The sequence below is a fragment of the Varroa destructor genome, unplaced genomic scaffold, assembly GCF_002443255.2.
Source record: "Varroa destructor unplaced genomic scaffold, Vdes_3.0 BEIS01000002.1, whole genome shotgun sequence".
In the NCBI taxonomy this organism is placed as follows: Eukaryota; Metazoa; Arthropoda; class Arachnida; order Mesostigmata; family Varroidae; genus Varroa; species Varroa destructor.
In genome coordinates this window covers 15,449,743-15,521,831 of record NW_019211455.1, presented here as the reverse complement: position 1 = coordinate 15,521,831, position 72,089 = coordinate 15,449,743, and the positions used below count along the sequence as shown (strand labels likewise).

The 72,089-nt window shown below is 40.4% G+C and overlaps 2 protein-coding genes and 3 long non-coding RNA genes across 27 annotated transcripts in view; 4 read left to right on the top strand and 1 right to left on the bottom strand.

The window, feature by feature from the left end:
- Positions 1–20,416: 20,416 nt before the first annotated feature.
- Positions 20,417–21,377, top strand: LOC147757430 (uncharacterized). Its single transcript, XR_015321443.1, has 3 exons — positions 20,417–20,552; positions 20,953–21,018; positions 21,240–21,377. It is a non-coding gene; the product is annotated as an uncharacterized LOC147757430 (long non-coding RNA).
- Positions 20,546–34,162, bottom strand: LOC111245442 (uncharacterized). Of its 8 annotated transcripts, none has more exons than XR_002671335.2 (6): positions 34,035–34,138; positions 27,282–28,384; positions 26,384–26,469; positions 23,885–23,944; positions 22,552–22,731; positions 21,134–21,567 (listed from the first exon to the last, which is right to left on the bottom strand). It is a non-coding gene; the product is annotated as an uncharacterized LOC111245442 (long non-coding RNA). The 8 variants fall into 8 exon arrangements; XR_015321441.1 differs by having other exon boundaries at positions 23,885–23,940; XR_002671336.2 differs by lacking the exon at positions 27,282–28,384 and having other exon boundaries at positions 34,035–34,162.
- Positions 34,163–34,335: 173 nt separating this feature from the next.
- LOC111245441 (uncharacterized) lies at positions 34,336–40,345 on the top strand. Of its 14 annotated transcripts, XR_015321434.1 has the most exons (6): positions 34,340–34,793; positions 35,632–35,793; positions 36,060–36,174; positions 37,621–37,659; positions 39,244–39,351; positions 40,144–40,345. XR_015321434.1 is itself a non-coding variant. In XM_022793814.2 (4 exons), the coding sequence occupies exons 1-3, from the start codon at positions 34,487–34,489 to the stop codon at positions 39,287–39,289; spliced, it is 468 nt and encodes a 155-aa protein (XP_022649549.1). In that variant the 5' UTR covers positions 34,348–34,486; the 3' UTR covers positions 39,290–39,334; positions 40,144–40,345. The 14 variants fall into 14 exon arrangements, 7 of the variants coding, with proteins under 7 accessions (XP_022649549.1, XP_022649548.1, XP_086836591.1 ...); XR_015321433.1 differs by lacking the exon at positions 35,632–35,793 and having other exon boundaries at positions 34,359–34,793; positions 39,244–39,334; XR_015321432.1 differs by lacking the exon at positions 35,632–35,793 and having other exon boundaries at positions 34,359–34,793.
- A 14,918-nt stretch (positions 40,346–55,263) lies between these two features.
- Positions 55,264–58,117, top strand: LOC147757429 (uncharacterized). Of its 2 annotated transcripts, none has more exons than XR_015321605.1 (3): positions 55,264–55,367; positions 56,286–56,476; positions 57,127–58,117. It is a non-coding gene; the product is annotated as an uncharacterized LOC147757429 (long non-coding RNA). The 2 variants fall into 2 exon arrangements; XR_015321606.1 differs by lacking the exon at positions 55,264–55,367 and adding an exon at positions 55,504–56,040.
- Positions 58,118–68,422: 10,305 nt separating this feature from the next.
- MetRS-m (Methionyl-tRNA synthetase, mitochondrial) overlaps positions 68,423–72,089 on the top strand; it is a 5,124-nt gene continuing 1,457 nt past the window's right edge. Inside the window, exons 1-8 of one of the 2 annotated variants that reach the window (XM_086980300.1) lie at positions 68,423–68,624; positions 69,267–69,388; positions 69,735–69,893; positions 70,150–70,345; positions 70,556–70,722; positions 71,189–71,379; positions 71,504–71,655; positions 71,745–71,935. In XM_086980300.1, the coding sequence (XP_086836426.1) occupies positions 68,579–68,624; positions 69,267–69,388; positions 69,735–69,893; positions 70,150–70,345; positions 70,556–70,722; positions 71,189–71,379; positions 71,504–71,655; positions 71,745–71,935 (1,224 nt within the window). In that variant the 5' untranslated portion in view covers positions 68,423–68,578. The remainder of the gene's footprint in view (positions 68,625–69,266; positions 69,389–69,734; positions 69,894–70,149; positions 70,346–70,555; positions 70,723–71,188; positions 71,380–71,503; positions 71,656–71,744; positions 71,936–72,089) is intronic. The other variant, XM_022793472.2, reaches the window with a different exon arrangement.

Sequence of the window (72,089 nt, the reverse complement as noted above, 5' to 3'; positions counted from 1 at the left end):
ATCGTGGGATCTCATTACCGAATTGAATTAAACGGAGAGTATAGTCGGCCACAAAACACAGCAGGCTTGTGGCACTCCTTAGAAAAACGAACGAAAACTCTCATCGCATATTCTAACATTCAAGGGTCACAATGAAATGCTGTAGATTCTTAAACCGCATAATAACTTCATTTTAATTTTGGTTGTCAGCTACATTTTGATAAATCTTTTTTTCATTAACGTATGAAAAAATATCTCGTAGTAAAAATAATAGTTAAAAAAAACTGTAATAGTCTATCTCGTTTTCTTCGTGAGAAGCTTACGAATTGCTTTCTAAGTAGAATTAAAAAATATTATAAAAGTAGAATAAAAAAATTTAATATACTACCGAAGAGTTAAGTATTAGACTGTTATGGAGATTAATTTAAGATCCATAAATCCTGATTACGAAGTAAGTGCCTAAATAAATGTTAATAGATTTCAGAAATAGACTTTTGAGCTTCGGAAGAGTCTGATTTGACTATTCGGAATACATAAAACTTGCATGCAATAATGCTTTTGCGTAATTGTAACTTCAATATCCTTTCCGAAATTCACCACGGAGGTGGCATGACGAATTTGGGATATCTACATTCGATTGACGTTAAAAAGGAATCGTCACGCGAGATACGAACACACAGATGATATGGGGCATTGAACTCCAGTTGTAACTAACTTAACATTATTAACTTAACCTAATTAGCATTGGTTGCAATATATGAATCATAGCATAGAATATTCCAGAGGTTATCTTGGAAACAGTTCGCAATTCAACTTCGCAACGAGTAGGGCATTTCACCCGTAACCAAGAGGCGTCGAGTTTACATCCCATGTAAGGCCCAATAATTTTGACTTCAACTGAATACTCAACGTAACTAACACAAAAATCGTTTGTACAACCAACCAATTGGTAATACATTCGAAATAATCTAGCCATATTGCGGATTTATTAGTACTAACGGGTTTCAGTGTTTACAGACAATACAAAGATTTAATAAACCTCTACTAAATCGGATATATCTTTCGTCATTGATTAGTCATGGATATTTTCTTCCGGCTTTTTATTGTTAAGTAAATTGCTCGATTTCGGCTCAATAAAAGGATACTTCTGGGTCGAACTATTGGACGCAATCAAAAGACACTTCCTTTGACCAGTTCTCGAGTTGAATAACCCAAAAACAGGTACGATTGTCCCTTAACTGTCTCCTGTTAAAACAGTTAATATCTTATATTTGGACAGCGACAAAATAGACGAAAAGCAGCAAACGCGTAAGTTAACAGGTAGTTGGCCAAATGTCTGTTCGAAATACGTTATGAACCTCTTGGACGTCCGCAGTATATCTACCGGCAGACTTGAGACGGTCGCCGCCCAGTTATCGTATGTTTTACTTGAACCCACAGCTAGCCCTTTGTTCCCCGTAGCATAACAATCCCGTAATAAAGATATGTTAATAATGCCTAGAATGATATTTGGCCAGCCTATTTACTCAAATACAGATGTCCCCAAGTCATCTACTATACATGCTGAGTCATACAGTATTCGTCTGCTAACGTTTCCATCTCAACAGTACTCTTCTATTGCTATATAAAAATAACTTCCTTTATTCATAAAAATAAGTCAAATTTGCCACGGCCGGAAGTCACTTAGCTAGAGACTACACCAAAACTCCACCAAAGCTGGTGATGGCTGAATAGAGCCTGCCATGTGATGAATGCGTCAATAATGAAAAGCTGACATAAGCAACAGTATGCCAACTTGAATGGCCTTGTTTTTATAGGTTCGGTGCATTGTGTGGGTACCTAATCTCGTAGATTAATTGTTCATGTCCTAGCTAAGCTAAAACGCACCTTCGAACCGTCATAACGATTGCTCGCATTACCTCCAAATACGAACCCGAGTCCTTAGAAATTCACTGACGATTACCACACGAATAATAAATTACAATGTTTAACACATTCATTATCCAAACTTCATAATGTCATTAAGGGTATTCTAGTTGCTATGGGTGATTTTACTATGCTTACACTTAAGGCTTTTACTTATAAGTTTGAACTATATGGCGTTGCCGCTTCAGTGGATTTTCCTGGATTCTACATTGGGCTACTAGGGACTTTCACAATTAATTATTCCGACGAGTTCATGTAGTATGGCGTGTCATCGTTCACATCTTTCCAGGACCTTCGTGGAAGAGGACAGAGGACTATATCAAAGGGGCCACGTATTGAACAGAATCGCATGACGGCCTTCTTGATTCTTTGTTTTGAAATAGCACAGAGATAGCTATAGACAGCGGCAATGTACAGTGCTTAAACGCAGCATCACTGCATATTTTCTGTATGTTTCGGGTTTAAGGCCCCTATCGCATTCTATTAGACGGCTAATGCCTAGCACGATTATTTAGGTATCTAGTAACGTTGGAGCAATGCCTTGATAAAGCATTGAGAGCGTGCGAGTCTACAAATATGTCGATGTGCCGGCCGTTATCGAAGGAGTGGTTTCCGTTTTGTTCGCCTTGTTTCATCGGGCATGCTAGGGGAGCACAATAAACGGTCAGCGTCCAGGAGGCGTACTTTAGGCGTACGACCGTATTTTCGGATAAGTCGTATGAGGGTATGGTCTAATTGGTAGGTATTAATGAACATAGTTGAAAGCAGCACAGTATATGCATCTGTAGGGCTTCCAAGGCGTTGTTACGACCAGTCATATTCCCCAGTGGTGCCATTTGCCTAGAAGAAAAACAAGACCTCTTCGCTTTAAGGAAAAAGACAAAAGAATAGATTGGACATACTATATTGATTTTGTTTTTCAAGGTACACTAGTCTTAGGCGATGCATCAGATGAACAAAACGTACATAAAGAAGTTTCTAACACAGTTTCGCTAACATTCGGAACGTGAGTAGACTTTTCTAGGACTCGTGTAGCCATCGTTGGTCCTTTGCGTCATAACTTTTTGGCACTTTCTATATCGGCGAAAACTTGAAGTTTTAACTCACTTGTTGAGTATCACTTCAATAGTAATGGCATTTTGAACCAGTCCGTATGCTTATCCAGTTAGTGACGCTAATATTAACTTAAAAAAAAAAAACGAGGACCACACCGTTTTTTCCTACGGAAATATTTTAAAAATATTTACTGTTAAAGTTTCAGCACCTGAGAAGCAAACTAGATTTTTCAAAAACCAATACATCAATATTCCATGGCGAACAAAAACAGACGAAGCAATATCCCATGGATTTCCAGATGAGAGAAAACTTTAAAGAATCACCAGACAAGGATTATTCGAGTTCTTGGTGTTTTAACAGACAATGTGCCCTGACGGAAAAAAATATATTCAGGTCAATATGTTCATGCGTATTTCAAATTCTTCTTATTGCGTATTTATATTGTCATGTAGGATTGATAATAGTATATTATGCGATATTATATATAAACCTATTGTAAATAAGTTTGTCTTATAAATTGCACTTCAACACCTCTATCTTCCTCTATGCTATGCTGACGAAATTGTGTCCAATTCTAAAGTCGGAAGAGCGATACAACCTCTCAGGTGGATGCTATACGATGGTATCAATATCTTCAAGGTCTTCGATACTATCAATTTTTCATAGGTGAAAACATACAGAATACCTTTACTAATAATCAACATGTCCCTAAGTTGACATAAGAATACATTTGTCTGTAATCATTTATGCTGATTCTATCCACCAGATAAAATCGTCATTGATACGCTTATTAAAGGCAACTTCGGGAGGATTTGATATTCGTCTGCTATGTAAAATATATCTACCATGATTAGCTTAGTATTTTGATACTGATATCATCGTTAGGTTGGTTTGTGGGCTTGTACACAACAGATTATCAAGGAAGGCTACATCTTGCACCGACCCTTTCCACATAAACATCTCGGTTCTGAATCGCTTCAATGTGTGTTTTTTTTTTAAATAAGTTCGCCGTGTCCCGAGGTGTGTTATCTTAAAAACTTGAAAATAAAACAGCAATGTTCAAAGCTTTCTACGCTTGTCACGCTTGATGTCACGCAAATGCCACGTAACCACCTAATAATTGCCTTCTCACAATAATCTCACGAGTAATCCTGTATTATTATAAATGAAAAAGCATCCCTATGCCCAAGAAAAGCTTGCTGGAAATGCTGGAAGAAATGCTGGAAAAATGGAGCGTCCTAAAGCCCTAGCTTCCTTGGACCTATAAGCTGTTCCGACAGTACAATGTGATGATTTCTAAGATTACTTCTACACAATACCAAACGATCTCAGACAAGGATATGTCCTATCGAAGCGTCTCGATTCGCGAATTAGTTTATATCTTCGTCTCAAAACAATGCCAACAATAGCAGAATATCGGATATCTCTCTAAAGTTACACATGAGATAATAGTACTATACCATCAATACCAAAATCAACGAATATCTTTGCTTTCCGGACTATAAAGGTTGCATTTAACTTGATTGGTCGTCGAGCAAGTTCAATAACTAAGAGTGGGAAGAAAAGCCGCTTACGGGCATTCTTCGATTGACTTAATCGAGAAGAGTTCTACAGATGACAACGGGTCTATTGCGCCAACCACACGATCTGAGTTGGCCTGTTGAAAACTAAAATGAAGGATACAGCATAGTAGGCAACGTATAGGATCATAGGCCAAAAATAATCTCGTTTCTCTTTAAACAAAGTACTAAGCAAATAGTGTTATATGCACCATCACTATTACGACTACTGCGTGCTCACTGATCCGCCGGAAACGATCGTGTGTTTTTTTGGAAAGCTATAGATGAATCGACTGTTAGCCAGCAGTTGTGATCTGCTGGAATATGAAGCTATAGGGTTTGGCGTGAGGCAAGAGCTGCGCTTTTTCAAACAGCCCAAGCGCGTCGGGTTCCTTGAGTCGAGCTGCGTCTCTACTTTACCAAATGACATAAAAAAGAAAATTTATCTTGATATTCAGCTTGTTGTTGTGCTGCATCATCGTAGTGTAAGCGAACTCAGCGAATCTTTTTATACTTTTCTAACAACTTCCGTTCAAATCTTGCAACGCGAAAGTATTCAACATCAACTGCAGTTACAAACCTGAAAGCGGCCAGCCAATGAGTGCCTGCCTGTTTAACGATCCGAATTGTCTAGAACAAAAATGCGCACGCCGTTAAAAACTTACCATGTTCGGGACAGGTACATTTCTTAATGGCAAAAACTTTCGATCTTAACAAACTCCACAAAGCACGCAATGTTACAGGAAGCTGTGTTTCGTTTTAGTTGCAGCAAATGACTCCTAAACGATTCTGTGCAAGGAAATTGTGATATTGTTCACTGTTCTGTAAAGGTAGCTTGTGTAATATGTCCTGCGGCTGGAGATGGCAACAAAACGGTAAAGAATATCAAATATAAAGTTGATATAGAAAACAGACGGATGTGCTCACAGCGTCCTTATCTTCGTGACTAACGGGTACGAGGTAATCGGCGTCTTAGCACCATCAGCACCGCGAACAGAAGCAAGCAAGCTCTTTCAATACAACGCTAATGAAAATGTCCTTTAGTATCGTGAAGATGGATATTTGGTTCTGTTTTTCTTGACATGTTTGCCATTTTCTACGTGTAAAACTAATCGGAATCACCTCGTTTGTCAAGCATTTCGCCTCAAGAACTTACTCCCAGTGGAAATTGGATACGGTGGGTCTCGCTGGATTCGTCTAGACTTACCCAGCAAACTTACATAGCAACCTTACAAATTTCCTGTTTTTCCTAATCCCTTATTTTCCTAGTTATTAATTTCTGGTAGGCGTTTTTCGCGAACACTGAGCTGTGAACCAGTGCCGGAGAGTATTTATCGGTCATGATTTAAAGCCCAAGAGATGCGCATCAGTCACTCATACCACGTTACCCAAAGGTTTATAATTTGGGCGTTGAAAAGATAGCAAAACTTATCATCGAAGTCAACGACCGTAAAACAAAACAAAGATATCGAAAATGCATTAAAATTTTCATTAACATTAAAAAAAATTGAAAAAAATAAAAAATGTAACTACCAGTACATGATACTGCACTAAAGTGAGCTTCACCTTTGAAGGATTTGCCAATCGGGGAGGCCTAGCTGAACGTGGTCCGAATCGCTGTACGAATGAAAGATTCTTCGTAGAATAAATTTCTTTGGTTTCTTGTCCTACTTTCTATGATACTAGCAGCATCTGTAACCGCGTACAAGGTGAACCGACCTGCACGCATAAACTAATAAATGCACGGTACTAGCGGTGGCTGTAAAGATAAGTACGACACGGAAGTCGTGGTGAAGGTAAGAAATAACATATTCGAATGCACGTCTACTTGTCCCTAAAGGGCACAGGAACCGTGTGTCCGTTGTCACTGACACAACGGTGATTAGTAGATGAAGATAAGCTCGATGTACAGCCCGATGCACATCGGGCATGCGCAATGTAAGCCTGTACCTGTCTGTTAAACGGTCTTCATTGGAGTACCTTCCGGCTAACATCTGAGGTGACCCAATATACAAAAAGTGAAGGCTGAGAACCGGCTGTAGGTAAAAATCCTTACTACTCAGAGCATAAAGCTGAAGCAAAGCATCTAAGATGAAATAAGCCAAATTGATTCAGTTTATTGGCGAAATAACGGAACTCTTAGCGAGAAAAAGGAAATCGGTTTAGAACACGAGGGCGAATGCTACAATAAAGATATTTTCTTACGATGCCGTAGATGCAGTACTGACAAAGGCCGGCAAGGTTCACAATGCCTTCTGTTGTAACATGATTGAAGTTTTTGCCTTCGATCATCGTCTGCTCTTTGTTTACGGGACAAAAATTGGCATAATTTGTATCGTCCCCTTTTTCTCCACTGACTATTCTGTATTTTGTTGATCCTTAAGTGAGACCTCATTTTTCGCTATATTCTGACAATCGTGACGCTGAGTGTAACCGTGATGCCGTACTTAAATTGGCACTTGCCAAATAGGCTGTTGCTTTGTCCCGAATTCCTTAAATTGATCTTAACCACCTGCAATCGCCAATTTCGAGGTTACAGAGTGAGACTAGAACATCAGATGATACTAAAATCGTCCGCTATACTTGCTGGCACTTGAACACCAGTTTATTCTCTTCCATTAACAACAATTATTTCATCTCCCAGGAAATCTCGGATCTTCGTTCGTTCATCTGCAGCAGATGATTGACTATAATAATAATAATAACAATAACGAATATTATCATCGTATTATTTTATATTAAAGTGGTTCTCTTGTGCAAATAAGAATTTTCTATCCCAGCGATTCCTATACGATTAGATTACACTTTACGATACCAAACTTATCATGAAGTTCTTACAGCACATAAACAGAGTTTTCTGCCAAGACAAAATCGTCGACTGCTGGCGCAATCTGTTTTTAGAGGCTTCTTGTCCAAAGTCTTTTCAAATGTTACTTTATTATATTATGGAAGCGAAAGGAATTGGACGATCTAAGAGCTGACTTCTGGCTGCAGAAAACGTGCCCACCTTCTCGCAATGGGGCAAGCTAGAATAATACATATGAGGCTGAAATCTGAAGGCCCAAACTAACTTTGTAGTCTACATTTAGATTTGAACTTAAGTGCAGTTACTTAAACGCACAACAAACTGTAGATTGATTTTGAGAATGTAAGTGGGCCTATATTCGCCTTGGAATAGCGGAAAAAAATAACCTGCTAGACATGCTGTGTTGATTGTATCTTTTAGATAACAAAAGTCTGAGGGCCGTCTGTTCTAGGTAAAAGATTGTTGCAAAAAACCTAAAAGCCACATTGACCATCGTACGAAATGGGAAGAGTAGTTTTTAAATACGGAAGAACGAGCCCAAAGTTGCGACCCACTTCACGGGGACGCTTTGTACTGTAAAAATACATTATTTATTTGCGTAATCAATATACGATTTTATTAAAAATTAAGACGAATTCCGTCCTATCAGTCACTTTAGTAACTGTGTTAACCTTTAATTTTTTCTATGAAATTATTTTTCTATGACGATAGATCAGCTAAATGTTGTCAGGGCTTTATAAACATAGTGCACAAATGCCTCAGATATCATCAATGAACTAAAAAAGATGCAGCTTATAAATCCGTACATCTAAGTAATCAGTGACGCTAAAACAGATGTGGAATTGAACCCTCTGCTGCCCTCTGTGCGAGCCAGAAAAAATAGAAGATGTAATTATGCCCAATGTACTGGGTCTTCTAAATGACATCCGAAAGCCCTATTTGTCGGTGGAGACGTTCCAAACAATACGCACGCCGGTCATCAAATTTCTACTTCGCGTCGATACACATCGGAGTACATCTTATAAATACTTCTCGGTTCATAATAGTAATAAGGACAGGCGACGTATTCCATTTCGCTAAACTAGTCAACTATATGCAATCGAGCCAGTGTGCGATTTCAAATTTTGGCGGGTGTAAAACTAGAGATAAACCGCCCAAGAAGACGATGCCATGCCGTATGAGGGCGCCCTTAGCAGAGTGCCCAAATTCAAAGCTAGAAGAGCTTTCATAATGATAGCTAGCAACTGCTTTAACAGATTAACATATCATTCAATTTGGACGCAATTAGTTTGTTATATAATAAATAAATTGTTAATTTATATCTATAAAAACGCGCATCCGTAACACAAATTACATTTAACTCCATTTTTGAAAACTGCTCGTAAGTTAGTCGCTGTTGACTTTTCAAACTGGCTCCAACGTCTGTTCATTAAAACTTGCTTCATCCATGAATGTCTACGAAGCTCAATCCAAACAACCCTCACCATCAGATGGACGTTCGACCAACTCATTCCCTACGGAACTATGAATAACCGCTGAAACTTAGCTATCCACGACAAAATCGAAATCACAAAGTAATAAACAGCTTTTGAAATATATTTTCTCCTACGGGAAAACTTATTATCTGATTGGTGGAGAATTTTTATTGCCAATTAATCAGTCAACCAACGTTCTTTCTACTTTTCGTTATTCGTTAAAGCTTTGATAAAACTATCGAGTCAAATACTAGGAGGAAAGATTGGCAAATTATGATCTTTCCTTAGCGATGCCATAGTGAAACATAACGTAGACAAAGTGGATTGAAGGTATTTTATGGAACAGAATTACTATAAATGAGCAGTAGTCTACCAGTAAATCTATGCGAAATGCATGTAAAGGAAGGATGTAGAGAACCGTTTTTTTGCTTTCTCTATTTTACCTCATCGCGTACGAGAAAATCAAACACTGCATACTGATATCGCCATTGATATATAACTATAATAGGCTGTGTTGTACAAGCAGTCTACGTCGCAAGCACTAGTGAAGGTAAAGATGCAGAGCACTATTTAAAAGAACCGAGTTATGTATAAACGTGTCTATGCTAGCAGTAGATCGATATAAGGTTTTATAGACAAAACCAAATCAATTATTGGTCTGTAACAATTTTTTCCTCTGGATGACGAGGGGCAAACTAAGAACAACATGATTGAAGAGATTACACCAAGTTTTTAGTAAAAATGTAGGATACGTATGGTAACATTTCGCAAACAAACGATGGCAAGTAAAATCAAAACTTCAAAAACAACGTTACGTATTTAGCGTTCGGTGATTGAAAGCCCTTTCATGACGGCAAAGATTTCTCAGTGCAACAGTAATTTTTCAGTTACAAATTAACGCTGTGAGCTGTTTCCGGCTGTCAAACAAAGGGCCAGGCGGTCAAGCAATTAGAAAAAGTAGTCTGTGGACAGAAGAAGGCCATAGCTAAAACGGAACGAAATAATAGGACATTACTATAATCAATAGAACAGTTTCGGACAAAGCTGAGTGAAAAAATGAATCGAATCGAGATGCATGCAAGCAGCGAATATCTATTAATAGCTTTGGGACCCGTAAATGGATGTTATGGCTCTAGCAGGGCAAATAGGAGCGAAGTATAGTCGAGGCAAGTTGACAGATATCGCCCAGAACCTCTCCAGAATGCAAACGTACCCAAACAAAGCATTAACAGAGGCTTATGCATGGCGTAATCGTACTTCTGTAGGTATTACTAAAGTGAACAGATGTAACATAATATTGTTTGCTTTGTATTGAATAAACTTAACGCCCATTCAAAAACTCGCACTGGAAGAAATTGGGAGACATAATCGCTGGCAGGAAGTTTAGAATAGTCCCCCGTGAACACTATTGGGGTACGTGCGAATCGAAATTCGAGATTCGTTTTTATCCTTGTACTATAATTGCTCCGAAGAAAAGTTTTCAATATCCTGTTTGAGGTGTCGTATCAAAGAAATAGAACCCTCGCTCGAAATAAAGTCGGGACGCAAATGTTTGAACCAGCCAATGGTGTCGAGTGACTATTATGATCGAAACTTATTCAAATCCTTATCCGACAGGATGAAGGCGAAGCATAGGTAGGCTTCAAGCTATGGAGCGAGTTAGGTCCGTGTGCCGTAACGAATTAACCTCAACTGAAACTGCTTAAAAATAGAGCATGTTCTACGAAAAATTGGGGGACGCAGGGACAAACAATGCCGACAGCCCCATAATAATAAGAATGAATGCTATACCAATCATTCTAGCTGTCTACGATAGGTGTTGTTTAAGATCGAGTAAAAAGTATACATTATCTGTATACGAGTAACTGGAAATCTATGTCAATATCAATTGTAAACTCACCAGTTGCCAGGCTGCTTGGTTTCATTAAAGCTAACCTTTTACTGCTCAAACACACTTCGATTATGTCGATAATCCCGAAAACAGCTGATACTGATACATATTTTTTTGACATATTAGTTCGATTCGGTACTCGAAAAGGTTTGTGTAATGGAAACCTACGTCTGCTCTGGAACAGTCTATCTTGTTATTTAAAAATGGAAAAAATGATTTTGCCGAGTACGGCTAATAATTCCGTCAAGGTGGATCTACCATTTCAAACAGTACGCATATACATGTACGTTTTGCTAGGTTCATTAGCATGCTTGAATATGTTTGTTTGTTTGTTTGTTTTGAATCTGGATATTCGTCCTCCGAACGAACTGTTAGAGCCTACATACTCTGTAGAGTGTTTCGCTAAACTACTGTGAGTAACCAATGAGGTAGACGGCGGTCTATTTAACTAGTCTAGTGCATAAGTAAACACAAACTACTTCTGTTCGTTACTATATGAATGACATAATTTATTGCGACAAAACCCCTCTCGCTCTCCATACGTATTACGCCTTACTATTGTTGTATCTCGCGGACCGCGATCAGTCAACCAGGCCAATGTAAATTATAATATTCAGCAGACACTCAACCTATTTTGCAACAGCTCACTTCAGATTTTGTAAAGGGCTATAGCAATCTGTGCTATTAAGTCTTAAGTGCTCTTAAGCCCCCCACCCCACCCCACCCCACCCCACCCCCTCCCCTCCAAAAAAGCGATATCTTACCCAGCTGGCGACGTTCCCACCTACTGTTGCTGTAGGGGGTGGTTCGTACAATGATACGCTGTAGTTTGTGCTGGCCAGTGCAAGTATTGGTATACCTGAAACAACAATGTCGTCGTGCCAATAGATAATAGAAGTCGAGATTTACAGGATATGATCACTGTCGAGGCAGATTGGGCAATGGTTCTGTTAGCCATAATAACTTTAGATCTAGAACTACATATTGACAGGTATCTTGCCGACGAAATTCAGCTCACCGCTGAACAGAAACCTCACGTACCAAAATATCCATTGGACGATCAAACCAGACATTTTAAGCTATTCTTTGAGTTTAAATAGAGTCATTTCTGAAACAATGACACAGTTTGTGCTTACAGGCGGCAACATACGGTTACGTTACGTTACGTTTTCGCTTTGTTACTAATTGTTCGATAGCCTTAAACAAGGTGTATTTTGTTGAAATATATGAAGAAATATAATGTAGCAGTAATTCGCTTATAGTATCGCAATGGTGTTTACCACCGAACCGTCAAAACGCTGCATAACCATAACCGGTCAAATGGCGCAATGACTAACGTACCCACGAGGACAAAGCGAAATTAGCATCTTTTCTTCAGAAATCAATGTTTTATGTTTTAGTAAATTACCGGTGACGCAGATGTCTACGTATGTATACGATATCTGTCACCCTTCTTATTCGTCCGGCCTCTCTTCGATAAGTAAAAATGCGGCTGCATTAGCGGACCTGTTCTCATCGCCTATATACATTTGTACAAAACCCTAACTCCTCCATATTTAAAAAACTCCTCCATAAAAGAAAAAAATAAAGTGTCACTGGGTACACGATTCGATTATTGGTCCCCTTAGCCTATGGCTTGTGTTCAATTTGAAGCCATATGCTTATTAAAGGATTACAATTGTTTTTCGATCATCTGTTTTTGTTGATGTATTAATCTATCTGTATAACACTTTGTACAGTCGTTTTTTTTTTCCTATAGGTCACTATAGAGTGTAGAAAGCTCGTACTCCGTGTTGCTTGCGTATCAACTATTACTACGATTATTTTAAAACCTATCAAAACATGATACTATATTATATATTTAACATGATATATTAGGAACCATCTTGTTTTACTTATGATTAAATTGTAAAGTTGCATTGGTTTAGGCTATATTTCTCGTTTCGACTTCTGCTAGTAGCGGCAATATTTGCATCACATCATTTGCTTTTGTGCACCGTACGCCATCTGCCATACACCGTTATTTGTTTGTGTTTAGGTTTTTGTTCCTGCATCGTATGTTCATCAGGAACAACGCTAGATCTTCACCCGAAGAGTGTTCATACTCTCTAACATGGCAAACGCAAGCCGGACGTTCGTACGTAATAAATAAATTGTTTCTGCTTTGAGGAAGTCGAATTAGGCAACCATTACCTACAATGCTTTTTGGTTTTTACTAACCCAATCGGCTCGAAGTTAATTCTGTATTCAAAATCTACCTACTACCCCTCCGAGGTACCATGATTCTCAAGTCTATTGCTGAATATTACTTGAACCGTTTTTCTTATCGGCGAACTTCCATATATAATATTCTACCTTATTGACAGCCTAGTGAACAAGATAGTATGTAAAAGAGTAAGTCTCTACTGATATGATGATTCTCTACTGATGAAGTGATATCAGTTAGAGAATTTCACGTAGCGCTACAAGCTGTGACAAGCCAGAGGCCGCTGACCTGAGCGCAATTCATTAAGCGTCATTGAGTGAAATAGGCCAATCGGTCCTGCTGTCATTGTGTGTGATTCGCATATACCGCCGAATTTCGTCGACACACTGGACACCACAGACTTGTCCGCCAGCTTGAAACACATAATCGTACCTAACCTAGGGCTGATGAACTAACATAGCAATAAAATAGACCCCAACTCGCGTGGGGAAGGGGTGACGCGCAGCGTTCTGTTGGCGTAAAAGTCGATCGAGAGACATCGGCTGGACGACGACAATGATCGTACTGTTTGGCTTAATCGAGCTATAATAAGATTAGATATTTAAGAAGAATACACCATCTATGCTCGCGATTTTTGAGAAATTGTTGCGGCCGCTCACAGATTAGACGGTGATTGACCACTTATAAATAGTAACATCCTATTCTTCGAGAGTTCGAAGCCGTCTATGGTGCATGTCAGGATCAAAAGCGGGTCATACAGTTGTTAGATAAATGCAAAACGATAAAAAGCATCATGCAAAATGGAGGGAAAATCAACCGAACCTAGGAGGCCTATTTAAAACGATGCATGCAGATTTCCATGTCCACTCCATCGCACCAAGCAACCCTGTTCATGGAGATAATACACAATATATTACAGGTGATTACATTTAGTTTTTAATTCATTAATGCTGTACGCGAAGATGTAAGAACAACAAAAAAGAATACGGGTATAATTATAGGTGAAATTACTTCGTTTAATATTTTCCGCTTAGGGCGGCGATGACCAGTAAGGCCATACTTGCGATACCCGATCCGGATCATGCAGACGAAAAAGGCTTTTATCTTCAATCATCGTTAGCCAGATAAGATTAAGATGAAATAGCGATACATTTTTTCAATGAGCACCTTAACAAATGACATCGCTGTTGACCAATCACGAGTTTGGAGTGAACCGCTACTATCGGTAGTACAATAGAGAAAACTGCGCTACCTGCCGATCCACTGATGGTCGTCTGCGTGACGCTCATAGACGCTGAGCAGTTCTACAGGCGGCGTTTCGGATGCCCATCAAGCGGCTTCGTAAGTTACGTTATGCGGAGATTGTGCGTAAAACGGATACAGACCATCATAGGTATAATCATGACACCTTATTGTACAATTTTCAAACAAGATAATTTAGGGATTTAATCCAAAATAACTTGAATAGAAGTTACAATATAGTTCCTTTGTTAGGGGCGTGGCCTGTTCTATTTACGAAAGAGCTTATATCAGTTGTATTATACGACTCCTTTTTTTTATAAGGAAGGTAATTGTATTGCATTTTCGAAAAATGCTATGGTCGTTGTTCTTAAAGGCGACGTCCCTCTCTTACATTTGCACACATGCAAGTTTTTGACGTTCGACTTGTCTTCGGTATACAGAAATTGGCAGCGTAAGCTTTTTTTCGTGGTTCTATGCGGTGCTTTCTTTAATGTTCCGTTTAATGTACTTTTTTCGAAGGAAAATTATCAAACGTCTCTATCAGTACCCGATAATTCATCTCAGTTCTCTATAATAACCACGTTCTGCGTCATCAAATGCGGATTATTGGAGCACATTTTCTACGAACTGATGCAGACAGATTTTCTGATTTTAATAAGGCTTTGGCTGGATAAGCCAGGATCGAGCCCCGCTACCGGTCTATGTTACACCAGATGTCCGGTCCAACAAAGAATGTATACATTTAGCGTTCCGCTGGATTTCCTTGATAATATTTAGCGTTTGGCGAAAACTGCGGTACCGAAGTGTTCCACTCAGCCTATGGTCGTTTTCTCTTGTAGTATTTAGTAATGTGAAATAAAGTGGACTTTCAGTTTATTTGAAAGAGACGTTCCTGACTGCAGTAATAAGCATATCCATTTCCAGAACAGCATATTTCTCAAGAAAAAAAGAAAGTTATTACTCAACTAAGGTGACGAAATTTAGACAAACGCTCGATTGGGTTAAAAGCAACATTCTTGTGTAACACTCTATTCGCCAGAATAAAACAAAGGTGGTAAGCAGTTTTCAATAACTTACAGTTAGGTTTTAAAGGCCTACATTAACTCAACCCGACGTCAACGTGCTTCAGGTAAACCAAATGTTACGAATTCTGCACCGCGTACTGCCGTTTATTGAAGTCTGAAGCACTACTTCATTATAGCACTTGACAGCATCTGGGCCAACTTGAAAGCAATTTTACGCTGGAAATATTCGCTGCCAGATTTTTAATTTTAAAATATGCTTCTTTTCATTGGATTACATTCTAGATTATCGGCGACTTCGTACGCGCAAGATTTCTCAGGTGTTGCCAATTATTAGCTTATAGCTACTTCACTTTAGAGCCTTGCACGGTACCTAATTTGCAGCTAGAGCGGTTTCATTTTGAAATCGCACCTTTATGAATTAAGCTCTGAAAATTAAACTTTCTCTCTCAGGCCACTGCCAGCTGAATGTTCTACAACAAGGCTTGCCATCACTGCCTTGGCAATGCTTTATGAATCTATTCGAAAAGTATGATTAAATACAAGCGTTCTAAAGGGACCGAGTAAAAAGAAAATGTTGTTTTATACCTTGTTTTTTTGTTACTGAAATTTTTGCTAAGGATCAAAGTGTATTAACTTCCAGATTCGAATTTCTGTATCTCTCTGTTGGTAAGCAAACATATTACCATTACACACCACTGCGCGTGGAAATCGGAAACCAGGGAACGGCAGAGACGGGAGGAAATCTGTCCATATTATTCTTTTTATTTTTCTGTTTTGCGTCTTCTGCCTCCAGATGCGTTTTTCTTCAGGCTTCCTTCTTCGTTTTTAAGTTCTTTTATGAGCGCCATTGCCTCGAGAAAGGTTGCTCCTTTACGCGACTCCCTCTGTAGATTCAAGCATATGATTCAACGTCCTTAACCACGGTCCAGGATGTACCTCACAATGCTCCTCCCTACCAAATGTACCCCATTTGTTTCGTTCGACGCGCGAAGCATGCACACGTCATACTGCGCTTCCTATATTTTTACCGTGAGGGCCTAATACTAATCCTACCTAACCAATCAAAGCATACGTGCACATGTGGAGATGTATCTGGGAACGCTGGCATTACCTTTGGTATCGTTTTTTATAGACCCGACAAAAGTAATCTTAAGCCAAATAACGATGACAGCAAATTCGTTATCCACATGTATCGCGTTCACTAACTGTCCTCTAAGGAAATAAGTCACTTGTTGAATATTACCTATATACGTATATATACGAACAAATAACAGTGTTCCTAATATTATTATTAATAATAAACCTGTTTACTGTGCTCCAGCTTTAAGAAGTTGTCAACGATGGTTACGACTTTATGCCTGCTATTACCACTGGGCACTCCATCAGACAGACGGCCGGGCGGTTCTCGGTACGAAGCGAAAGAAACCCAAAGGTCAACCTCTGTATTTTTATATCCTCTATAAATTTGTGAATACGTTGAATCGAGGATTGATTTGTTTTCATGCTGAGCGTTGCCGGTGTACGCGTAGCACGCAGTATTGAATGAATAGCCCTTGAGAACCAGCTTAAACAGCATTAGCAGACACCCGATGTGCCGCACCAAGAATACTAAATTGTCTTGTCTAAATTGTCTCTAAATACTTGTAATAGGTATTGTCGGCCTAGAATTCGCTAAGTTAAAAGTTTGACCTCATTTTCTGTTAGTCCTGGCAGTCCTGTTAGCTCAAATGAAACGAGCTTTATGAAATGACGCTAAACACTTAGATCTGTGACCGGTAGAATGTTTATTAAAACGCATTTCGTTCGCAAAACGCCGCTAGTTTCTGCATTGCGGTAGTAAACTAGAGCTTGAACACAATGGTTTTACTTACAACAAACGTGAAACACAGTACTCGGTACTGTGAATGATCTGTTTGATCACTTGACGTCACGCTAAATGGAGCTTTTTATAAGCCTGCAAAAAGAATCTAATTGACGTTTTCACTATCGCACACGTCAGCTTGGCCCAAAAGTACTCATCGATTGAGCCTACTTCGAAGCTTTTTAGCAATACAATCCAAAATATATTCTAACCGAAACTACTTCCAATATAGATCTGGATACATTGCAGGCTACATCACTAGCATATGACTTGACGACGAAACAATATCGGTTATTACGTTTTTTAAAAACTATTTTTTGATAGTGAAAGTTTTAATAAATTGTCTTTGTTTTATGTTGTAGGTTATGGGCATATACCGTTACACGCCTTGCATATAGAAACGACTTCCTGGATAATTGCTATATAACTCTAAATCAGATGATTTTAGATTGCATTGGGAGGAGTGATATTCCGTGCTAATTATATCTACGCCTAACAACGTAGTTTCTTTAACATCAAACGATCTATTTGCTCTACTCCTGCACTTGTACGAGCTGAAAATAGTGAGGGTCTCATGATGCGGACGAATGAAGGCAGGCATTCACAGAATACTTTTTTTTTTTTCTCTGAAATGCTACTACCTTTTCTTCGGTGAAAAAATAATCAAGTGAAAATTGTAATTGTAACTCGATTGCTATTGTTCGATGTTCTAGCCCCCTCGTAATAATGACGATTAGGTACTTGCTGTCGTAGCTTCACATATCACCAAAACGCAAACAGGGTAAAAAATCATACACACTAACAATTCACAAAAGGTCGTAAGGTTGCTTGGCCTAATAAGTTATAGCTACAGGGAGGGCAGCGCGAACCGTCACCATTTGTTTCCAAGGCAACCGCGATCGCCACTGTCGCCTTAGTAGGCACTAAAATTAGGCTATTTCCGGACAAATACGAGACGTTTATGCCCTCTCAAAAGCGTAGCGAATTATTTATTACCGATTTCGTTTTAATTTATACTAAATGTACCTCTCTATCGTAAAGCGCCGATCCAAATGTCACGCCTTACTCCCAAGCGCCGACGCACTCTAATTAGGTCAACGTTATACCAGTAATGCCGTACACCTAATTAAATGATACGATACCTACGAACTAGGCATAGGTAAATCGTTACAGAAAGTGCTAACCTACTGCCTGTATTTTAATAATAATAATATGAAACAATTTTGCGACGCGACGATTATGTAGAGCTAGCGCGCGCTGGCTTGGCAACTAAAAAAAAAAAAAGTACTTGCTCCGTAAACAACGTAATGGCCTAGGTCGGCATCTAAAATATGTTTTTGTTCGCTCCAATTTTTTCTTTATGTAATCAAAAAGTGGCTTTGCGAGTCAGATCGTACGACACCGCTCTTTTTCGACATTGAACAAACAGAGCTAGTACGTGTCTTAACTGTTCACAGCATGCGAAGAAAAAAACGTACCGACAAATCTTCTGCAAATTCACTGGGTCAAACGGTCCAAACGCGCCTGGAGTCGCTGTACTCTCGAGATGCCAGCTGTCGGTAGCTAATTTAAGATTAAGCGTTCGTGTAAATTGGTACGGTAGCCTCATCGATGTCTCTCGAGCGGTCTCTAAGGTGAAGCTTTCGTGCGTTCTCTATATAGAATTTAATGTTTGGACCGAGCTGCCAAACCCAACCCAGATAGCCTTTGTAATGTCACTAGAAAGAATAAACATCTATCGAATCATAATTCTTGCTAGACCTGAATAGCTACCACTATTGACGCTACTTGTCGTAGAATAGACGAAGTCAACATCGTTAAAAACGTCGAAGCAATATATCGTCTATATGGTGTAGCAGCCCATAAAGATCAGACCCACATCACGCGAAATAAATATCTGACAACAATTTATCAGATTGTTCCCGAACGTCAACGATGTAAATTAGAAGTAGATTCGGTAACTAATTAATCGGGCATCTTTGAGTCTAGTCGACAGCTACCGCTAAAGCCAATTGCTAAGAACTTTGTGGGTTTCTTTCTAGTGAAAGGAAGATCACTTTCCCTTTCGTTCTCTTCACTGTGTTCTCGCTTAAAGTTCTTTAAGCTGCCCTTGGTGAATGTTAGAGATACGGATTTCCTCGACTGTCCTTTGAAATTTAAAAAAAAACTAACTTTACTTAGCATATCTTACGACCGTTATGTAATCTAGAGAAGGAGCCCTAAGTTAAACAGATCCTCCTTGACTTCACCAACCACAACCGTTAAACATTATGTATCAATATATATATAATGCTACTTATACGCTGCATCAAAACAGGTGTAAAGCTACTGTGTAAGTCGGAAATCTTATTGACGCAAGGCAACTTTGAATATGCCTGGGCACTTATTCCCCGCAGTGCTTCGAGGCAACGCTCCATTTACGGGGCCATTTCATGGGGGGTCAGCAAAGATGTTTTTTTATAGACATTCGCAATGCTTCACCTGTGATCAGTCAAAACCCGTAATAAAGACACGCAACATCTCAGTAAAATCGCTTAAGCCGATAGGGTTCTTGCTTCACAAAGCCTGTAGCAGCAGCATGTATTTGTTGAGTATAATGAAAAACTATAAACCTGCATACAGAGAAATCGAGTACTTAGTTCCATCAGTCTATTTCTGTTTAATATTCTCTAATCTATTAAAAAGGACAAATTATTATTGATATTTATACTGCATTTTGTCTGAAAGTCAAATTCATCCACCTCATAACAATGCAGCTATTTGGAGAAGAAGAGACTTTATTATCAGCTTCGTTCAGTGATTCGAGATATAGCAAGTTAGGATTTCACTATACTGGACATCGTCGGTCTAGAAACGATCTCAAGATAATATATATTCCATTTCATCCAAACATCGGAGATAATCAGGCAAAAACTCGAAACGAATTGGCTTTGCGTGCAATACTCTTTAGTGTAATTAGTGAAAATTGTACAACTACGGGAGTAGCACGCAGACGTCACTTATGACTGCGCAGTATCACTGTATGGCCTGTGTTTTTACAGCATCTAGTGGTCCACCCTTTCAACGGAAGACAACGCGAGCATATCCCATCGATCATAAAGAAGCGAGTAAGGCGATAACGAAACACGTACTTGAGTTTATAATTTATCCAGGTACATGCATATATATAACAATGGCATTGTTTCAACGTTAATTCGAATGGCTAAGTAGCCGTAAAATTGTTTGTACGTAATTTCGTGCGACCAAATCACAGAATATGACAAACACAACTTTACACAGGTGTAAACTGCCAATGTATAGATAATATTTTCAAGCAATAACACGGCATAGCCATGACAGTTAGCTTATGCATTTCTCAACAAAGCACCATTTGTTGACCTGCAGTTTAGGGAAATAAATAAAGTCGGCATCGATGTGGCAGGGTTCCCCAGAAATGTTTGCATGGAACGGTGCTGCCACTTGATTCGAGACGGCAGCGCCACGTTTCTCGTACGCTACGAGACGCGCACGAACTTGTACGAGAAAGGTATGTACATAACTAGTAATGAGAGATGTTTCTTTCCGTACGATTATACAAACTATGTTGCAAGCGGCCTAAACCTGATTGTTTTTCCATGAGCTGTTTTCGTATCTTATAAGACAAGCTTTATAATATAATATAAATAACAAATACATTAATAGCACAGTAGAAAACGTTGTTCTCAACCGCATTTTTATTCACCCGGTGGAATCCAAATTGAACAACAAGTTCTTCTGTTGTCAATATGTTTGTTTATGCGCTATAAGAATCCAATATATGATATCTGCCTTTGATTGTATCTCATGAACCATATGAGTACGTCATTTTAAACTTTGACGATACAAGCGGCTGGCAAATTTTCATTATACCTGATGAGAAAAGAGGAAAGTATTTACTATTATTGCAGACGCAGACGACGTGTTCATTGCTGGGAGGACTGAGCCATTATAAAACACGGAGAACTTCGATCATGGTACCTATTACATCAAGCTGAATTACGCTGAGGGATTATCATTTTTTTGCCACCGATTCCTTTGCATGGAACTTCGAGATATAACTAAATGTTTGAAAAAGGACTATATAACACGTTTCATATTACTTTACTTTATTGCTAGAGACCTACAACTCGTATCGAAAATGATCCGGATTGTTTATATCACTAGCTACCACACGCCGCCCTGCTTGTCTTAGTAGCTTTCAGAATCTTGTCTTGGGGCAATGCTGCTGCGAGGCAAAGAAAAACAACAGTGACGAGGAGGCAATTGAGAGCAGAAGGGGGCAAGGCACCAAACCGCATACCATTTGATATATTGTTCCCAACGGGATCTTTGCTAATACACGTGCGACTGCGACGCTTCGTTCGGGATCTCCTATTCGTCGCTCGACAGTGCATTAGTGACGCGCTGGCGTGGGTCCATGGTTGCATCGTATTGTAAGGCTACATCGAGTCAACATCCTAGGATCAGCAAATGCCAAGGACAAAAGTGTACCTTACCCAAAAGGCGCCGCCAAAAGTGACTTCCTACAAGAAAGATATAAAAACAGTCTTTATCAGTAAATCATAAAATGAAGAAAAAATGAAATTATATAAGACCGAGAGAGTTTAAGACGTATAGGCGTTACATAGTCTATTATATACATATATATATACATATTATATATATATATATATATATATATTTTTATATTTTTACATATATAAAATATGTATATAGTTATATATAGATAGACATACTTACACGTTACCTGGCTGCCGATGTCTTATATTTTATCATAGTCAAGGTTTTAGTTATTTTCGTGGCAGCGTTCTTTGTTCTACGATAATTAGAACAAGAATATGCCACTGGAATAACGGGCTATTTAAATATTTTTTTTTAATTAGTATGAACTTCAAACCTGGTTAGACCCAGGTAGTTAAATGTACTTATTGCACGGAAATAGGATCATGACTATATTGAAAGCATCGTAATGATTGATATGTGCGTAAGTGGGCATTTTCTCGTAGACTGCACAATGCGAAAACTTCGGACGTTATACCTCTATCGAACATTCTTACATTATTGCAAAAGAGTTCTAACGATTCAATTGTTTGTTCTTTATAAACTTTTCAGACCTATTACTTATTAGACACGGAAAACACGTCGAACGCACCCCTGATATTTTCGGTAACAGACGGTACAGAGAGCGAAAAAAAAGAGCTTGGTTGTACGCCCGTGCACTTTCTAAATGAACAGTACAAGTTTCAATAAAATCCTTTTCTTTTAACTTGATAACTGCCTATTAACTCGAATTCGAAATACAAAGCAGACAGGCAGAAGAATCTGATTAACGATTAAAAAAAGAATAGCGTCCGTTGTAATACTCATCTTTCTACTTGAGAAAGCTTTTAGTGAAAAGAACTTCCGGATGGCATTTAGTAATAATAGACTTCCCGACTCGCTTAAAAATAAAACGGATAGCAGGTACGAAAGCAAGGACGAATATTATTAGAAGATCATATATTTACGGCATGATCAGAGCAATCCATGACGAATCGAATGGTTCTGACGAGCTAGCAGCATAAGTGAAGGCGTTCTGATTGTTGGTGTACAGATATTTTCGTTGGAAACTAGGAGAGTGTTGGAACGGCATAGGCTTTGTTGTTGGCTGATGAAAGAGGGCACACTTGCGCCACTTGTTCCAGCGTCTATAAAAAAGCATGCAAAAAGCATATAAAAAATTACATGTCATTGCATCCACTCTGTATGTATGCTTTCATCCCAGGGCCTATGGTTCATATTGCTAATGGCCTAGAGTATCACACATCTTAGTTCCGGAATGACCTGCCGTTCCGCAACGTGCCTTAACCATAACCCGAAAATTTGCTACCGTGTACTTCAAAGCATTTGTTTCAAAAACCGAGAAAGTTTTGTTTTTTTTTCATGTTCATGTCAGCAAATTCTCGCAACTACGTTCTTTAGGCACAGAAATGGCAATTCTTCTGTATGTCTAGGGCAGAGTTTTGCGCTGATCAGTCTGCGCGATACGGCACGCAAAATGAAGGGGTTCATTCGGTATCGCCTTGTCAAACCAGTAGGTTAGTACCACGGACGCTTGTTAACTTTTTTTTATCACCATCTTTTCCAGAACAGATTTAGTGGTAGCCACAGATGATTCTTACGCTAGAGCTTACACTCTCCCTTCAACCAAATATCAGGTTTTCAATGGGCAAACTGCCTAGAGGACTCTGATAAATTATACAAATGCGAGCGCCGAAACCTAAGCCGTCTGCAGAAGGATAGTACGTGATACCTTCCTTTTAGGATGGCAGACCGGCCTCTCAAGATAAATCAGTTTAACTTTCCAGGCACTAGGTGGCACAGCTTGTCAGGTCCCGATCTCAACGGATCAAGCCAAACCTCGCTTTGTATAGCTATCGATACATTTAGTAGATGTTATACTACTCATTTTGTATTAATATCTGCAAAATGCTCCGATACATATTTTACAAGAAAAGCTTACATTAGGTTAATTTTGAGATTTCTTATGAAACAACAAGTTTCACAAGGTTTCTTTTGCTGAAAAATAAGTGCTTTACAAGATCAACTGGGACCAGCTCAAGGCCGCCTATAATAAAGGAGGCAGAATCATCACTCTTTAGTTTGGTAGCGTTATCTTAGGTTGTCTATGTTTTTTTATCTCAAACTACAAACATAGGTTACATAGGTGCAATGGGAAGCGTCTGATATTAAAAAACTTCCGTGCTTCGTCAAAATATGACTAAGCATAACACCCAACAACGAAGTAATGTTTATAATTTGAACCTCGGTAATTTTCAAATTCAGACGGGTCATACTTACGTAGTTAGAGTTGCTAACGTTGTTTACTCCTGTTGCGCTGAAGCGATAACTAGAATCTTGCTTTGTCGGACAAGAGGCGAGCAGATTGAAAAAAAGCTGTTTAGGATAGTGCAATATTAATGTCACAATGGGCAGTCTCTAGGATTCTATGTAACCCTTACTACAAAGGTTGTAAAACCCTAGTGCGAAGTGGTTTCTGATCCTCCCGTCACGGATCAGTTTTTTTCCTTTACACAAATTGTGCGGTGCTAATCCGTGTGACGTCACAGTTACGTTCTACGCATTTTTCGAATCTCATGGGTGGACGCAAATCCAAATTCAAGGGCGAAATGTATTATTACGTGGACTTCGTACATGCTTTGACGTGTATGGCATTCAATTAGGATCTTCAGAACTAAACGAGCTGCTGTCTGTTTCGACAGTTTTTGCATTGTGTGTCCTAAACTTCATAAAAAGGTTGAATATGAGATGAGTACACCCTGTATGATACCGCATCAAATACGGCGCGACCAATCACGAATCAAGTCGTTGTATTGATCCTTGCCTTGCCAAAAATACTTCCGTGTTTTAATGTTGAACCATTCATTCACAAATAATAATCGTTTGCAAGCATTGCTATCGTTTTCCTTGAGTACACCTTTATAGACTAACAAACCTTCTGTGCATGACTTTAAATCGACCGATATACAGTCGTTCGAGCAAGCTCGACAGAGTAGCAACTTGATTTTTTAGGGGCAGGTGCTCTTTCCGATGCCTCAAAGTCAATAAAAACATGGAAATAAGAAAAGCCGCGCTATGTGCTCAATAGGACTAACCAAAAGTATGCGTAAATTAAAATAGAATCAATATAAATGTCAGCGTTTCACTCGCGTGAAAAGCTTCTTGTGATCAAGGCATTGGACATTTTGCATAACACAAAAGAATTGAACAATCGGAATAAAACGGTGCAGTAATCCGGTACTCAACGGTGGATAGCACGGAAGAACTAAAAGCGTCCAAAGAGACCTACATGAGTTCACGTACGCGCTCATACACATTTTCATGTTGAATGTTGAAGTTATTAAGGGAGTCTAAGTGCACAGAAAGAAATGCAAAGACATCGAAAAAAGAGGGAGTATAGGGAAAGGGGTGAAAATAGACGAAGAATGGTATAACTGAAATGTATATTGGTGCATCAACGTATCGTCGTCACCATATCAGCGGCCGTCTTTCTGCTACCCAACACTCACCCCAACATTGGATGGCCAGACAGACAGTGGAAAAGCCAGAGAAGTTCATCTTCATCGTTGCGACTTCTTTGTTACAGACGAAGGACTGCGATCGAGACAGCGTATCGTCTCGACGACTTCATATCTATCTGATACTCTCTTTTAGCCATCCAGGCAGTGGCTTTCCAATAACGTAGCAAAAGAGGATGTATTAGCTTGTTATTCCCGCGCTGTTATTACTACCCTTTTGCCAAAAGACGAATAGGAAAAATGCCTCCATGTGGGCCGCCCATTGGCTCCTGGTTTTTCGCCAGCGCCCGCATACAGCTACAGCACCGACTACGAAGCTGCTACGTTTCTCTGCGAGCAGTCATTTTTCCTGTGTCTTACCACCAAGCCACCCCTTTTTCTATTTCAATTCAACCAAGTCGGCAGAAAAAAAGCAACTACGGCATTCTAGTTGAATCAGCAAGACCGGTTATTTTATGCTGGTACTTGGTAGTGAAAGTGTTTGTTATAATAGTGATCGTATTAGTCGTTGGTGGGCTCATAGGGCGACATGAAATCAGCAGCCTCAAAAACTCCCCCTGCCACCGCTAGATGACGATCTAAGCTGCTGTTGCTTGATAGCGGGCTTTGAGTCCGAGACACTATGAAATGATATTGAGCCATCATCGACTCGGTGCTGCATCTATCCATTGATGATGATTTGTTTTCAGGCTTCGCCAAGCAGGTTTCAATAGCTGCAGTAGCAGCAGTACTCAATTCCGTTCAATCAAAATTCACGCATCTAACAGAGGCAACGCTTGCATTGCATCGACTTTTTTTACAATTTGATAACGTAAAGGCGCCGAAGGCTGTGAGAATGGAGGCAACATGAGGAAATACACTACGATTCGAATGTATGCAATGATATATCATGCATCAGTGCCTAAATTTTAAGACAAAATTCTTCGTATAGAGCAACTGCACCTAAACGACCCGTGTTAAACTCTGCCTTCCGCCATTGACCCATCATTTCCTCCCTAGTATATAGCATTGACGGGACCTAAATAAAGCTTATCTAATCAGAGCTCACAGATAGTCAAACGCACCGAGGAGGTCCGTTTACAGTCGTTGCAACGGACCTTAAATAGGCAAACAGACGCAGAGAGTGATGGATAACCGTCATTGAAGATCATTTGCCTTATTGTACTCCAATATATATTATATACTTTTTTGAAAAGTATTGACGGTTTTTACGTCAAAATTGTTACGAATAATTGCTTATACCTTAAACTATACTACTTACCTGAATATACTCCGCTTTAACTGATGAACCTCTGATATATCCTTAATAACATCATAATCTCCATTGACGTAGGATTCCTATCGTTTCTACACGAAAAATTATGGCAAGTGGTATCATTTGTTAGGAAGCCTCCGCAAAGAGCGAAATAAATAATAGTCTAACGGTGCAAAAACACCGCGAATACATCATTTAAATGTTTCCCATTTTCCCTGGGTAGCTAAAGATGTGTATGATATAACGCTGTCATGATGAAAGAAACACTTCTTCCATCTACAAGTTTTTGTCGATTTTTCTCAATTATCACAATCAATCGCTTTGTCCACAAAGCGGCACCAACGCAATTATGTCCTATTTCCAGGTCAAATAGATATTATCATCATTTGTTTCGCGTGAGCCTAGGCTTTGCCACAGATTACAGTTACATATTTTTGTCGTATTTGATTAATGTTTTTTTTTAATGTTTTTTTTTTAATGTTTTAGAATTGTTTGATTCTGAATATTCATCATGGCATAGCCTCTCTCGTTCAGCTTCGGCAGGCTTTTTCCTTGATTGGTTAACCACTACGAGTAGCATCTTTTCCATTGAAATTTTCGAAACGAATTGCTTTTAGGTCGTTTCTTCCGATAAGGCCATACACGAACACTCTATGGGCCTGAATAGCACTTTTACTGTAGTAAAACTGTAAAAGAGGGCATATTTTTAGAGAAATTTTATCTGTCTCAACAGCGCTTTGTCCTAAGTCTGAATGAAAGCATTCCGACAACCTTAGCCCATCCGCTATTGCTAAATTTAAGTTTTCAGACAACACCAACCCGATTCACGTTACGTGAAGTGTGACTATCTAGCTAGAGAAATGAAGCTCCTAGAACAATTTGTACTAATTGCTTCACGACTTACCTGTATACTTGATCGAATGCAATAAAAAGCAGCGAGTCCTTCGCTTATCTTAGGAGGCCATACATAGTCCCCGTGATAGCCTTGTGTGGTAACGTATTTGCTGCTAGTCTTAGCAATACATTGTGGTTTACGCCTGGCACACAAGGGGTTCGTGAGGGTGAACATTCTGACATAAGGCTTAACGGCGATACCAGTCCTAATACTCGAAACACAGAGGGGGGTTCATAGATTTCATTTTTCGCTTAGAAATCTCAGCATCAATCTTTGCTTGCGCCACCAACTAAGTGGAATCGCATAGTTTAGCAGTGGATTGGCTCGTCGACCAGCGACGATGTAGCGGTTAGCGATATGTAGTTTCTTGTTTCCGTTATATTATTGCAGTAAATTTTTTTACCTATTAAAATTTGCGACACGAGTGATCTAGAATTACACGATGTAGGGACCGGTGCGGTCTGAGTGGCTAATGCGCATCTCTGCAACTGCCTTGCCGTGGTAACAACAAACAGACGACGATGGCTGTTTAAATCTCTGCGTTGGTAAATGGTTACCATGGCGTGTTGTGGGGATGCTGTTTCATAGATCTGTTGAAAAAAACCCAGATAAGTCCGACAGCCCTTCCAGTAATGAATATCGGCGCATGTACGGGATGTAAAATGCTCGAGGCCGGAATGAATATGCTTCGTTTCGTGATGGAGAAAAATCGTCTGAAGCAACGCGTTGGGCCAGTTCTGGAAGTAAAACTATGGAAAAATGATGATGGTTTGCAGCACTATTACTGTTTGCCGATAGCGAAAGGCGGTATGACCCGTTTTCGATATAATCTTTTCGGGATTACTAGCGTAAGTGTAGCAATAATGACATCGGTTTTGTTAGCCCAATTTATGCTACAAGACGAAGCTACGCTTTCAAAGGTGATTACAGAAGCGTTGTTCATGAATACCTCCATACATATCCAGTTGTCGTTACTGGCCGGGCTACTTCGCTGAGCGTTTGCTTATTAGAGTTCGGAGCTGGTGAGGTGGTTCAGCTTCAGAACCGCTAGCAGGTGTAATTTATTGTGTTCGAAGAGTCCAGCAGTTAAGTAATGCAATAGTGGCCTAAAACTAAAGCATTAAACACTAATTAAACAAAAGATATTTATTGATGTTGCAGACCACTCTGACGTATGTACGGCATATCTGCCTTATGTTATGTAGGTGTAGATGTGGGTTCCCAAAGATACAAAATTACCCGTGATAGCCACCACTCACATTCTGCGAAGCACGGAGTTGTATGCGCTTGGTTTTTGCGTGCAAGAACAAAGCCAATAAAAATAAAATGCATTGGATGCTTAATGTGCTTTAGATGAGCATAGATGTTTACCATCCTGTTTTAAGCTGACAGTACAATATCATCGAGAATTTTCATATGTCCTTGACATAACAAGCATAGCGTATTGCCATATCGGTGTACATGAAGTTTTGGTAAACGTTAGTTGCAAGAAGTTATTCATTAGTTGCTGAACCTTGCTCGTAATGACTTTCAAAATCAGTGAAATTTCTACATCGGCATCAAGGTAACTTACATTGTTTTTCCTGAACCATAACAAATATCTCATATATATATAATATAACAACTACCTCCGCGTGAAAATCGAACATGTTACCGCTTGTTGATTATCAGTTTGAATTAAATTTATTTACATAATTGCTTATTAAGTTAATTCAACTAATAATCCCGCTAACGTGTTCAATGCATGTAAGGAAAGCAAAGCTCATTAGTCCAACGAGCGAAGTTCGACCCTGACAAGTGCTGCGTATACGGGGACGAAAAAAAGTTTTGCTGACCGGACAATGTACGCCATGTTCAAAACTGAATCCTACGGACGTCTGTCCACATAGATCTATTGCAAACCAGAGAGAACGCTACGTTCCCTAAAACAATAGTAGAGATCAAAAACCAAGTAGATAATGGCCGGTTTCCGTCAAGGCGCTTAACATGTTACACGGACAATTCCGTTACACGGACAATTCCGTCCTACCAGATACTTCAGATACGCAGGGACATGAAATTAGCGCTGGGTGATCGCTGGATATTGTACGTAATCTTAATGACGTATTAGGCAACACCATAGTCCGTTCTGTGAGACGCACTTCAGAGCGAACTAAAGACGGATATTTGCGGTGGCCGTGACATGAGCGTATACTGATCCAACACTAACTTTGTACGCACTACATAGGTGTTGAGGAACTTCAATTTAAGAAAACGAGAGAACGATGGGTAGAGATATCTGCCATACAAGGCATACAGTAGATTATAATTTTAATTCCTAAGGTTCAGCTTGCGATCTCCAGATTACTCAACGTATTTGCCTAGCATGATCTTCTGCTTTACTCGCCCATACACAATCCCACTGTAGAATTACGTTTATCTTAAATTGAACATGAAATACGTACTTACTGCTTGCATATTAAAACTGGTTTCATTTATTTATTTTTATTAGACTAGGCGGTAAAAAACTCAATACTTCGCCGTTGTGATGCAAAGTACTATCCTTTCAAAGATGCATAAGTTAAGGATTATAAGTTACTTTAATTATGCGAGCATTACATATAGAGCCAAATACTTTAATTAACAATCTCCGACTGGATATTGCTGTACATGGCTTAGCAGTAAGCAGTGCAGCACGTTTTTTTTCTAGGGTACTTACTGCTGCCTTATTCATTGTTGCAAATGGTTCATCACGTGTGTTCGTTTCGGTCTGGCCAAAGTTCAGCGTACGCTTGTACATCTAACTCCTAGGTAGTTCAGTGTTTGGCATTGATTTGGCATCTCGCAATTTTCCCCCCTATATATTTGCCCATGTACAAAACAGAAGATGAAGGAATCGTCTAAAAAAAAATGAAGTAGAGTCTTTTTCGAAAATAGCTGGGAAAACCCAATGCCGAACCAGCAGAATGGGCAGATTTATACCTGTAAAGAAATCCTCCTAGGAACGTACCACCACCACCTCACAGGACTGCGAAAACGGGCAAGCAAGGCTAGTCGTAGGGTATCAGCAGCACCGACCTATTCCAGGCCATCAACGAGGATTGAGCGGAGCATTTGCCCACATACCTTACAACTCACATCTTCGAAACCGCTTTTGCCACGTTTCTTTGTCCTTTTGCCTTACTTCTGCCTCGTTTCGCTCTTTCATGCTACACCAACATGCCTTGCACGTTTGTCCGTTTCGACCAATAAGCAGTACTGCTGCTGGTAGGTCATCAGGGTGACGTTTACACAAAGCCGGTGTCGCTCTTTCGAAAGACAAACGCAGCGATGGTGACTGACTGTTGTCGCGTGCTTGCCCCTGCGCTCTCCCGTGTCATAGTAGAGGTTGTTCTTTCTGTCCTACTACTACTACTACTAGTAAGTACATGAGTCAGTCCGCCAGATAAACGGACCTAAGGATGTATGACGGGAAGGAGCACGACATGCAATTGCTTCCTCTCTCTTCTCACTGTCTGGCTACGTGTACCAGCTGGAGTTGCTGTAGTAGTATATATAGTAGTGGGGTAAGAGGCTGACAGGGGCGAGCTGCAAGAGGTTGTGGTAGTGGACGCTCGTTCGTTGTCCTGATTGCCGGCGGACATTTTGCGGCGTTATCGCCGACCAGATTGAGAGCAGATGACGTAGCAAGACGCCGGGCGTTGGACGCAAGAGTTTTGCGCCCAGTTTTAACATGCAATTCGTCCACTCATTCTACCAACGAACACGAACGGCAACGAAGAATGCAAATACGAACAGCTATTTCTTCCGCTATCTCTACGATTACTGCTGCTTTGAGTGACGGCACGCTAGCAGAGACGTGCCGGGAGCAGGTCCAACTGAGAGGCAAATGAACACACATGCATTACGGACAACAGCCCGGTGAAAACAAAGTCCCGACCGCCAACTAAGACGCGTAAATGTAGCAAAAGCATCAAGCAAAGGTCTATGATGGCTCCTAGTCGCAACTACTACTAGGCTTCGCTTTAGCCGCTGCGAGCAGCTTCTACCATCTGTACTACCGTCAATTGTACCAGCGCAACAGCTGCTGCCCGCCTTTACTTGGCGTGGTTCTCGGCTGCTGGTGCTGCTCCAAACGTTCCACCCTAATGGGGCACTTCCGGAAAAAGCTGACCAGCTTCCGTCTATTTCGGCTGGCGATGACGATGTCAAGGCGCCGGGAAATAGCGGAGAGATTTGTCCTCCGTTTATTCTCGGCGGCTGTAGCGCCGAATTACATTGCACTGACTACACAGCAGCACTTACTGTGCCCCCAGAGCATTACACACTGACTTAGTACTAACAGCAAATTCGGTCCTACGGACCCGCTCAAATACGTAAACATAGTGTACGAACCTCATCACAAAATACCGTTTGCCACTTGCTCGTCAAGCAGCCAACGACCTCGCATCTTTCTGGTGGCGTAGATTCGTTTTCAGCCGAGTCTCTTCCCTACCCTTTTCCATTCTGCTCTCAAAACTTGTTCTTTACTCCGTCTCTTTTTGCCTGCCGCTGGTAACGAGCGACTATATGTAACCATGGGCTCTGCCGTCCACTTAGAATGGGTTTCAGTGAAATATGGACTTGAAGCAAAACTGAAGAAGAACAGGCCAAAAAAGGTCGTCTAAGCAATGCGACAGCGATACGATAGCCTTGAAATGCCAGTTGTAGAAGGGGGTGGTGAAGCTGAACTGCAACATTCTGTTGCTTTGGAACAAACGAAAGAGACGAGCGAGAAAGCAACATGCTTGAGGTTGTATCGAAACAGCAGGAAGCGTATAAAGGTGTAGTTGCTCATTACGAGGAGTTGCTTCGACATGTGTTGGATACGGTAAAATTGTAGAGTAAGTGCTTGGTCGGTTGGTTACGGATAATTGAAGATCCGTGATCTTCTTGGATTTACTATATCTTTTCGCTGTTCTTTGACGTAATAAATTCCATGTAAAATAATTGCAGGAAACAGCTCAACCAACCTGTCAGCAAAACTTACGATTATATTACGCTTCATTGTTTCCGGTTATTAACGAAATCTAGATGTTCTGCCATCAGTCGAATGATGCCAGTGTATAATTTCCTCATAAAGCGAGTGCGCCTCCTGAAATAGAAGCTTGCGTAACGCGTTAATAGTACCGCATTTCACAAACTGGATTTGCTGTAGGTGTAAACAGCAAATCATCTTTCCCAGGATTTTCGATGGTCAAGGATTTCTGTTATATTTCATAACCATTATGGTTATAGCCTTCTGGGCATTAAGGTGTGTCTAAATATAAACTTGATCACCATAAATACGTACAACCTTTACATAAGGTTTTACCTCAAAGATCTTATTAGGGGTCGACAGTTTCGCGACGCTTCTTATGAATGGTGTTAAAAAACAAAACTGACTCTTAATTTTGTAGTATAGTCTCTGACCTATGTGAGTAATCCCTCATACTTTACCTCTCAAAGGATTCCTCGAGTTCCCGAAACATTTTCCCTTTGGAACCGAGCGATAGAACGCAGCGGTTTATAATTGAATAGGAAATCACGAAATTAGAGAAGGTGAAACTGAAAAAGTTACTAGGAAAATTTGTAACCGAAATTTTTACTTAATTAAGATTCGTAAGCATTTGAAAGGCCTGAACTGATCGTCCCATTTCAAAATCAAAACCAAGCTTTTGAAAATCGTAGCGAAAAATACGCATGCAACATAAGCCACACTACTTCGACACGTCGATAGCCATGTTTTATTCAAAATTATATTTGTTAAGTTTTGAAGTGATTATTATCACTTCAAAACTTAACAAACATCCACAGAAATATGTTGTACGGGTTTTTGTAGGCATTTTCTAGCTTCTAAACATTTCCAAGTAAGACAATTGTATACGGCTTATAAACTTTTTTGCCGAAAGAATTGAAAGCTATGTTGAACTCTTCACCTTCGTTGCCGTTTGATATTTTAATGTGTGAACCGTGACCTGCATTCTTAAAATGTACAAATACTCTTGGCCGATCTGAAGTATTCTATAAAACAAACCGACAAAATTAGGCAAACGACAGAAATTCTCTTTCTTTCGTTTTTTTGTTAGTAAAATTTGAGACAACATACTAATAGTATAAAAACTCGTAGGTGCGTTCGTGCCCTGCTGTGCCACCTTCATTCCAAATCTCCGCTGCTATCGCTTGCGCCGCCTCGTTGCTTGTAACATGTGACATTTAGTATTGATGTAGTCAAATGACATGTACCTGACAGCGTGGGAATGCTTTCCCATTTGTTATTGTGCATGAGCGGTGCTCAACTTGAAAAAGTTAAACACGATTTTCGGGTTACAGACTTTTCAGTATAAACACTGAACTAAATGACGGTCGGTCGATCCAGCTTTGGAGTATAATGTGTCGTACCACGATGTCAAAGCCGGCGTGTTACTATCGTGCCGGATGATTCCGACTGGATTGATATTGGCCCAGTTAGAAATCAACCCTAACTTATTTAAAGTTAGGTCGCATGGGTTCGAGTTGAAGGATCTGGAGTGTTAAGATTTGCCGTCTTTCTAGTGTGCGCGCTGTCAACTACAAATGCAGATTCAAATTTGTAACGTAGGGCGGAGACATGTTGCACTCATCAGCACATATGTAGCACGCTCGATATATACCGTACTTCCCTAGCATATCGAATGGGTTTACAGCACTGATACTGGCATTGATAATTCACCAACTACCTGCTAAATAACTAGCAAGTAAATAAGCATTAATGGGCAACCTGACCTGTGACTGGACAATCGAGAGACAACGTCCTAGGCACTTGGAGCTGTACCATTGGTGCATTATAGTTCCATCAAAAATGAGACATCCATATGCAGGCGGTGCAAAGGTCCAGGTGAAATAGCTGCGTGTTTCGCAACTCATATCACATATAGTCACTAAACGTTACATCCACAAAAACAGCTGGGACTGCCTGCAGGGCACCTATAGAGCATCGCGACAGCCTTTTCAGCAAGGGATACTGAGCTTAGACTGTTAGCGCGGGTATGGGTTATAGTGCCTCGTTAATAGTCTCGTCATTTCAAGTTTTCGTTTTTTTAAGATCGTCGCAGGATATTGATTCCGCCGAGTCGCAGGAAAGTTCAAGATTCTACTCGTATTGTGCGTGTGACTAGGACCGAAATTACTCGTCGTGTTATACCCGCTAGGCAATGAAGATCGCCTTGTGAAGAGCGATGCCGCGAAAAAATTCCAAACGAAGAAAACCAAAGAAGACTAAAAAAACTAAGAAAAACAAAACAAAGACGAATGTACGTAAGACGATTCGACAAAGTGCGATAAACCATCGGACTCTGCGTGCGGCTCAGGCTTTAACACAGCGTCAGATACACCGTCGCACACAGAATCAGACACAGCATCGGAGAAAACGTCAGACACAGCGTCGCAAAAGTATGGCGCGAAAAAGTCGGACGACCCGGCATAGTCGGATGAGTCGCGCGTCGAAGAGCGGAAGTTCGTCGATGGCCAGGGTATCGAAACAAAGTAAGTCTATGCTAACTGCGAGTTATTCAGAAAGATAACGACGATGTGCAAAGAACCCTGTTAGTGGCGAGCGCCGAGGTATGGGATCATTGTTAATAAAATCGAAGACATGGTGGAAAGGAATGGTGCATGTAGGCGATAACACACCATATGTAGCCTTGAGATTTGTTAACCTTAATAAGAACGTATGGAGATAGGAACGGAAGTGAAGCTTTAGTAACAATAGAGGGTAGGGGTAGAGGCGAACTATCTTATCTAGAACGTACTCTGATTTTCTAATTCGAAGCCCATCGCCTCCGTTGTTGACAACTTGCCATTGATATTACACTCCTGTGTTCATTTGTGCTGGCATCACATTGTGCAATATATCCAAGTAAACTTTGGCGTAACAGAGACCAGTTTATGCTTATTGACACTGATACACTTTTGCATTTCTTGAGTTTCTTCTGTGTTCATTATAGTGTCCACATACGTTTATTTCAAATAGATTCACAAAAATGCTCTGTAGAAATAGGTGCAAAAATCCGACCGGGGCCTATGGTCTGTGTGGTTCTATTTTCGGTGTAGATGGCCAATAACAAAGTATTTTCGAAAGGAATTGTACGAAAAAAGCGTATGTGTTAAATGTTGGCAATCGTGTAAATATTAGTAGGCCTAGCAGTAAAAACAACGAACGAGATTGTGCACTGAGGAGAGCTACAATATGCGCTTCCCTGGTGGACTACAAAAAAAAAAAAAAAAAAAAAGGATAAAATTGAAAAGTGTTGAACGGCTGTATTCACAATGCTAGCGTGGATATTTACAGTTACGTTTTCAAATGCGCTCTTTCTCATACAAGGGATTTTACTTGCACAAGGAACTTACACGAGGAACTCCGACGTCTGCTCTTGCAAAACTTTCACGGCACCCGGTTGGCGGCAACGATGAGAAAGCAAAATGATCCTACTTTTAAGGCTTTGCAAACTGACAGATTTCTACTGCGGAGACGCTAAAAAGCGGAGTAAGGCTGGCTGATTGGCAATACGTCAGTCATCAACGTATCAGCGTTGAGGACTTGCCGGAATTTTGATGCCGGAATTCAACCTTGAATGGCATTTCCGTAACGCGTAGTAGCTATTGAGGCGCTCAAAAATTTGCGAAGATTTATGAATAATTGTATTGTTTGTCACCGTCGTATTGACACCTAGGAAGTCTTGGTTATCAAGCGTTAGTCGATGCGTAAATCTATAACAAATGCAAAATTATTAACAATGTTTTCGTATGCAGAAAATTCACCAAAAAAGGTCAAGACACATAAACGCAAGAAAAGCCACGATACAACGCTTGCAGTCGTCCTCGTCATCGTGATGGTAGCCCTCGCCATACTAATTATCTTCTGGAGGTAAGTTCGTTTGTTTTGACAGTCATACATTCAATCACTGAAATGATCACTGAAACTAACGTATAGGCACGCTTTTGATCAAACTAAATGGCCTCTCAGCTTGTGATATTGCCACGCGACCCATAGGTCAAGTGTGTTGAAGGACATCCAACCATTGACCCAGCGGCTTTCAGACAACTTGGGACAGTCGACAGGGATCGATTCAGTGGAGTCCAAGACCCAAAAGTAGTATAACGAAACATAGTCATCGTCTAAATCAGACCCGAATGGAGCCAATAATATTTAGGACCAATATGCGTAAATTTCCTACTGAGTACGATTGGTACACTTAAAAGGGAACAACAGACCGCTTTCAATAAATGCTATTGACAGCTCCATACTTTTTTTTCTCTAGTAAAAGCGTGATACAAGGTAGTACAAATTAGGGCGCCGAAATTTCTGATCAGGGTGCTTAGATGATCCAAATCAAATATGCCCAATAGCATACGTCCAGATGAAGGGCCAGCACTTGACACAGTGAGGAATATATATATATATATATAATGATGGAGGTAATCACACTTTGCTTCTGATAGCGTGATCAGGTATGTTCCGCTACAAAGAGTTTTCTGATAAGTCCCGAAATTGTCCCGATTAATAATAAGTCCCGACCTTCTAATTTTGCTCTATATATATATATATCTATATATATATATATATATATATATATATATGCTTATAAATGAATTCGTTGGACCCCCTATGCGACGGAAAACAATATGATCGATTCATTGTATGTGCTTTTTCCAAAAAAAAGACAGTCAAAAAACGAGAATGGCTACAATGTAAAATATCACTTGATATATATATATATATATATATATATATATATATATATATATATATATATAGACTGTCTTTTTTTGGAAAGAGCACATACAATGAATCGATCATATTGTTTTCCGTCGCATAGGGGGTCCAACGAATTCATTTATAAGCATATTCGTTAGAACCCATTCGTAGATACTGTAAACAGACCACTTGTATCGTTAAGTCATTTCCAAGTCACGTCCTCCATCTGATCATCGTACACCAGGGGCAGTAGCTATCCGAAAGCACAGCTGAATCCTATTATATAGTAGCCGCCGAAGCTGATTTCTAGCTATGTCGCTTGATGTTTTTTCCTCTTTTTCGTCGTCACCGAAGCACGACGCATTAGTTAGTCGAGTAGTGAAGTATTGACGATCGGCCGAAGGCACATGCTGGTCTGGGCAGGTTTCTCTGCGAGATCAACGTGTACGGTCGAACTCGATTCATAATTACAAACTAATTTTTCCTGATATATGAAGACCAATTCTCTTGTTATTAAGTCTTTTATTGACGTACATGTGAACGCTCGCATGTGCGCTCCTCGCCGTATCGCATAAAGCTAATAGCTTTTTTTTTATTTCTGTTACTTTATTTAAGCGTCACGAGTTGAGATTTTCGTCAGGTGCCATGGACGCAGTAAGTTGCCATAGGAATCTATCCGGAACATCTAATCGTAACTTCTATCGTGCACGGAATGAACTCCCCCCAAGCTCATTTCGAGTTCAACAACATTGTAGTGACAGCGTTTTTAACAGTAGCGTTGTGGGGTACATATGTTGATGGTTGATGATACTTCCGTTTCTTATCCGTTAATAGTTACTTTTGTTGGCTCCCAGTATCTTTACGTTTCAGTATCGTCTGACACTACCGTGTTAGTTCATATCGTTCAAAATATCAGGCGAGCATAGAGAAGAGTATTAGGCAACGTGAATATTATCATGTAAATACTTCCTAGTATACTTGGTTGTTGATATATATATATAATATATATATATATATATAATTTTCGCATTCATCTTCTTATCCATTATTCCTTTTTACTAGGAATTGGGATTCACGAACTTTAGTTTAAAAGATCACCTCCACTGTCAAATATATGGTGACAGCTAATTTCGTTTGCAAATGATCGAGAGAAATAGTAATCCGTAGGCCCGAAAGTTGGAGAATACGGTGAATTCAAGATTTTCGAATTGTAAGGCGGCCATATAATATTAACCTGGTATAATATAAGCCTGGTATTATCATTCGCAGTATACGTTTATGACTCTGCTTCGTCTAGCGGGTCTTTTCTGTTGAGTAGTCTTATTCAGACGATGCAGCTAGACCTTTGAACGTTTTGTTCTGCTGCGTATGAGATCTTTTTAATTTCACCAAAGGCAAATCAACTCTTTCAGATAGGGGTCTGGCCTAACTGTAGATTTACGTTTATTTCGATGAGCTACCCGTTTCTGCGTCGATCTTATATTGACAGCGATGACTAGATTCTTCTTAGAATCCTGTTATTATGGCTGCATTTTAACGACTTGTACAAAAAAGGATGCTGAGAATCTATGAAGGGCCGTTTGTTTGTTTGTTTGTATACGCTTAACCCAGTCTGTGGCGCAGCTGGGTTCTTCTTTTCTAATAATATTGTATAATCATGATGTAACATATCCTGAATTGACAAGCTGTTTTCTATTTAAAATCCCCCTTTGATCTCGATTGGCCGACCGAGATGGGCTCGAAAAATTCTGTCATAGTGCTTGCTGTACACGGAACAAATATGTTCCGGGAAATTTATAGACAGCTTTTTGACATCGGCGAAAACCGAAATAAATTAGATGTCAAAAAGGCACTGTTTTTACCGGAAATCGTCCTTCTGGACCCTAAACCCAAGATAAAATCTCTTACCGAATGAGGGGAGAGAGAATGTACACAAGCGAAAGGGAACGCGGCCGTTATTCGTACCATTCATTAGATCTAAACTATTTTAACTTAATAGGCAGATAACTGGGTGTTGTTTCGCACACGCGAGAGGTTTATGTTAGAATCTTTCGCATTCCGTATTCCGTAAGTATAACTACAACAATTAGCTGATATTCAGTATAATGAACTTGAAATCTTTCCGTGTTTTTGTTATTGTTGTACGTGTAAGTTATGCACGATAAGTTGTTAACAATGTTAGCTGTACATGCACTGATTGATGTAAAGGTGATTAATAAGCTAATTTGTTCCTTACAGCGCTTATCCTTCAGCGGCAGGGAAAAAAAAAGCCATGATACGCTAAACTCGCGTTGATTCAGCACAATGGACCTGCAGTAACAGCCATGTGGTAGCGTCTTCCGCTTGGTAACTGTTTGCCATCGATGTAGAGCCTGAGTAAGGCCGTGCACTAGCGAACGATAAACAGCGCACGTGCAACGTGTCCGACATCCTAAGTCCTCCGATGTTATATCTGTTAATAGGCATATCATACTTGCTTAGTCAGTTGTTTGAGGGACCATTTGATTAACTTTTTTCACTTTTTTTAAAACTGATTCACTTTTTTTTTCTAATTACTAAAGCACTTTTAAGGCTAACATAACATCTTTCACTAGATAAATTCTGCTCGATCTGGTTGCAACCGGTCGTACTCATGGATGTCGCCATGTTCTCTTGCCGGAATCGTGTGGTGTTTTGCTTCAGAAAAAGTAGGCTAAATCTAGCGTGTTTTCAACGAGTACTGCGCTCTTTTTTCGTGCTGAGTCCACCTAGAGGCTATTGCCGAACAGTGATGGTGTGCGTCAAAAATATTTACACTTGTAAAAGGCCACCCTTACTATCTCTATACAAAGGAAAGCCCAATTCAGTGTTCTGAACGACATAACTGTCAAATAATGACTAGCCAAGTTGAATAGTCGGCAACACTCCGTCGTGTAACAGCTGACTGCTGTACACTGAGCCAACGAGTGTGTACTATGTTTGGCATTCAAACATTTTAACTAAGCGATTTCAATTAAACTTTTATTCGTGTTTGATATATACATCCGCATGACAAGCACCAACGTTGTTTTGTCACGTAACATGCCCCGATTCTTCTTTTTTGTTATATGGATCACTTGCCACCTAACATAAAACTATTCATTGCTTCGAATGCTTCAGGCTCGTCAGGATCCTCACCACATCGTGACCCAGCTAACCTCAGCGAAGAGAAATTGAACAGAATTAAAAATTGTAAGAATCCACAAAACCTCGCGATGCAGAACAAGTTTTATGTCGAGCGTAACATGTCAGGTTTGAAGTCTACCGCAAGAGCGTCTACCGGAACTTAGCGCTAAAAAAAAAAATAGAGTGGAGCAACTCGTTGACAGACTGTCAGCAAACAAGTGTATTCTATGTAGTTCTATATCATCGAAGAAACTAGTGCGTATATAATTGAGGCTTCCATTATCGCGACGTTTTTGTTATGATTACTCACTTTATTTATAGATAGATTAGAAATTTAGATATCGTAGCGAAGCGGAACGAACGATATGATATCCGCACGAAGCTGTGTCTCGATAGCACCCGATAGGAACCAGTTTCAGCCACTTCTCAGATCGATGACGACAGAAACTCATAGGGTTAGAGTTTACTCGGAAAATCGATTACAACACAAACTTACCCGCCAGAACAATCTCGGAAGTAGTCTGGCCCTCAAATCACCGGAGGTTGCTAAAATTGCATGAGTTCCATTCAGATTGTGGACGTTCCATTAATTTGAATTTATCCTTTGAGCTTATATTATTTGGAATTCGCAAGAACGCACGACTTAGAACATGAGGAACTTGTTGAAGGTTATGTATTGACATAGAAGTGGTAATTTTCTGAGCTCCATCTACACCTAAATTTCAATTACTATAAAATCAACTTTTCTAGCGAGCCTATTAGTGTCCTTCGTGTCGAACAGGGTCAAATCTTGGACATGAACTCTGACGCTTTATTGTGTCAGAGTTCCATTGTGTCAGAGTTCCATGTCCAAGATAAAACAGACTAAATCGTTGCGCTTCTCGGCCCATTAAGAGAGCCCATGTAAAAAGTATTTTATTATACCTTTGTTTTACATGGGCCCTTTTAATGGGTCGAGAATCGCAACGATTTGGTCTCTTTTATCTGTAGCGATTATAAATCTAAGTAGAACCACATATGATTATCAGCAAGAAATCCGCGAAATCAAAAAATAACACGTTATTAGTATTTAATACTTTGAGATATATATTTGTACGAGCTTTTTTCAGCGGAGTCCTTGCTTGGGAGGCAGTGTTTAGCTGCTTCTCGTTCATATTGAAATATGTATATTGAAAAATGCTTTGTCTGATTAATAGCTTCATTTTGAAAAGCTAAATGCAACGACCGTCGCATATCAAGGGAATGCTCAAAAACCTGTGTGTACCGGGAGTAAAGATTTCTCTCGGGAAGGTAGGAGCCCGCGTGAGTTTCTAAACAATTAAATCACTCTTGCGCCAAGCGATTCACTATATAATCGCCTGATAATAGAATCTTTCTTATTTTCTCCATTTAGTTCAGCCATCTTTCAAATGACGTTTAATAATATGACGTTGAAGCGATCACAGTGGATTAGCTCAGACCTTATTTGTAGGTACGAATAAAATCCGAAGTAGTTGTTGAAGTAATATGTTGAATCCTCATCTCTGGGGACCTTATTATGGCATTGTATTGAGAAAATAAGAACGATTCTACTATCAGGCGACTATATAGTGAATCGCTTGGCGCAAGAGTGATTCAATTGTTTAGAAACTCACGCGGGGTCCTACCTTCCCGAGAGAAATCTTTACTCCCGGTACACACAGGTTTTTGAGCATTCCCTTGATATGCGACGGTCGTTGCATTTAGCTTTTCAAAATGAAGCTATTAATCAGACAAAGCATTTTTCAATATACATATTTCAATATGAACGAGAAGCAGTTAAACACTGCCTCCCAAGCAAGGACTCCGCTGAAAAAAGCTCGTACAAATATATATCTCTAGTATTAAATACTAATAACGTGTTATTCAGTTAAACTATATCAGTGAGAGAAACAAGCACGAGGTAGATTTCTCGTCGAATGAACAGTCATGCATTAAACACACCTGAATGAGTTGCTTGCCTGTGGAAACCCCGCTCCCTGCCACAGTATATTGTAGGAATAATTGAATAGACTATCGGTCTTGTTACGATACGGCATTTTCCCTCATAGGTTGTTTCCGAGGGTCGTTCATCGTCTAATCAGGTCGACCTCGGTTCTTTTCACCATATATCGGCCTCAAAAAAAAACTTCATTCATAAAAACGCTCGGACCTGTAGGATTTTTTTTTTACTTTTCGATTGCATTTTCTAAAGCATACTGTATTATAGGCTAGCTAAACCAGTCGCTTAAATTTAAAAAGCGTATAACTTCACACTTATTCAACGCGGACTACATTTATACTTGTTATTAGCTGCTTTGTGTTATTTTTCCAAAGATGTATTTCGTGAGTAAAATTCAATTATTTTCAACCCAAAAACAGCTTAGTGAGTAGTTGCCACCGTGGCACCCTCCTTACTAGAAGTTTCTTTCCTGACATATACATGTCTTGCTGTTCACTCCAATATATCGTCTTGCTCGTACACAGTCGCGTCCGACACGCAATGGACAAACACGTTTTGTATCTTTATAGTATTCGTTCTCCATCTACAACTCCACAAATTCAGGTCAACTCGTACTACATGTTTTACAGTTTCATCTACCTAGTTTCTGCTAAGCTTTTTTAGCCATAGATATTGTTATCACTCTGACGTCTTGCTCTTATTATTGTTGCTACTGGGGTTTGAAGGCGCATTGAAACTTCAGCTGACTGAAACTCGCGTTGTAGTTATTGTCTACTTAACCTTCGGCGGCATCGTCGTTCCTAAATTTAGTAGTTTAGGGAGAAACGCAATAGGCCGTTGCTTCAGAAACGCTCGGGGGTGCGGTAGAAAACGGAGTGAGGTAGGAAGTGACTGAGGTAAGGTAGGGAGCCGCGTGAGGTAGGCCGCGGGGTGAGAGAGGGGATCTTCCTTGAGGGGCTCATCGTGAGGTCGTCGCTTACGAAAGGAACCGGCGTGTTGATCTCACAAGCAAAGCGGTCTCACTTTGCAGTGGGCAAACTTTTAATCTAAATATTTACTCTGAGACGTGGCAGCGGCTGAGGCAGCTGAGGTAGTGCTGCGATGCCGGTGTTATTGTTGCCATTATTGTTGTCGGTGGTGTGGTGCATGATCATTGCACGGGTCAGACATTGGCGACGAGTAGGAGCAGCACAGAAAAAGAAAACATGGGGGAGAGAGAGGCATATGGCAGACACTGGGCAGGCCATTAGAAGGGGGTGTTTGAGCACGCTAAGGTCGTGCTGATGTTATCAGCCCTGTTGGCTGAGTTCACTAGCACTAACGATGCTGAGTTACAGGGTACACCGTGATGTGCTGTGCTGTTAACACGAAACAGAGAAACGCTTATACGCTTGCGAAATTCGTCCAGCTGAGGCGCTAAGCATATGAGTGCGAGGGCCTGCCATGGCAGACCGAGTGTTCATGAATGTGAAAGCAGCGGAGAGTGTGAAACGAGATTCCTAATGCCAATTAATGCAGCGCGCAGCACATGGCACGTTTCAAGATGTGTGACCTCGATGCTTTGTCGGTCGTCCTTTTGGAGGACGACGCTTAGCCGGGTTGGATGAAAAGACGCCTCAGCAAGCTCTGCTTGACGCACCGAGAAACACACAATATCAACATCTTATTACGAAGCGAACTTAAAACATAAACATTAACAAACAAACAAATCGTTAATCGCCACGGTATTAGTCGTATTGCTGCCATATGTTTAATAAGAATATTTGTGTTTAGTAAACAGTATCGACGGCCGCAATATCAGCTAGATAATATTACTTATTGCCCATATATTTAGTATGTACAATTCTTTGCTGAGAAGTAAATGACCGTTGAAGCCGTGTGAGCTAAAAGAGAAACATGCGGTTCTTGTCGACAATGCAGACCATAACAACACCCAGTTGTTTGCTTATCCCTCAGAATTGGTACAGCATCATACGTATCATCACGGCGAAGCAACACCGATTCCGATCTTTTGTAACAACCTTAGAATATCCGCAAATCTACTGCTCTTAACCTCTGACACACTACTAAACAACTATATATATATATATATCAGCACCCATTACCTTAGACGAATTACCTTATACGCCTGCACAATAACAGTATCTCTCCGCGACGAATAGATGTGCAACCTTGTTGAATGTCCCGAGCTCGGTGCAACCTTGTCGTCCTAGTTAGAAAGGATTCAAGGCTAGGAAGCATTATTCGTTCGAAGGCATTCTCTTTCCCTCACTATCCGGTGCTTCGGGCAGGACAGATAATACTGAATCTTGCACGTCTGTCATGTTACCATCGTCATCACGGTTGTGTTCCTTAGCCTCTTCGTCGTCCTCTTTGACGCAGCGAGTTGCCTTGTGCTTTCTTAGGGGCTCCGGTGCTTTGGCTCTCGAACCTTTCCTCTTTCTCCCATTATAACCCCTCTGCCGGCAGGGACATAGCGGAAGCGGAATAGGGTACAATCGAAAGCGCGCGGCTCCTGGTACTTGGTCTCGTAAGGCAGGATGTGGCCGACGGATGGCATTGATAGCAGTAGCCGTCGTAGCAGAAGACATTGGAGAATTGGAAGATATTGGAAAAATCAGGCTACGCTAGGGGGTTAATACAAACCTGCCGGGAACATGGATAGCCGAGCGGGGTAAAGACGGGCCCATGCCAGTCAACCACACGACTCATAAATCACCTGCCTGCCTTGTGCTCGTTTCTTGTTCTGCAGATCCTAAGATCCGACAGAGTGGCAGCAATGACCGCTGTAGCGGCGAATGCACGCTATTGCGAGAAAAGCACCCGTTCCGTTCAGTGGTTACCATCCTAACCAATAATATATACTTACCATGCAAACTGACAATCCACAAGGGATTTTCCTGCCATCCTTTTCTCTTGCTGTTGCTGCCGCTGCTGTTGTTTATATAAAGGCCAGTCGTGGCAATTGCAACCGATTAAGCTCAGCGCGACAACAAACCTGAAATGACAGACTAGACGGATCACACACATTCGAGATTATACATAACTAGGAAATGCATGTATAGATTAAGGACGCTGTGGACTGAAGGAAAGGAACAGTGGACGATAAAAAGAAGCGATGGTCAACGAAATGAACTACGATTATAGAAGTGCAAAATAATGCTGTTGTTCAGGGGAGATATGGAGAGTCAACGGATATCAGCCTATCCGCTAAATAGCCAAATGGTCATTAAACGAGAAACAGGGGGTTAACAAATGCCGTATGTAGTGGTGGGAAAAATGGGCTTAGAGATGAAATTACAAGACTCTTAGTAAATGGTCCGTCCTTTATTGGAGTATTATCAAAATTTAGAACTGTAACACCTTTTTTATTTGAATATGTACTTTACTTCATGTCATGTTTGACCTATGTTTAAGGAATATTGAGGGCCAAAGAAAAAAAAAACACAGAATCGTCTGGAACGACATCGAAGATAGTGAAGCTATTGAAGGTGTGTTTCATGTTACGGATTAAAGAGCATTTAATTTTTTAAAATAACGAGGATCATCACTAAAACAACCGAGATGACTGTTTCGAATAAAAAAAAATCCACATCTATGAGCGCTAGAACCTTCTAGAACGTAATCAGTATAGGCTTATTACCTTTTTCCGGCCCGGTGAAAAACGGCTTTACCTAAATGTATGACTCCCAAAACTCGAAATTGGTAACAAAATCAGTTTTGTCCTCAAAGGCTTCACCGGCAGCACTATGAACATGGTTGTCGCCAGCGGGTAGATCTAACTAGACGGAAGAATGCTCGAAGCAAGAATCAAACGACTACGAGTTTACTCGCATATCGTTTGAATCGAGGAACAAGTTTTGTACAAGCCTAAGTACCTATACAGGAGAAAAGAATTGGGCAGCAACAGAAAGAACGAAGAAGGCGAAGCTGGGACACCACGCAACTGAGTAGGTAAGAAAAGTAGCTTAGTTAGTAAAAAAAAAGAAAAAAAAACATTTGCAGAAGCCACATTCCGCTGGGTTGAGACACTGAACCAGAGAACCTACCCTCACTGCCAATAATAGTTCCCTTAAAGCAGTAAGGTGCAGAAAGCGAGAAACAAAATAGCAACAACAGCAGCAACGACAACGATGCAATTTAAGCAAGCGTAGGTTAGCACCAGTCGGAGATGTGGCAAAACCTCCAGGCTCTTCCTGGATATGAGACTGGTTGGGCTATGTAATAAGATATATGTACGTGTGTGTACAGGATGTAGATGAGTTCGGTGCAAGGGGACGTGAAGGGGAATGATGCAGACAAGGTTTCCATTCCCATTCCCTGATTCCGGCCTGCTTTCGCCCGAGGAGAAGCGGTACGTGGAAGCAGTCTGTAAAGGTTCCATTCTTCTCTAATTAGGCGCCTTCAAACGATGTCGCCGGCGACAGTAGCGACGCTGGCAACGCTAGGGCCAGGTTTCAGCGACAGTGCACACCATTGGCGCCAGTAGTCGCAGTCAGCCAGTACGCCAGAGGTATTCGCTGAGTGAGGCAAAAGATAGGAGGTATGCGGAACCATGGGAGTCCTACACTGGTTCTGTTAGGACTGGAGCGGGGTCATAGGGATGTAGGGCCAATAGCGAAGGCGTATAAGGAAGCACCCGACATGGCAAGCATAGCAGCCAAGCATTGAAGTAGTAACACACGAACGGACGGAAAGACAGTTAGCTTGCAAAGTAAGGCCAACCTCGCTCGCTTCTAACCAACGCCGACATCGAGTCTCGTCCACGTCTCCTCCTGGGCCCTGTCCACCAAGGCTCTTGCCCTTCATGCTGCTCATGGTTTCCGCGAGGGCTACCTATTCAGCAGACAGAGCCCTTTGCTTCGTTTGAGCAGTGCTGTTTTCTGTGCTGCTGGTGCTCCTACTATGTGACTGTTTCGCGAACTTGCTCCGGTGGTACGGTAGGAAACAGTGTTGGCGTGGCCAGTCAAATCCCGCGTTTCCCTCCCGAAACGACAGGACAAGAAAGGTTAGCTAGGATAAAAAAGAAAAGCCTGCCTGTCTGCCGAGACAGAATACAACAATAGGAATCTGGGACAGCCGATGTTGCTACAGAAACAACGGGGAAGGTAGTTCTCGCAGCATCATCGACGACCGTTCGTGCTACCGTCTATGTCAGCAGCAGTAGCAATCGGCTCAACAGCAAAAAAGCGATGGAAGAGGGCAAGAGTGAAAGGAAATGGAGGGACAACGGGTGGAGGTGCAAGAAAAGGGAGCTGAGAAAAGGATGTGAGATGAAAAAGAAATGAAGTCTATGCGGCTTCACTATGCTCAGGAAATGAGCAGGCAAAGCTTAAGTAGGGGCCAAAGAAAGCTAGGGAGCGAAATGTGAAAGATGGGACAGGCCAGGGGCAAGGGGCAAGGCTAAGGCAAGAGGCGAAGCCATAAGAGGACGGGGAAAGTGAGCTTTCTGAGGGTCCACACCTATACTCGAATCGCGATTTTCGTTTAGCGATACCCGCGGTAAGCGACGCTAAGAAGAAGGGCAAAGAAAAGATAGTGTATAGCGAAAATGCTCTAGCTAACCAACGAGTGAGTCACTGGCTATACTGAAAGAGTGGAGTGCAAACGTCATTATAGACAATCAAAAGAGATGAGGTGGCTTTATACCAAAGGATGGAAAAAATATCCAGTTGAAAAAGGCGGGCCGCCTCCAAGGAGAGAATGACTATTACGGCCTTATGTGTCGGCTTGAACGTCTTGGTACGTGTGTAAGAATAGGCAAGTCTGTGTGTGTAGAACATTTAATTCCACCAAGGCCTCATGAAGCCCAAAAAAGTATAGGTGGAAAACGGGGGTGGAGCACCGTGAAGAGTCGTCGGCGACTATGAAATCTACAACGAAGGTGTCACGAGCAGATGACAGGCAACGAAAAAGAAAGGTTAGGGCAAGGTCTGCTTGCAGCGGTCAACGAGGGACGCAGTTAGGGGCCAAGAAAAGGGGATGGACGTTAGAACGAAATGGAATGGGACGATTCAGCACGATTCACCTAGGGAAAATTCGTCCGAGAGGGTACATTTCCCCTGCTTTCCTTCGTTCTACATCTTTGTGGCCTCAAGTTAGTTTATCGCGGACGATGCTTGGCCGTTCGAGCACACCAGGATTCATGCAGCTTCGCTCTGTCGAATCGTCTCAATAGATACATATATGACAAGACAAGTCTCCAACCAACTCATTGTTTCCTTGCGACGGTTGCTAATTTTTTTCCCTAGAATTTGTTATTTGGCCAGAGAACTTTCTAGCTAGGGCAAATGTATGGTGAAAAATGGTCGACTAACCTCTACAGCGTTTAAGTGCAGTTATGGGCAATCATGGCTGCATAGTTTAATGCAAGAGAAGAATGGGAGCACTTCAAAAAATGAGGTCAGCGTACATGGTGATACGCCTCGTCATGGAAAGTATTGGGATATCTTGAACCACGCAAAGAACCGCTTGAGTCACGCATTATATTATAATTAAAAATTATGTCATCAGTGTCATAACTTACTTTATTAACGAAGAACGCCTCCCAAAGTCATTCGCTCAATCTCTTCGGTACCATTAAACAACACTAGCGAAATACCTGACAAAAAGATCACTTTTCCATTAATGCATCGGCCTCGAGAATTTGCATATGCAAACACAGCTATATGCACGGAGCTCAAGTAAACCAAATGATGTAAACATAAATGAAAGGTGCTAAAACATCGCACCAAGCTAATGAAAAGGCCAGACAAATGTGTTTAGGGCACAAAAAGTACAGTTGGTCACTGGATAGATCCTGATCTACCACATACTTCGTGAGGAGCAAACGAATCACTTGCTTTCTTTGATGCAAAACATGACACTCGTGACCCCTTTTGCGCAAGCTATCCTTGAAGGGCAGCTTGTTAGAACTCATGCTTAAAGGTCTTCGAAATTACGATGTTCTGATTGGCCCTAACGGATTTTGGGTACGCTTTTGTCGCGTACACTATGATGCAAACAGTCGTTCATAGGCGCAAGTCTAATGTTTGACAAGGAGCCTCCGCTCTGCAATGCGTCACGGATTCGCAGCTTAATGAACGCATTTTCTAGAGTCATAGGTTCGGCATCACTTGATGAGACCAAAAAATACAGGCTCAATGAGGTTCGTTGTAACGCACGTGTGGGGTTGCTGCTGTTTATAACCTATCAGTTTTCCTAGGCATTTCTTGCTATTATGCTTCTTAGTCATTCAAGATAATAGACGCTGTTTAGGTCGGCAAAACTCTTCCTCTATGTTGATTGCTGTTCGGTAGTAGAAAGAAAGGAGCACTCAAAACATAATATATTATTATATATTTTCAGAATAAATAAATAAAGCACAAAAAACAGAGTAAATAAAAAACGCCATCGGCGTTGGCGCCAACCAAATATTCCGCTTCCGTTATTAGAGCATGCTTATTTAGTATGATATGATGTTCGTTATTTTCACTTTTACACAAGCAGTAATTTGATTGACGCAGACAAGCATTGTACAAGCATGTAGGTTCATGTCGAAGTTCTCCTTTAGATGGTCAGCGATCCAGTAGAACAAACGCATATCTCAAAAATAGTTCTTATACGAATTATCTATATTCTGTCATCCGTTAAATCAAGGAATCCTAATACATATGTAGGATTCACAGGCCGTTGTTAATTGTGCAATATCCCTATAATGGAACCCTATAATTTTTTGAAAAATGCATTTTATTGGCAAATCCCTAATAAAAGATAGTTGCTGGCGTATAGAAACAGGTAATAGGAAGTTGGAAGAGGGCTTCTGGAATGTACTTTTCCTAATAATCGTTCAACCAATTTCGTACTTTAGCCCAACTAATAACAAATTAAGCTTCTCAAAGTAACTTCGACAAAGGTCTAAACGCAACAGTGCTTTAGATCGCCTATATTTAAAGTTATCCCCATGAAACGACCGCCTCATATTTGCCAAACAATACCGTGTAAAACGGATCATTTATAACAAGAAAAACTATAATCCACATTGTTCAGAAACGATCATGAGTTACTGATGAATAATAATGCTTATGTTGGTACAATGGCCACGCCGGTTTCTTTGTAATAAAGCCTTCATATGTAGCATTATCAAAATACTTACTTCCAAGGACTTCAGTAGACGTCGTGAGTGATCAAACTTTTGTTAATCCTCAGGGCAAACGACGCTCTTTAAGTGTACGCCTTTTAACCGGACTGTCTTTCTAGGCTCCGGGCATCACTGAAAATAGCTACTTAAAGCACTTGAAAGCCTCTTCACATCGTTGCTAGCACTTTCTACGCTCAAGACCAAAATAGAGAAAATAATCCGATTTTAGAAACTCATTTGGTAACGACATGAAAATGAAGCGAGCAGTCTGGTTTGCTTGTTCGCGCCATCAGCCGACGCACGAGGGTAGCAACCCTTGACAAAGGGCGCGTCCATAGCTGTATAAACTGAGCACAGAGAAATTTGTCGCAATACACGTTAGTAATCAACTTTTGGCTAGCAACTTAGCCATGGTAGATGCTTCCATCTCATCACTGTTTGATAAGCTGAATGGAAAGGAAATTGCAAGAGTTCCGAAGACTCGGTGACTTCGAATCAAATTAAAGATAACAACAGGTCGTAGTTATGCTGGTTTTAGAGTTTAAACAAAGATTAATGATCCATTTTTCAAGTAATGCTGAACGCTATACCGAAATATGCTTTTTGACCCGGGCTGCGAGTGGGGTTTTCCGGCAAAGTACGACCGCTCCTTATGTTGCAATTGTATCGTACGCTTATTGATTGTCTAAAAATGCACCATTATATTTACTATTTTAGTATCCACGACAATTGAAACATTCGAATGAACGTCACAATTTTGTTTGTGCATCAATCAGATACCGTGAATCTGGTGGAATAACTAGATCTGGTAGATTTTTATATAAACAAGCATTCTCCCTGATAAAGCAAATGTTAGGAGTTGAACGAGCAAATTAGCACAGTTTAATCTGAAATTAATTAACTGTTCTTCCCGTTAAGTTTCACGTCCAGCACTTAAGTTGTTAAGTAGAGCTTTAGAATGCTAACTGCTACCAGCACCTAAACGAAGTTTATCTACGCCTGATTTCCAACCTATCCTATTTCGCGTCTCAGGGGTTAATAGCCAAGCCTGTTACCACTGCACCCATCGGAGAGGCATCTAATTAGAGTCTCGTTTCTAAATATACCGCATATATATTTGATCATTTTTAAGTCAAAATTCAAGCGAATATACTTTAGGTTTTAAAACAGTATTACTAAAGTAAATATCCGCCATTTTTATCTGTAATTGTTTCCCTCTTTTTGGTCACACTGTAGTTGCCTTGCTGTAAAATTTCTGGGCGAAAACTTGTGACAAGTTGTTCTATTGAAACTAAATTAACACCATTAAAGGAGTTCTATAGGGAGTTTTCTAAGGACTACACGACAGGTGCATTGAAATTTTCCATCCAAGTTCTTTTGATTTTTGCGGGATAGTTGAAGATATATGTGGTGCGGCATTGTCATGATGGAAGACGACGCCTGTCCTGCCCACTAGTTCCAGTCAATTTTTTGTCAGTAGCCTATGATCTTAGCGATTGTTCACAGTAGAAGGGCGAATTAATGGTTTTTGCCAGGCGGTAGCGACTCATAATGCACGATTCCTTTCCAATCTAACCTAGCATGCTACCATTTCCGCCATCAGTCTGGGCTTTACCACGAATTGTGCCGTACATTTTTCAAGTCTTTTGTTATTTGCACGTTATTGTCATATAGAACCCAAAATCAGTTACTTAAAAAATGGCTTGAGTGAATGATCGTTGCGTTTCTGAATGAATTCGCACACAGGCTAGCTTTTTTTTCAGCTGTACTATGGTGGATGTTTAGTTTCTTGGCTATATCGTAGCTACTCGTGATTCCGTCCTGCTCAGTTTTCGCAATAATTTCATCAGCGTTTTTCGGAACTATCCAGGTACCAGGAACAGATTTTTTCGATAACGCATCTTAATTACAAACAGCGCAAGTTTGTTTATGGGCCTGGGCAGTATTTGTACTTTTACTGGGGTAAACTTCTAAATGTAGTAAGATCTTGCAAATATTTTACCCGTATTCAAGACGCTCGATCTTGAGTCTGGAAACAAGCATTCCAACAGTTTTAGGACAAAAGATATATGTTGATAAATTAAACCGCCACCTTTCAAATGACACCAAAGCCAAGCCGATGCGGCCTATATGACCTGGGATGATGAATTATAACTTTAGGGCCATCTAGCTAGAAAAACGGTTAATAATTTTTCGACTACCGAATACAAAGCTGCTCTTTCGGACTTTGCCACAGTGAGTACTACAGTTGTGGCTGACGACGAAGACAGAAAGTGGCACGAAGCCCTTGGCAGAGAAACCGTTCAATTCACACAAATCTAATCTTGATCCCTTGGTAGCCAACGCTATGTGGTTGGTCGACAGGCATAGTTGAGTCCCGCCGTGAACCGCTGGTCGGAATCCCTAATACCACAATGACGACATTAGCTGGAAAGCTGTACAGCTGGCGGCGGTCCATCAACTCGTGCGCAAAAAGGCTTAATTAAAACGTTAATCTAAATTGCCGCAACGTCAATCAGACAACGCCGTTAACAACAAATACGTCTAATGACCAACTATTATTTGATTCACGTGCACTTTCGTGGCGATACACAATTATCGTCAGGGAGCACCCCAATCTAATGGGTTTTGTAGCGTAGCGCGCAACGAACAGCTTGAACGGTGCGAAATTGGATAGATCTAGGACAGTTCTGCCTCGTGATGCCTTAAAAAGCCGAGGCGAAAGACTATATATGCTTATTACCACACAGACGCCTATTGCATAATATAGTAACAACTGTTATTTTCTAGCAATAGCCCGGCTTGCTCCAATGCTGCCCAAAATAGTTCAGTAAAGCTGACTTCACCACCAATGTTAATAATAGATATAGTAATATATAAGTTGAGTATAGGTTATATATGAAGTGCTCAAATGATCGTCTGACCGAAGAACCGTTATTGTAGAGTTTAAGAGAACGCCACATATGACGCAATGACCTTTACGGATATTTTATTCTCCAAGCCGTTATCGCATATTTTTCGGACGCCCGGTATGCGCAAGTATCAGAAAAAGTAAAAAAAATAATCATATATCAATCTTTAAGAAAGCACTGCCCAGTTGAAAGAGGAATCTGGTAAGAGTCCTTGATAGGAAGCTTGCCAGAAGGTACCACGTTTTCGAGGTGGCATATTTCGAGACAGCCAATATTTCCCTGCGAACAGCTCTGCAAAGCTCGCTCTGATATTATCAATAGTTGCGAACAATGTAATGGTCAATGACAAATCATCACACGTTAGCATGTGGTAAAACCAGCTAACCCGAGAGATTCTTTCAGTTGACTTGGATCGATAAATAACAGATTCTATTTCAGCGTAGGTCACAGCTGCCTTACTGTGCAGAGTAAATACCATGTCGCATGCGGGAGGATGGACTAGATAACAGTGGAAGACTAGTCCTATGCGATACTAGCTAACAATCATCATAAGGATCATACTTAATAATGATGATGGACACCTACGATATATATATATAAGTTTTAGGCCGGTTATTTTGTCCCGTTAAACAGAGACAAACGGGCAGCCGTTGAAATGATCTAAGCGCTACTGAACTAAATTAGGCAAGCCCTAATATAGAACGTAACCTAAGGAAGCATATAATATTGCTCAGTTCTGAGAATGGTTTTTGTAATAATCGTAACTGTTACAGTCGTTGTTTGCAAAGATCGAGTCATCATTGGGATTAGTAATGATGCTACAGGTTTTAGAGAATTTCCGAAGTTAGCGAAAATAACATCCTTAAGATTATTGATCGTCCTCATATTGCCTAGGCTCTCAAAATTGAAGAGGCGTTTGTGAATTCGCTCTTAACAAGTATCGAAGGTGGACCATGATGACGATGAGGATGATATGTAATTCTAGGCTCTAGCGTAAAAGTAAAAACCTTTGTCTAATATTTAATTTAAACAGACAGATTTTAATTCAACCAGAGAAGGCTTTAGATTTTCTACATTCAGCTTGCAGACGAACTACATCCGTATATAAAATATATGACTCTGTTTATTCACGTCAATTGTCCACCATCGACGAAACATGAAATAGCTAACCTTGGTCCCGTTCATGCAGAGGCTAGGTCAATCTGTATACATATATATATATAACCCATCGGTAATCTCAAGTTGAATTTAGGGAACCGAACTACTGAAGTAACGTACAAGAGAGGAATTGAGAGAGAATAGGTGGATTAACGTAAAGGGCTGATCGGTGCCGAACCCCACACTTATCGCCGCTTGCTGAGCGCCCCATTGGGTCTAATCATGCCTACACAGGTCATTCGAACCTTTTTAAAATAAAAGAAAAGCTATGCTATCGACTGTATTGACTAATCGTTTCAAGCTTCAAAGGGCCGGCTCTTGACACGAAGCGAGGTATGTTTCCGCCGGAACTCCTACGACATGTCCTTCAAGTTTAGAAGGTAAACACGTTATTTACTGTTATCATAGAGTTGAATTAGATTGATATTATTGTAAAGGACGAAGCAAGTTGTAGTATCTAGAATATCTAGTGGCAGATACTCTGTAGGTATGTTTTACGAACCTCCCTCAAAGGTAAATATGGCTACCCATAATCCGCATATATAAATAGCTTGGCTATAGTTTTTTTTATGTATATTATTTCTAATTTACCAAAGAGTTAAGTTATGTACTTTGCGTTGCCAGAGACGATTAACCTCAAATCTTTTCCAAAGTTGCATTGGCAAGGACTATCACCATTGCTCATAAATTTCTCCACTTTTATCCACTTTACACGAAACACGCTCCACAAAACCATTAGGTACATTTGACATGATCCGACTTCTACATATAAGCACACATATTGTACGACTTTGCCACGCATTTCCTGTAGAGAAAACATGCGTCATAAATTACCAACATAGCTTTTTCTGATAATTTTCGGCGAATAAAATGTCTTGATTCTAATGCGTTCTTCGATAACAGCTGTGTCCGCTGCAATGAAACTTGCTTTGGCACAGGAAGAAATTTACTTTAAAATTTGCTTTCCGGGATGTTATTGCGTTCCCAATTTCCATATAGATGAGCGCCAATGTCGAGACAGCAGCTAAAATACATAAAGCTTACTTCAGTCTCCGTCATTCGACAAAACGTTAGTAAACTCGAGTCCTCTTATTCACCATTCTTTTTTATGTGTTAATGGATTTACTATAATTAACAGATAATTAATAATTAACGGATATGAGTTATAAATACATTAGATATGGTGCGTAAAATTCGCTTGTCGATTTAGAATATTTGGAAATCTAGATTATCTAGTAGTAATTGGCTGAATAAACACTCACTTGTATATTAAGTAATTATAAATTGTTGGTTTTTTCCCATGTGTTTATGTAGTTATTGTTCATATTGTTAGAAAAATGGCATTCAACAGCAGCTGCAACTTTAACAAATAGTTCACTGCGCGAAGGTTGAGGGACTGCAAGACATTTCTCAGTACTTTTTTCTACAATGGACGAAATCACGTAGTGAGACTTTAATGACTTCAATGTTGAAGTGTCATTTGAAATAGAGCAAGTCCTTATTTTCGACAGTCGCATTGTCTATAAAGCTATATGTGGGCACCATTAGGTATATAAGGAAATAGTTTTAATGAAGACCAATCACTTCATCTCAATGGAAGTATTATCAAATTTTTCAATGATAAACTTCTAATATTGATGCGGAGATGCGAAAAAGCTGCGCAAACTATAGGCCAGTTTCGGATGGAAGGATGGTGTATTAATCGCTAAAACAAGGATGTCAACTACTACGCTAGCTGCAAGGTATACATGTAGGATTACGTAAACCCTTTCAAAAATGGGCTCAGTTTGAATAAATTCTAGTTCATAGTTGAAACTTTATGGCATCTGAGCTGCTTTCCAAAGAATAGTTGACGTAGCAAAATAATTCTATAATAATAACGGGCACATATTAACAAACATTTATATAGGCATTATTTTCTATGGTGCAGAATAACTGCAGTAGGATAATCTGCAGCTCGATGTTATTCCACCTCCGTTTCGTACAGATCCAGTAATTTCCGACTTATCAAGCATGTAGGATCAGAGACTTCTCCATGTTTCGAGTTTTACGTCCGGTACCACTGTTAAGCATTTCATCAGATGAATGAATGACTGACTGGATCCCAGCATGAAACGAAGTCGCCATATCTACGTCTGACTTTAAGCCTAGGCCACAATGTGGCCCTAAAATTAGCAGGTAAATACGTTATTTACAAAGTTATCACGGAGACTAAAGACAGACAGCTCACTATCAGTTTCCTGCCTCATGGAACGTTTTTCTTTTTCCGTCTTACCTTTTCTTGCGCCAACTCCCCAGAAACCTGTTCTGCTGTAACAAAATACGAGATGCACCCTTATAGACACATGTGACTCTAGAATAACCAAACGCCATTGCCAACTGTACGAAAACACTCATTGATTTATTTATTGATACACTATTTTTAATTAACACTGTGTCTAGGAATAACATAATATTAAGTTTATGCATCATTTAATCATACATACTATACGCGTACCCCATACGGCCATAGGTTTTTGTGCCATAGAATGCTTGTGTTACTCATTAAGCTAGCGAATATAAAAACGTATTTAACTGGATACAGAAAGTGAAATGCCTTCTGTGTTGTTGTTTTAGAAGTTCAGAATGGAAATGTTTAGAAGTTGCAGCAATAATCATTGCGATCACACTAACTGTCAACGTACGACTTAGATTTCATTGTTTGGGTTTGTTGTGATGTGGGGCCTTATTGAGAATTCGTGCATTCTAGCTCGTGCCTAAACCAAGCGCTTTCCCAATTGGAGATATCTTGTCGCCTGATAATGATAAATCTCTTGTTAAATTTACAGGTTTCTGTTATTGCAATTCGAATGCACGGCCCGTTTTGAGGCGTGTGCCCTGCTAGAAAATCTGCCTCAGTGGCACTGTCCTGATATATCTCTGCGTCAGAGTTTGGCAACCAGGATTGATCTGCAAGCCTAGCTTGAATATGTACCAACAACGCTGTTAGTACCGGTGGCTGACACATAAAGGATGCTTTGACCGGACCTCGTCGTTACCTGGACGACGTGAATACACGCGAAGAATACGAATGTGACAAGGCAGCAGCATACAAGCACCTCAGAATGGCGGTGAGAAGCTGTGAAATCGATGAAGGCTTCAGTGTCGAACTTCCTTGCCTTATGCCGCTAAACACAATTCTCGTGTTGTTTTTTACAATCGAACTATATATAGCTTATTATGGGCCGTGTATTGCATATGTCCGTGATATCTTGCTTTGTTTCACTAGTAAAAATAATGAAAAATCCTACAAAGTATGTAGTGTAGTAGTTTTTGATTCGATAGAAAAAGGGAAAAATCCTTTCAAACATTCGAGATAATAACGGTTGATTCGGTTAAACGAAATATTTATTCACGGATCGGACGGTCAACGTGAAATAATAATTTCAGTTTAAAAATAACATTTGGCTTTACTCTATTTTTATTGCTGGAGAGGGATCACAAAAATAATACTTATCATAACAGCATTGATGAAAATGAATATAACGATTAGGTCATTATGAATAAACGTAGAATCCTAATTTATTTTCTAGACACTATTTATTTTAAGCTAAAATTCGCAAGTGCATAAAAGCCTTCCACTACAGGAAGCCTTAAACGCCAATTTCAAATTTACCCGCGCGACCTGCGGCATCAACATCTACTTGAATCGATCATTAACTATTAAAAACTACCGGAAACAAAAACGTGTCGAAAAAAAGGCCTTTGTAGGATGCATTCACTGAAATATCGCATCAACAGCTGCCCGGCATTGTTACTATATGATGCATGCTTTGCCACTTTTTCTTATAAATGTACTTAACAGCAAGCAAAATACATGTTTTCAGAATCGCAGCGCTGTATCATAGAATAGTCCATCAGTTTCCAACAGCAGCCATTCAAACATGTGCTATTTTACTTTTTGGCGTTTACATATGAACCCAATCGTAAGTTATTGTCTAATGCAATATTGTCGTCAAACTTTTCCCATTACATGTCGACATATACGTCCGTCTTTAACTCACGCCACGCTTTTGAGCTGTATGCAATTTCCAACTGAAAAAAATTTAAGCGAGGCTTATACTCTTGCTTCCCCAAAAAAACAAACAACTTGGTAAGAACACAAGTACAATATATTCGTCACGCTAATGCACTATTACGAGAACAGCACACTATGGAACTCTATAGAGGCTTACGCCATAGACAGCCGTTTATAGAAACTCCTAGTCGGGAGAGAACTTTCTCTAGAAGGCTTAATACTACAGGTCTCTGCAGGTACTAAATAGGCCGGAAAAAGTGGTCCTAACGGACAAACACTGCTACAAAAAGGCAGCCGTCGAGGACACATGATATCGACGATACGATAAGGATATAAGGCTTTTGATTCTGGAGTGGGAAATGAAACGCGAATGCCAACTGGCGCTCAAAAAAGAAACCGCGACAACCACATCAGTGAAACAGGCGATTCATTCAGTGCTTTGCAAAAGAGTTGTAGATTGTGCAGGACGTGAAGCCGAAAATAATTTCGGGACGATACAAGAAAAACAACAGACTGTAAAATACGAAACGCGAAACAGGTCGCTGTGGAGGTGAATGGCGTTGTGAAACGAGGTGGCTTGGCATCTACCACGTACCGCGGCCCACCCCAAAAAGGAAGAGAAACCTTGAGGGATTCCTTTCGCTATTTTAATTCGAAACAATATGACGCTTGACGACACACAGGCGTCGGAGGGTTTCTGCAGAAGAGCAGGACGTCTGTAATACTCTTCGACGCAGGGATAGTGAGATTAGCCGTTGTTTTTGACGCTCCCGCGTTTTTCAGCTTCGTCCGAAACCGCTACCACTACTTTTTGTACGGCACCACACTTCATCGCAAGTGCCGCCGATTTGTTGTGCTTCATTGAGCTTTTTTATTCTTCTATTTTCGCGATTCTTCCAGTTCCAGCATCGACCATTGTAGAAGGGGCAGAGGTTGGTAAAAGAGAGAGGGGGGGAGTTGCGTCTTGCGGATTGTGCTGCCCTGCCAAACTCTGCGATCTCTGTTTAGAATATAAAACTGCTGCATTGATGTTACCATGTTCTTTTCTCCGCTTTTAAGAGCTTTTTTGTCCAAAAAGAAACCCTCGGCGGCCTCGCCTGATGTTTCTGTCCGTACCAGGTGGTGTTCATTTGTTCGGCACGTTAGCATGTCGGCGAATCGTGATAATTATATTGATGTAACTGCTGATGTTGAGGCTGCTTGTTCTAGTAGTGACAGCACTAATAATCTCTGAGCGGGTGTTTCAGGCTACCACACAAAAGAATGTCTGTCACTAGTGGGTCGACGAATCCATCTCCGATACAGTCGATGATTTTGGAAACAAAGTCTCCCAACAAACCTCTTCATCCTCGAACCGCTCCACTCGACGAACTAGCTAGCGGGCGAGTAAGCAGCTTCATGTATACACAGTGTGCATCACATGCCGAATTCGCCAAGTCGAAGTCCGGTGTAAACGACAGCACTCTCGGAAGCCTGCAACCTGTCCCATTTCTCCTTTTTTTCCCCTGCAGCGCAAACTAGATCCAAGTCTGGCCAAGACCCATCTTTTTCTATTTACTACCCCACTAAAGCCCCTAGCCATGCCACTGCGTCTTTGCGCAACATCGCTGCCACAACCATTCTTCGCGTAACAATCTTTCGACATCCATACGGATCCCACTGACCAGATAATCAACATCTCGACTACTGCCACCGGCCGAGTCGGGGTTGCACCATGATTAGAGTCCGTGAAGGTATCGGCGGCTGCTGCCATGGCAGTAGGGGTTGACTAAGGACACTTGTGAACGAATTTGATGTGAAGCACACCGAGGGCGGAAACACAAATTGAAATAACAGATAGCATAGTAGTGTAACATCAACATAATGATGATGATGGGTGGTCACAGTCGACAACAGAAGCAACAACGACCGCGATGACGGTCACAATAATAGCAGGAATGCGTTCTACTGCAGTCTTCAGTCGTTGCGCTGTTACTACTGCGTTATAGCTTGTCGCTCGCCATGTCTTGCTCACATTATGCTAACTCTGTTGGTTTGTTTGTTTCTCGAAAAGCCATGTCAGCAGGCCACAGGCAGCTCTAGGCCTTTCTTCAGGAGTCCTCTCAACAACAGTTGTCGGTCCTTTTCTTATTCATCTGTATCTTATTCTTACTTTGTTGCTCTGACGCCCAGTCACGTTTCCGCTATTGGCCGGGTCTTAACCTCGGTCCACACTGCGCGCCATCTGCAAGACTGGCTTCCGGAGCTCAGCGACTTAGTCCAGTTCTACCTGTACTTTCACTATTCCGATAAGGTGAGAACGTAGAAAATCCGTAGAAATGCCTAATCATGTAGCCCAGCCTTGACAGCAAAAAAGGGGATAGAAAGAGAGGCCTTGTCGTGATATCCTGGAATTCACTGGTTCTGCACTGCCTGAACACTGTAGTGTGCAAGATACGACAGTATACGGTAATGGGACGTTTGCTCGTTTTAAAGATCGAATGTTTGTGCAGTGGTCACCTGCATGAACCTCGGACGGGAGCTTTGGCGGAGCTGACTTTTCTATCTTGAAGCCTAGGGCTTGATACACACGAGAATAATAAGCGAAGCAAATGGGGGCAGTAAGTGTAGCGATAATAGCTACGACGTCAGCAGCGACAGCCGTGTCAGCAATTTGCGTGAAAAACGATAAACTTTGAGCGAAATAGCCCTATAATCCGTCATAGTTACAACTTCTGCGCAGGTTGCATTGCACGACAAGCATGTCTGTATCTGTAAGTATTCTGCATGCTATGTTGCGTAAACAAATGCATTTATGCCGCCAAAGGACCAAGATGATATAGGATGATGCCGTAGGCAATGAAAGTTGTCTTTGAGTTGGGAAATTGGTTTGAAAATGTAACGAATATCCTTTTAATTATTATTATTATTATTATTATGTATGTGTATTCACCACCAAACTTGATATATTGAATTGGAACTGCTTAATATATATGTAATTAGTCGAACGATTTGTATGGCGTCCAAAAGCTGAACTTCCTATGTAGGGCTGCCTGTATAGTTCCTGTATAACACGATAGCATAGCTAAAACGTCCATTTGATCCGATGACGCTACATAGTATAATTGAACAGATAATATGTTACAATTTTATTGTAAAAGGTTATGACGCTAACTAGTTTGCCTTTAGGTAGAGTTGAACGGTGGGGTGTCTTAGAAAGTGGGCCGCCCATACGCCGGATAACTGAATTGCCCAAAATATTGGGCAGGTGCCGCGGCAATCTCTTGAACAGTCAGAGTAACAGATAATTAGATTTAAAAAAAAAAGCACGAACTTGCGCATTTACCTTTCACCTTCGTATTTTCCGACTGTACAGCCAAAAGGAATAATAAATATGGACTCAGTTATCTTTAGAAGACAGTATAATCCATATAAGGTGCCAGTGGCGCGCATACAACGCGGGGCAGCAATCGTTTGGCAGTTTAAAAGAGTCATTTGTCAATTGGAAAGATTACATATGTTAATGTAACAGTAGATACGTAAATTATTGCAACAAAGAGCGTATTTATGAGCGAGTTTACTTAACATAAATTCCCCAACTATAAAATAGCTCTTGTCCAAAGCATTAAGAACTTGTTTAAGGAAGACGAAACAGTTCGTCATCCTAGATTGGATTGGGCGTTGTACAAGAAGTCATCGGTTTGTCTACTTTGGTTTGAGCCTATGCAGAAACTGCCACGAGGGGTTTTCTTGTTGCAGTTGTTCTTAGTCTGCCAACGCATTCAAACTATCGGTAAGGAGTACGTAGTCGGCTGCTGGACTCTTGCTTCTATACGTACGCCACTGTTGCCCCTGGGGGAGACTTACGGAGTCGGATAGCCTCTCTTGATTTACAGGTGCCTTGCAGGATGGCAAATCGTGTTATTTACTTAGTCGAAACCACCGTTCGTTCTTCTGCTGGTTCAGCTGCCATCGGCCATTGACATTGAGACCGGCCACCGCCCTGGTTGGCAGGTGAATGCTGCTGCACGCACCTTGCGCCGCTTCAGCCATATTTCCTCACCGATATTCCCAACACAACCTGCCGTACCCCTACGAAGTCTCCTCTAACGCAAGTATGTTACACACATACATATGCCTAACTAGCTTCTGGCTGGCTGGCAGGCAACCGGTAAGACTAACTAATTCTACAGTCTCCCTAAAAAAAGTAACAAAGAAGACCTTTAGCACATCGCTACCCACAATGATCGGTAATAACAGCGGTACTATCAGCATCTGTAGCAATTGATAGTAGCCACATGTGCGACTGCTCTGAGTAGGCGGCAGACAGGTGGCCGTTTCCAGACCTTCCCTATGAACACCAGGAAAAACACCATTCACACAGCACGCGCCTATGAACGTTAGAACAAATCGAATAAATAAAACGGTACAGGCAGTGATGAAGCTAAACAAGAAATTGGCAGCGTCCATTGAAGAAGCACTCACACGCTTGGCGCCATTGCTGTCGCTGCGACCAGTTGGTTGACGCACACAAATATATTCACACGCACAGATGATGTAGCGCGGCTAGCAGCTGTAAGATCCCACGCAAGCCTTACAAAAACGTAGCTAGTTAAACATGTTATGCGAGCCATGCAACCGAGTGTATTAGGATTTATGCGAACGTCGTATCGAACGTGACGACAGCGGTTCCAACGACGCCCGGGTGCCCGTATACAGAATTACTAAAAAAATAGGATGCTTTTATATCGTACTCGATACGCCTCACTCACTTCGGCTATTATTTATACTGCTGGCCCGGTGTATGTGTGGATAATTCTTACGCTCTGCACTGTTTGTAGCTCCTCTGTAGAGACAAATGTGGAAAGAATACTTAACTTTTCTGTAGAACCTTCGAAGGGTTCTCTACATATATCAGACAACCACAGTTGTAGCCAACTGCTAAGATTGTTAAATAATACGCCACTAGCGTTAATGCTACAGCAACAACAGGAGAAATATGGGAACACTTCGGTCGGGTCGAACAGAACGACATTAAAAAAGTTGAAACATGCTTTGTCCGTGGTACCCTCATACCCAGAACGCGTTTGCTTCGTCTATTATTCTTTAATACTCGCTTTTTAGTTCGCGTCCTATTGGCACAACGATCGCATTTCACGTTGCTAGAGCAGCAGCAGTGGGGAAACCAAAATATGCGTATTCAGGTTCAGAGAACTTGCGTCCTATGCAAAAGGCAAACAAACAGGCTCGCAAGAGATAACCGAATAGAAGAAGAATTATCGTTGTCGTCGCTATCCAGAAAATGCAACAGGGGAACGAGGGGGCAGGGGGAGAGGGGTGAAAATCAAGCGAGAAGTGGGGAACGCGGGACAGAGGTGGGAACAAGACAGAAAGGTAACATAGGCAAAAGACCAAAAGGTAATGTCGGTCAAGGAATATGGTCACGGCAAAAGAAATGGTTGAGAAAGGAAGCGACTAGGTGCTAAGGAAGGTGAAATGCAAGGCGACCCAGCGTAAGGTAGCTGCCGGCAGAGCTGGCGTGTCGTTAGTCGCTTGCTGTTATTGTTGTGTCCCGGTAGTTAGTCTGACGGAAATGTGGTGTCTCAGCTCGTGCGATACGATCGCATGCATTCTCTCCTGTAGCAGTAGCACAAATAGTAGAGATCATAGTAGGTTTAGAGGTAGAAACACTAGTAGTGGTCTGTGCAGACAAGCTTGTAATAAGCAAAACGCTGACGTCGAACAGATATTGTTAAGGTGCTTAGCCCACCCAATAGCTTCCGCGAGAAAAGCCCGTTTCCGTTCTTGTGAGTGATCATGCCTAGCGCGCTTGGCTCGTGTACCGTGGGCAGATAATGTGAGCTGGCAAGGACTGGGCTAGTTTGGTCGAACCAAAAACAGACAGCGTCGCCTACCACTGTTGCTAAATGAATTGTTTGCCTTGGATGAAAGAAGAGTCTCGTTTTCCATGAAGTAGCGGGGAAACTTGCTAGCAACAACGATTCGACGTTTTTGTTGCTGATACCCCCAGAGTTGGAACCTAACAGAAAAAAGCGCAATAGAAATGAAGCCGCCGCTGCCGCACTGCAATTTGCCTGACTCAGGTTCCTATCGAACATATATACTATTACTATTGTACGGGTAGAACATGACTTACTTGCTATTCTCCACGAGCTCACCGACAGGTATTACATGAACATAGGAGAACACCGAGTGCAGGTTATGAATAAATCGTGCAGATCGAATTATGAGATAGATCAGTAATCACTGTTACGTAATAGCGCTCGAATCAAACGCAGTGCTTTGCTTATTGCGTAAGGTACATAACATAAGTAGTTTTATTTTCTTACTCGCTGGGAAAGACCTAGGTATAAAAGCCATAGAAGCCCCAGATATGGGGCAATACAATCACTCTAAAAGAGCATAAAGGTAATTTCCTTGACAAAAAGCCAAAATTAATCTTAAATGTATCTGCCAATGCTCGTAGCTGTAAGTCATGAAAGTCTCACTGTGTGTTTGCGCGTGTGTATCGGGTGTTTACGTCGAGTTGCCGTATACATGCAACAGTAGAAATTTTGAGAGACCGCTAGTAAGCAGCTCATAGAACCGTGTGAACCAACGCATTAGCTAGCCGAAAAATGACAGACGCTAAGTTTAACAGTTTACTTTTTAGAGAAACCGTTATTAAAATACAGTAGTATAGACAACCAATAATTAGCCCCTTAGCGCTTCATGGGTAACCCGCGCCATTTTTAGATCAATGAGGATCTTATTGCAAGCGCGTACTCTACTAACTAGTTAATTGCTTGCGTTAAACTATGAGGAGACGCATATGCTGTAATAGAGAATACAATACGTTCGAAAATATATATCGAGGTCGCCTCTATGATAGCCATTTGTATCATGACAGCCGTTTGGGGTGCCTTCAAGGGCACAAAACCAGTGCATCAGCAAGGCATAAACAGATCGAAACCATGCTCATTCGTTACTTGAAGCAAAGACCTGAATAACTCAAAGGCATCATTATTTATTTTCTGTCTATGTAGAGCAACGTGCGTACATAAGATGTTAGTTTATCGTATTTTGTTGCTGGAGAACAGAATTGAAACTCAAACCCTATTTTGATGTATAGCTTTGCTAAAAGTTAATGAAAAAGTTACTAAATATCGCAAATTACCTTCCCTAAAACGCCCATAAACTGACTCGTGCGGATGCGGATAAGAAAGGTTGCTTTTGGCCGTATTCCAACCATTTATTGACCTTGACCTTTTTATGTATGCAATATAAATTCTGGATGATAATTCCTTTAGGGCTAAGTATTAATATCGTCTCCTGATTTGTTCTTCGAGAGTCAGCAGTTTCGTGTCTGTTGGACTAACACGACATCCATACAGGTACGTACCTTGCCGAGAGCTCGGTGACTAAGCAAGGCGGCCAAATCAGCAGCTCATAACTTTGTAACGTTACCAACTATATGCTAGCGGTATGGCATACCAAGTAAGTGAAATCTTAGAGAAATAAATCATGCGTCAATAGATTGAAAAAATGACTGAACGGTTTCTAAAAGCGCATCTTCTTTGTGAAGCTGCTCGGAAGACACTTTTTTTTCTATGTAGTCTTTTAAAGCAAAACACGTAAGTTTGACGTAGATGGAAACAGTTAAGTAGACATATAAATTGCCTTTCGAAGTTGGCTTCACTTGTATTGTCAAAAGCTTCCATCGCGGAAAATGACAGATGAGTGGCAATTGCATTCAACGCTACAGGGGCTTGAATGGTTTAGTCTTGAGTTTGGCAAGCAAACGCATTGAGAGTGCCCTATATGGCATCTAGTCTATGCGAAATTATGAATATCTCTAAATGTTACATGCATTCAGTTCTTGCGAAAAGACCACCGGGTACTTCGTCGATGTCACTTTCTAAAAGAACAGTGCAAGAATATTGATAGATTATTCTATCGGTTCTACAAAGATCCAAGAAAAATAGTATACATATAACGCTGAGCTATTTGAATGTCTTTAGTGGTGGACACACAATATGCACTGTGCATTTGTCTAAGAGAAGTCAGGAAAAAGGGGATCCTTATACAGAATTGTATACCAAAGGCGCCCACCTTATTGCAGAAGCCGTTTGACACTTCCATGTGAAGATGCATGACGATATCTATAGGAACTGCTGACGCTCTTGAGTAACTTGCCATTAGTGAAAGGCAAATGCTCATGGCATTTAGCCAGTGAACGACACAAAAGGATCTGAAAGCTAACGGCTACACGGAACGCCATGAAATTACATCAAGCAATATGCTGTTGTTGTCCCTGAATAATCTACAACAAAACAATTAAGTACATATAATGTTTCCGAAACATTTGTAGAAAAAAATTATGCTTTCGTTGGGTAGCTGAGCCAACAGCAGAAAATTAAGAGTACTTGGTTTACATGTGGCGGAAAAACGCCGAATGCTCTGTATTTTCCAATTTTGCGTTAATAGACTTGTAGCTTATTATACAACTCTTATTATACAAGATCGGGTAATTGTCATTGGTAAGGAAGTAGGTCATATTACCGTTGTGCTGCTAATAGAAAACACTTATTATTTAGTTTGTACAAGAAACTAATGATAGTTCTAAAATGATGACCATTTGATAGACAGCGGGCTGATCACAGTTATATCAGTTTATGAGTTGGTTGACTATCGTCTATATAATGGTTTCAGAAACAACTGGCAAGGCTTTTTTTCTTATTACTTACACAACGATATAACAGACTTGTGTACGACAGCCCGAACTGTCAGAGGCATTTGGGTCTATAACACACCTTTACTTTAAACTCAACAACTTTAAAAGAAGAGCTGAGACTATAGTACAGGCCAAATGTCACAGCAGCCTTAAACGAAAATAAGGAACGATAACAAGTACATTTATTATGAGCGAGATGGGCAAACTGTTGGAAATCGATGTCCATTTTTGACAGGAAGTGTTTTAACAGATTTAGCTACGTCTGGGGCATATGTAGCATCTTTTAATGTCCTTAAAAACTTGCTGCTTGATGTGCCTAAAAATTTGTCGACAACAGCAATGGAAGATGGGTAACAATTGATCGAAAAAATTGATTTTAGTAATAATTATATGGCTTTGTTATTATCACTTTATTAAAATCTGGCGAAGGTATTAATAAAAAATTATTTAAAAATTGAAAGTACATTTTCCTTTGGGACACACAAACAGTTTATTGTAGTGTAAACAGTTGCGCAGTTCAAAAGATCGTTGGGGCATCTGTACGTCACGCTTATTGAAAATACTAAAATATATACATGACATAAATAAAGCGTATTGCATATCAGAAGACAAGTAAACATGACCTGATAACGGTGATTGCTAGAAACGCTTTTTACCCGCAAACGTTCTCAAACGATAATACCAACCAAATGACTCCGGTCTCTACAAAATCACAATTTATTTAGTGGTTCGCTTACATATTTGTTAACTTTTTATCGACTTCTGATTGCTCTCTCATGAGACTAGTATTTAATAAGAGCTATGTTGTGTATGAACGAAGTCCACTATTTAAACGAGGATTTTTTATTCTACACATATAAAGCGGTCGCCTTTGTAACCGACGTGACAGAATTCGCCTATTACTGAAAGTTAGACAGCGCTTAACTTTTTTTACCTCTACTGTGAATAATTGGAGGATTAAATTTGTGGTGTAGTTATGCAAGTAGAGTTATAAAAATCACGAAAGCAAAATATATATTCCCTAAAACGTCTATGTAGACGGGGCATTTGTGATTTTTAAATACCATGCAGGTAAACGTAATATTCTGATTCTCTCAAAAGTAAAATAATCGTTATATTTTTAATGGTTTTCCACTGATATTAACAAATATAATTAAATAAGCTATGAAAACACGCAAAAATGACCGGGTCTGCGTCAACCCGGTACTTTGAGATACAACGCACCCGAATGTAACCTTTCACGGCAAAGCAGGTTCGTATTTTTCGAGCAAAGACGTTTATAAAAGGGCGGATTTTCGTTTGTAGCAGACGACAATCCTCTCATATAGATTCCAAAGAGAAAGGGAGATCAGTAAACATGTCATACTGCCCGTGTGTGCGCGAAAAAGTCAGCTGACTTGAGTTAATCGAACGAGTCGGACATCGACTACAAATAAATTAAATGAATTGAGTTTGTTGTTCGATCTTCCGAAACATCTTTTTGTGGCATGAGAAGCGACAGAGAGATGCAATGTCGAGGTTTTTTGTGACGACGCCGATTTTTTACGTCAATGCGGGTAGGTCGTTACATAGTACATGCCATGGACTTGAAAAGCTTGAAAAGGAAGAAGCGGCGTGCACGTTGAATTTTTATCAGATAAAACCAGCGAAAATTAAAACAAAATTTATCCATTTTATTGGTTTTCTGCAGTTTTACTCGACTAACGCAAGCTCCTCTGTGTATATTACTATCTTAAATACGCACGAAATACTTACTCGGTTCATCTCTATAAGCAGCAAAGAATCATTTGAGTTTTTCAATCGACGAACAGGAAAATATAACAAGTGTGTAACAAGTATACATGAATACAAAATTTTTGAAACAAACAAGACCTTACACAGTTATAGTCAAGTATTAAATAGTCAAAAACTAGGACGTGCCATACACTGAGGAGTGCAACCAGCTTTAGTGTACACATAATACCCGAAACATTTAATTTCCGCGTATATATATATATATATATATATATATGTATACGTGTTTTAAATATTATTGATTCCATTGTAACACATCTTTAAGATGCAAAAATACATGTTTAGCTCTTAGTATCTTGTTTTGATTTGTCACGTTGAAGCTAACTACATGTAATAGCCACTGTTAGGAGTTATCGAAATCTTATAACATGTGAAATAAGCTTGATGTCTTTATCTGCTCGCAGCGCCGCATCTTGGACACTGCCATACATTGGTATTAGCTGATGCCATCAATAGACTGCAGAAGTTGCGGTATCCTAACAAGAAAACACTGTTCAGCACTGGAACAGACGAGCATGGCATAAAGGTATACAAAATGCGCTGCATATTAAATTTTCAGAGGGTATCATTTTTACCTTTAAATTGTTCATGCTTAGCCAGGAACTTAAGAGTGTACCCTACCCAGCACGATATTAAGAAAACCGTGGAAAACGATGTTGTTTTATATGTCAAGGATTTTTAGTGCCATTGATAATTAAAAAAAAAGGCAGCATTTTTTTAGGAATTTTATGAGAGATCAAAATGTCATTTTTCGGAAAAAAGACATAAAAAACTAACATTACAAGTTGTGACTTTATTATTACTATGTTACTTCATAAATATTATTATTCAGCTTTATTTTGTTGCTTTATTTTATCTTAATTTTTCTGTAGATCCAGCGGGCAGCTCGTACTTCCGGCATGCCTGAAATAATTTTTTGCAACAAAATATCAGCCAAATTTCGTACACTTTGTGATGAGATCGGTACTTCGCACGACCACTTTATTCGCACGACGGATGAAAATCATAAAGCATGTGTTGCAAGCGTATGGGTGAGTTGAGTATAACCGCAATTTATTTCATCAAAAAAAAAAAAAGAGCCGATTTTAGGTATCTGTCTTCGTATAAGAATATAGTAGTTAGATAGCAAGCTTTACCAATATTGCAGTGCTTAATACAACCTATTGTCGTAAGATTTTCTAAGTTCCGATTGCTCCATCAAATCTTCATCACTAACAAAGTTCTCCTGTTAGAAAAGGAAACGTGCGTATTCAATTATTATTAGATTATTTGGTATTTTTTAATTAGGAAACCTTGGTTCAGCGTGGACATATCTACAAAGGACAATATGAGGGCTGGTATTCAACTTCTGATGAGAACTTTGTAACAGACGTTAAAGAAATTGAACAAAAAGGAATGAAGGTAACTGTCAGCGTAGAATCGGGAAATCCAGTTGAGTGGGTCAAAGAGGAGAATTACATTTTTCGATTAGGATCCTTTAAGGGTAAGTTTCGAAGTTACAATTATTACAGTGAATAAGCTATATCTAAGTAGGTCTTGTAGGCTGAATTGCTTTACTTTGCTTTTTTCGACAGGAATAATAATCTAAAACATTAAACGCAAAATCCGACTCAATAGTTAAAACAACTAAAAGTGCACTAACTTAAATAGCTAACATTTTTATAGCTCGATTATGGCATTTTTCTTTTTCCAGATGACCTCCTGCATTGGCTAGACACAGAACCGTCTTTAGTTCAGCCTTCAAAATTTCAGAGAATTCTTCGCTCCTACATAGAACCAGGCCTCCAGGATTTATCTGTCTCGAGATGTCGTAGCCGCGCGCATTGGGGTATCCCTGTTCCTGGGGATTCTTCTCAGACGGTTAGTGCTTAATGAATTATTATGAAATGATTTGACCTGAGAAATAGTACTATACTCCTTGCTTACTGTAATAGAAAGTTTTCAAGACAATATAATTACATTTGATACTTTGTGTATAATTTAATTCAACTGATATATTAAAAATAGACCTATGACCTTTTTAGCTGCAGCCGCTTACATATGCACACAACGGCCATCAACTTTAGTCATACTGTACAAAGCTGCGATTAAACGAATAGAGACAAGTAAATTATCACTCTTGTATATTAGTGTAATAAATGTTTTAAATTTTCAATTCTTGTTCTCTCGTTAAGGATTGTTTTAGACAGCGGGCTTTAGCATGTGTTCGATTCATATCAATTCCATAGTATTAGTCTGCAAAAAAATATATCATTTGCAAAAACGATTTCGAATGCTATTTAATTTTGCATGGTCGACGTATCAACGAATTAAACGTTCTTTGCAGATTTACGTTTGGCTGGATGCTCTGACCAACTACTTGACTGTTGCTGGTGAACCTCTGGGTCGTGCATATGACCCGGCGTCCTCTCAAGTTTGGCCTCCATCACTGCATGTAATTGGCAAGGACATCTTGAAGTTTCATGGAGTTTATTGGCCGGCTTTTCTTATGGCGGCTGGCTTGCAACTTCCCCAAAAGTTAGGTTCTAGTATTTAACTATTTTTTTCGTATCCCAATCTATAACATAAAGTAATAAAAAGAAAGCTAGATTATTAGATGCATGGACCACACGTTTAGTATTTGCATTTCTGTTTATTTTAGAATTCTTTGCCATTCGCATTGGACTGTTGAAGACAAAAAGATGTCGAAATCTCGTGGAAACGTCATTTGTCCACTCGATCTCGTTCCCGTTGTACAACCAGACGGCCTAAGATATTTCCTCTTACGAGAGGCTGTACCACACAGTGATGCCAGTGAGTCTTGTATTATTAATTGAAAGCTTATACCATTTCTTCTTTATTATTACTATTACTACTCTTCTGTGTATCTTGATCGAGTACAGATTTCAGTGAGGTAAAGATAAAGCGAATCTTGAACGCTGAGTTGGCAAATTCGTTGGGGAATCTTTTGAATCGATGTACGTCAAGCACAGTAAACCAGAATCAAATGATACCACGATTTCCTGAAACTGACCTGCCACTCGCGAAGACACCTCTACAAATCATTGAGAACGCACTGACCTTGTCGGACCAGGTGAGCGATTCATCAAATTCTATTATGGTTAATAATAATTAGTGTAATAGTTAATCATGGTGTTTTACTATGTGGAAAAATCATAAGCCGGATTTTATACCATCATAAGTTTTGCATCACATTTCAGTATATTTTTCTTAGTCCTGTCTTGCAA

Coding starts and splice junctions, on each gene's coding strand:
- LOC111245441 (XM_022793813.2), top strand. CDS start 34,487: ATGCCGCGAAAAAATTCCAAACGAAGAAAACCAAAGAAGACTAAAAAA. Junction 34,794..36,059: donor GGCCAGGGTATCGAAACAAA/GTAAGTCTATGC, acceptor TTTCGTATGCAG/AAAATTCACCAAAAAAGGTC. Junction 36,175..36,300: donor ATACTAATTATCTTCTGGAG/GTAAGTTCGTTT, acceptor CGCGACCCATAG/GTCAAGTGTGTTGAAGGACA.